This window comes from Ambystoma mexicanum, chromosome 4p (assembly GCF_040938575.1).
Source record: "Ambystoma mexicanum isolate Mex_15411 chromosome 4p, UKY_AmexF1_1, whole genome shotgun sequence".
NCBI classification, from domain to species: Eukaryota; Metazoa; Chordata; class Amphibia; order Caudata; family Ambystomatidae; genus Ambystoma; species Ambystoma mexicanum.
The window spans coordinates 151,644,306-151,716,394 of NC_090927.1; the positions used below are offsets into that span (position 1 = coordinate 151,644,306).

Below are 72,089 nucleotides of genomic sequence, written 5' to 3' on the forward strand. Positions count from 1 at the left end.
TATACCCATTATTCCCCCCTTTTGTTAATACTACATTAACAAATTTCCATGTCAGTTCCCCATCATTCTTTGCCCTTCTCTCCCTTTCCAATCTTTCAGCCTCCAAGTATGGAGTTGACCCTTCCTTGGCACCCATGCCCTACATACATGCCTGTAAACGCTCCCCTGCTTGTACATGTCATATATATATACACCCTCCATCACCTGCTAAATCTACACAGTGTTCTGTATAATTCTCGGGGTCAGGTGGGGGAACTGTGATGGTGCCTAGGGAGTCAAGGCGTTGCTCTACAGCAACCATACGTGGCTTGTTCCGGTCATTAGTTTGCACTGCACTATCTTTTGTCTTGCAAGGTACCTCCTGTATCCCAATTGAGACCATCATCATTGCGCTGCTAGGCACTGCTTTGGCACAACATTGAAGTCCGCCGGTGCAAAAGTTCACCAACACGAACACAATTACAGGAACCAGCATCTTCACAATAGCTCCTAGACAGGACGGTCCCCATGAAAAGAGGTTGTCAAAACAATCATTCTCCTGAACCCCAGCTTCTGTTTGCATGTGCGCACTAAGGGTGTGCAGGGCCCGTATTATGTTGGTGAGGGACCCGTTCTCTGCATCGGTTGGAGGTACGTAGGTACCGCAAGAATCGCCAATCTTCTTGCAGACCACTCCTTGCATAGCCGTGAGGTGGTCTAGCAGGTAACGATTCTCCAATGTCATCAGATGGATGGCACGCATTTCCATCTTAATTGCATTGCGCCCCTGTTCAGTGTCATTAGCCAACTGGATTACCCCCAATGCACAATTTGTAGCCACTTGGCATTTGCTGCTGTCTGCATTGCTCTATAGACGGTATTGAGCTGGTATTTCTTTTAGTAATCTTGGGATAGATAATTCGATCTTATTTTTCTCTGCAATTTTTCTTTCTCTTTTCTGGCAAGATGCGAACGATTGGCTTTTGTGGTTGCACTGTGGTGGTACTGTCGGCCTTTGGGGGAACCTGTGGGGACGACAAGGCACCTGGTCCCACAATCAAATTTTCTTCAGGGACCACCAGTTGTGCTGAGTGCATGAGGCTGGCAAGCAGGTGCCCTTGCATGATGGTGGGAGTTGCAGAGAACCTTGCTGGCCACACACCCAGTAACTGTTCATCACGGCCGCTGTCCCTTTCTTGAGATCAGGGATGTCAAATGTTTTGTTGCATCTACTGATGGTACCCACAAAGACACTTCCTTCATTGTAAAAGCATTGTTCATATTCTTCCTGGTTTTGCACTTTCACTGGTTTCTCCATTGCCTCGATCCACATTAGTTTTGCCATCTGTTCATTCCAGTACCCACTGCATACACTGTTCACTTTGTCTATTACTTCTTTTCCAAATCTCCCTGATCCTCCTGCAATGCAGTTCATGGTAGTTTCTTACCATCTGCTTGCCACAAACCTCACTCCTTCCAACTTTAAATATGGTCTCTGCAAGCACTGCACGCATTTGGGGTTTTGAGCACATTGCAGCTGATCAGGATCATTACTTCTAGTCGCACTCTTCGTGCCTGGAACGTGGTTTCCAATCTGCACAAGGTCAGATGGAGTAAACATTGAGCCTTCACAATCAGAGTTTCCTGTGGCATTAATACCTTGGGGGTCTCCCATGGCGTGTGGAATCAAGGAGCACACGTAACAGAGCTTCGATCAACTTTCGTTTTCCCCACTCAGCTCGTGTCTGCATACCAACTATTGCTTAACTCTGGATGGTGCACATCCTCTATTGTATCTAGTTCTTGGTATTGATCATATTTGGCCCTTCTAATTTGTCTTTTAAAACGTTTCGACCCACGAAATTGTGAAACATCAGGAAATCAGTGTCATTTACAATTCTGTTTAAAAACATGTTAGGAAATAATGATAACATAAGCATATTTGCAGTAACAAGTGGATCATTAGTAAATGCATTATGCTGTGTATCATCGGCTGCGGTATTGTTCATTTTGCTAATTTCAGTTACTTTATCGGATAAGGATATATTTACAGAAGCAGTATAGCAATCATTAGTGAAGGACACATTTGTTGTGTTCACATTGCTCATCTCCCCGCTTTTTATATGCCTACCCCATATAAAATTACACCCTAATAAATGCCTAATCCAAACATAAAAATAGCAAATAAACCAGCTGTACAGTGCAGCACACATATATATGTAGACAAATATGCTGTTACTAAAGGGTATTTGTAAGAACTCATTTTTCTTTTTGTGAATGGAATGATTAGAACCGTGTATTTTGTATTTCGAATGGAGTGTGTCCTCCCACATATTCCTCATCTTTAGATATGTTATCTCCCCAGCTTTGCTGCTTCGGAACATTTTTTTCACCAGAGGGCGATTTGTTCGAGGCCGCGGAGTCGTAGTCCATCGAGGGCCGCCGTCGAGTGTCGATGTCATCCGCTGTAGAAAGGGCTAGAGCAGCGCCCGTTACCTCAGTTCTGTTTTTTCCAAACAACTGCTTCGTGTCACGAATGGCGCATCAGGTTTTTTCTCGACGATGTCCTCATCAACTACTCCCACCACACCCAAGACAGGTTTAAACACATTTCAGAAGTGTGGTAGGAAAATGTCAATAACTGACCCCCATCAGAATTGCCTCTGGTTTCTCAGCCCAGACCATCGGGTTGACAAGGGCGGTTCCTGTCAGGCCATAGAGGTAAGCTGGCGGTGGGGGAGGAAACTTACAAGTCTTCTAAAAGACAAAAAGATTCGGATTAACCTAGTAGAAAATATCGAGGTCGAGATTGAAAAGTCACTCGAGGAAATCCTCCTCGTCTTCGACTAAGAAGTCAAAAAAGCGACGTCACATGTATTCTTCCTCCTCTTCCTCCTCTGAGACGAGAGTGACTTATCCATTCAAGCACAATTCCCCTGAAAAATGGGAGGCCTTTAGGACTTCGATGCTAAAAATATTCGAGAATGCGGCCCAGACCCCTTCGAAGATGCCGCCTGGAGGTCATCCCACTTTAAAAGTGACAGAGGGAGATCAAAGGTTAAACATGCGAGAGCCGAAAAGAGTTGAGAGTGTCTCAAGGGAAAGTTCCCAGTCGCCTTGTACTAAGACAAAACCTCTGGTGCATAAATTGGTGGTAGCGGAATCGATACCGGCATCGAATTCGAAACTCAACTAGACAAAGTTGAAGACTACTGCATCGATACCGCCGACGAAAATGGCGTCGACACCTTTGACTGTATCGAAGCCTTCTTCGACAGTATCGAAGCCTCCTTCGAAAACTTCAAAGCCAGCGTCTTCTTTATCGACACCTTTGACGCCTTTATCGAGGCATTCTTTAATCCCGATACCCAAATCGGCACCATTACCCATGCCTAAGTCGATACCACCCGCTTTACCTGAAAAAGCTTTCCATCCTCAACCTAGACAGGAATTTTTCAGATCCATGTCATCCATTTTTGAAGAACACTCCTCTGAAGAGGATGTCACTTCAGCTGGAGTTAGGTTTGGTTTGGAGCCAGAGAGGTCCCTGAAGAGCTAGTGGACCCGAATTCCAAGATAACAGATCTTTATGACTGTCTCCAAAATGCCAGTGGCCTAGACACTTCACCTGAAGTGGAATTTTAGAGACCAGACCCTGCAGATCACGCTGATCCTAGTTATAGAAATCTCATGAAAAGGGTCATTGATTTTATGGGTTGGAAGGCAGTTTCCCCAAATTTCGACCAAGATGAAATGACGGTCATCCTGAGTGAAGGTTCTCTAAAGGATCCTGTTCTTCCATTCCATAAAGCACTTCAGAAGTGGGTGATGGTAAATTGGAATACACCTGATTCTATTTCAGCAGTGAACAAGAAATGTGTACCAAAATGCAGGCCATCTTTATCAGATCAAGAATATTTATCTAAACATCCCTCCCCTGAAAGTCTAGTGGTTCAAGCTGCAACCTCACTAGGCAACCAGCTTACCCCTCAATCCTCAATACCACCAGACAGGGATGATAAAAAAGTTGATGCTTGGGCCCGGAACATTTTTTCTTCGGACAGCATGGCCCTTAAATCGACTAATGTAACTTGTACTTTAGCAAGATTTACATATACCCTGTCGGACTGCATGACATCAGCGGCTGAACGCATCCCCGAAGGTGAGGAACAGGATGGTTTCCTGGCTATAGTAAAAGATGGTAAAGAGGCTATGGAGGAATGCCTTCAGTCAGGACTGCACACTGCTGATAGTGTAAGCAGGCCCATGGCATCTGGCACGGTCCTACGAAGGTTTGCATGGCTAAGGAAATCTGGCTTTGCACCTGATTTGCAATCTAAATTACTTAATATGTCCTTTGACGGCTTGAGGTTGTTTGGCAGCAAGGCGGACGAGAGCTTGGAGAAGCTGCAGACCTCAAAAGCGGCAGCAAAATCACTTAGCGCCGCTATAAGACAGCCTCAACAACACTCTTACGCAGGCTCATCTTCCTGGAAGAGTCGGCCCTTTTGTTTCTACTCCTCTTTTGGAAAAGGGAGGGGGCAAGCCGGTCAAAGAGGCCAAAAGAGAAAACCCTTTTGTGGTGGAAAAGGGAGAGGTGCTAGATCAGCCCAAGCAGCGGCCACTACCTCCTCAGCCACTGCTGCAGCCGCTGCAAAGCCACTTTGAGGTCTTCAGCCACAAGACCCCGGTGGGAGGCAGGATCACTCAGTATCTGGCCGAATGGCGGGGCATTACGTCAGATGCCTGGGCACTAGAGATAGTGACCCATGGTTACTGCCTTCCTTTTCATCAAAGACCTCAAGATCATCCACCGGAAGCCAACTCTGTAAAAATTCCAGACCCGCTCCTTGTGCAGGAGATTTTAACCCTGCTAGAGAAAGGTGCAATAGAACATGTACCTGTAGCGGAAAGGAACAAGGGTTGGTACTCCCCTTATTTTCTCATCCCCAAAAAGGACAGGAGGATTGAGACCCATCTTGGACTTAAGAAATTTGAACAAATTCCTCAGGAAGTTCAAGATGGTGACCCTTTCTCAGATCCTTCAGGCTCTTCAGCTTCAGGACTGGCTGGTTTCATTAGACCTTCAGGATGCTTACTTTCATGTGCCAATCCATCTCAAGGACAGAAAGTACCTGAGGTTAGCAATTGGTGGTTCTCATTATCAGTTTCGGGTTCTACCATTTGGGGTTCTCATTATCAGTTTCGGGTTCTACCATTTGGGCTGACCTCCGCTCCGAGGGTTTTCACCAAACGGATGGCGGTGGTGGCAGCGAGTATCAGGAGAAGGTGGATTCACGTCTACCCTTATCTGGATGATTGGCTAATCAGGGCAAGTTCACCCGAACGAGCCCAGGAACATCTGGCATTGACCTGCCACTTATTACACAGACTGGGCTTCTCCCTCAATTACAAGAAGTCACAAATGATTCCAAGCCAAAGACTCCAATTCATCGGAGCAGTCCTGGATACTTCCTCAGGGAAAGCCTTGCCTCCCGAGGAGAGAGCTCACCACATTCTGCAGATGGTAACAAAGTTTCAAAATGCCCAACATCTACCGGTTTTCGACTTTCTAAGGTTGTTAGGCCTCATGGCATCCTGCATTTTTCTGGTGCCAGAGGCCAGATTGAGGTTGAGATCCCTTCAATGGGCCCTCAGGACTCAAAGGTCCCAATTTTCGGGGGAGATGACAGATCTTCTGCAAGTCCCAGCCAAAGTGGCTCAAGATCTCCTATGGTGGGCACGCAAGAAGAATATCCTCAAGGGGGAAACTTTTTGGCAACCATGGCCGGAGAAAATGGTAGTGACAGATGCCTCACTCACGGGGTGCAGAGCCCACACCAACGATCTGACAATCAGCGGTCGTTGGTCTCCATCGGAGTCCAAACTACACATCAACCTTTTGGAACTGAGGACATCTGACAATCAGCGGTCGTTGGTCACCATCGGAGTCCAAACTATACATCAACCTTTTGGAACTGAGGACAATCAGACTAGCGCTGAAGGCCTTTCTGCCCTCTGTACAGGGAAATAATGTCCTGATAATGACGGACAACACAGTGGCCATGTACAACCTCAACAAAAGAGGAGGCGTAGGATCACTCCCACAGTGCGGTTGGGCAAGGCAGCTCTGGTTCTGGGCAATGCAAGAAGGAATCTCTCTATCGGCAGTTCACCTAGCCGGAGAGCTGAACACAGCGGCGGACGCTCTGAGCAGGCAGAGCACAGTCTCCCACGAATGGGAGCTAGCTCAGGAAGTCCTTCAAGAGATCTTCACCCTTTGGGGAACCCCTCAAGTGGATCTGTTTGCAACCGGTGCAAACCGGAAGTGCGAGCTGTACTGCTCAAGGGAGGACGTGGTACCCGGACCTTCTGGACATGTCCATCTGCCCTCCAATACGTCTTCCACAAAGAGAGGATCTTCCATCAGAGGTCAAGACACTCAGTCTTCACGCATGGTTTCTGAAAGGCTGAGATATAAGGATTGGGACCTCCCGGATGACGTGATGGAGATTTTGCTTTCGGCCAGCAGCAAAATCCCTGTACCGGTGTCATTGGAATACGTTCAGTAATTGGTGCAGCGATAAGAATGTGGATCCATTTCTTTGTAATACTCCAAAAGTACTTTCTTTCATCTTACACTTGGCCAATTTGGGGCTCCAAATTGGCACTATAAAAGGATATCTGGCAGCGCTATCTATCTTTAAGCATTTCTACACTTCCAGATTGGCAAATATTTGGGTATACTGGACACAAATTGGGCCTTGGAGTGTCTAAACAAACTCTATCCAGATGGATAATTCTAGCAATCTCTGAGTGCTATAAATTGGCTGGGAAAGAGCCTCCAGATGGTTTAAGGGCTCATTCAACCAGGGGCATGGCAACTTCCACAGCTCTTCAGAGGGGTGTCCCGGTGCAGGATATTTGTGCGGTGGCAACCTGGTCATCAATGCACACCTTTGTGAAGCATTACTGCTTGGACTCTACTTCATATCAAGGGGGACTCTTTGCAAAAGCTGTCCTTCATTCAGTCCATAATTGAAATTTTTTGGTACTCCCTCCTCCAAATTCTTACTGCTTTGGGAGCCTATCTAAAGATGAGGAATACGTGGGATGACACAATCCATTCAAAGAACAAGTTACTTACCAACTGTAACGTTCTTTCAATTGGATGTTCCTCCCACGTATTCCTCATCGACCCTCCCAGCCTACCCCTCCGTACAGTTTACGCTAGTTGCACTCGAACTTCCATAAGAGCCTGAGGACTTAAAGCCTGATCAGCTGATGTGACCGTGAACACCGTAAAAAGAGAACTGAGGTAACGGGCGCAGCTCGAGCCCCTTATACAGCGGATGACGTTGACGCTCGACGGCGGCTCTCGAGGAACTACGACTCTGAGGCGTCGAACACAGCGCCCTCTGGTGAAAAAGAATTCCGAAGCAGCAAAGCTGGGGAGACAACATATCTAAAGATGAGGAATACGTGGGAGGAACATCCAATTGAAAGAACGTTACAGTTGGTAAGTAACTTGTTTATCTATTTCTATCATAGAAAGGAGAAATACGAGAAAGAGAGGGAAAGATAGTGCGAGAGAGATGTATTGCACAAGCTTTCTGTGCAAAGCAATGCGTAGCAGCTTCTTTATGTATCTGCTGAGGTAGGTTTGTTTTTTTGTATGTTTTTTTTGTAACTGAAATTATCAGCATCAGCACGCACGCAGGGCAGGGCCCCTCCCAAAGGGCGGGACACGCTCTGCAGCTCTCTCCAGGGAGGCCTAGGAACACTGTGAATGGTGTTTGATTTGCAGCGAGCGTCGCCGTGTGAGCAGTGAAGAATAATGCTGGCATTTTTTAACAGATAATGTTAGTGTGGCGCTCTGGTAAAAGTAGAAACTGACATATACTGGCAAGTTTGGCTCAATAATGAAACATGCGTACGTGATTTTCATATGATGAAAACTGAAGTGGAGGTTTCAAGAAAAGCATGCTTATACAGTTTATGACAATCATTGAGATCGATAGGTTAATAAGCTCTCATGTTGACATGTTAGTGAGAACTCAGAGGTAGCTCTCAGTTTTATGGGTTATTTACCAAATGTTGCAGTATGGCTGTTAGAGCAATGTACTTTTGGGTAACGTGCACAGCTCTTTAGATGAAGTTGCACAGATATTAATTCTCAAATGATGAATGTCTCAAATAATATTGCACAAGGATTTGAAATTATGTTTTCTTAAATTATGTTTTTTTAGTTTTTAAATGATGAAAAGTCCACTACATTTTTTAAATGGATGAGTTTACTCAGAAATGTTTTAATGACGAGACTTCTTAAATGATGCGTCGATAAGGAGTTATTTGGATGTTTTTTTATTCATGTGATTTTGAGAACAGCTTCAGTGTGGTGACTGATAACCACCATTGCTGTTGGTGTGACGCATCCCGACATTGGAAAAACAGTTTTTTATTCTGTTTAAAAGCACATGTGTGTGTTGTGTGTGTGTGTGTTGAGTGGACATGGTTTGAGTGTAAGTGTTCATTTGAGAGCAAGTATAGTGATATTTTGCACGTGATGTTGAGATTGCGTTGAGTGAGCGCAAGTTGCAGTATGTTATGATGTTTGAGTAATAAATAGAGTACGTGTATGAGGTAGCACGTTTGAGCGATAATAGTGTACATATGAGAGGTAGCATGCATGTTTGAGAAGGGGTGGCTCACACGCTGCACAGGTGTCGTGCTTTGAGGAAAAACCTACGAGAAACCCTGAATAATAAAGAGGTTGAACACTTACAGGAGTTGTGTTCTGATGAGTTGGACCCTAGATGGTAGGGTAGTATTTAAAGACACTATGGCATGGGGCCTGAGATTTAGGTGGTAGAAGACTGATCAAGTGCATTTTGGACGTGTGAAGTGTGGGAGTGTGGACCCATACACTAGGATATGGGGCGTTGTAGGTAACCGCATCTGTCTCCGGTTTTAGTAGTTATGAGAATAATGCCGTCTAGGAGTGACGGTGCTGACTCCTAGTTGAGATCTGTGGTGCCAGGCAGTGCATAGGTAGAATTGGAGTGTAGTTTTTGAGCACGCCTAGTTGATGTTTAATGTATAGGCACAAAGAGTGATGCCAGTGCAATGTGTAGTGTACGTTAGTTGTGTTGAGAGATGTTAGGGTCCATTTAGGACCAGAAGAATCCTGAACACTGGCAAGTTAAACATTTTTTGGAATATATATCTATTCAAAATATGTCTTACGTTGACAACTTTGCAAGCACCATTTATTTTATGCCATCATTCTGTGCTTGTTGTGCATTAGTGGCACAGCAGAGACTGTGCATAGCATACACACCACACCTTTCTTTTGTGGTTGCGTCAATTGTGTTTTTATGTTCTTTGTCTTGTGAGTCTTTTTGCTATTCTTTTAATTCTTTTCTGTTTTCCTGAGGGAGTAGGGATGAGGTGTCGTTTGTTGTGAGTGTATGGTTGTGTTTTGTTGTAATTAGTTGGGATGCCTAGGACATTGGTTGGGCCATAGTAATAGTCTAATTTGGGGATTATGTTGTTTTGGCTAGTGTAGTTGCCCCGGGTTGGGGTTTAGGTTTGTTCTCAGGTGTGGCAGACCTGTGGCCAGAGGTGGCAGTGCCTGGCAGAAGGAGCTTAGTTAATTGAGGGTTCAGATTTTAGGTTTGTTTTCATTGTCCCTGTGTGTCAAGTTTTGTGCTCGGTAGTGGCAGTACTGAGACCCTGGCGTGGCAGGCCAGGGTAAAAGGAGTTTAGTTTTGTTGTGATTTTTAGTCCTATCATGTGAGTGGGTGTCATCAAAATTGTTGTTTGTTTTTAAGGAAGGAGATGTTGTATCTTGAATGTATGAGTATGACCGTGTGTGCAAGCTAGGCCTTTCAGAATGCTGGGTGGAATGTGCTTTTAATTTCAGCGCCTTGATGCCCCAGGGCTAAGGCGCTTTACAAATCTAAAAATAAATAAATAAATACATTTTGCCTTATATTGATCCAAATCTATGGTTTTCTTAATGTCCTCTTGTAACGTCTCAAGATCTAATTCGATTGGTTTGGCCACTTCTTGTGCAGTATCATTTATTCGAATTAACCAGTCGTGTCCGCTTTGTTTGCGAAGTAACTCCACTTAATCTTAAAATAATTATTATGCAAGAACAATCTTGGTTCGTTGAGTACAGTCAATCCCTATGGCAGTGCCTGGCTTTATAAATATTCTAACATAATTGCACCCTGAAGTTCAGTGCGGATCAGTCTCTTCCATAACTGTGATAATTCATCCCATTGGTCACCGCTCACTAATGAAGCTGTATTATTTCCACTACCCAAGATTGGCACAGACTCTAAAGGTCTTTGTATGTAATCCTCGCTGCACACCAAACAATTCTTGTGGCAGATGCCATCATAGATAGAAATACAAAATATATATTGAACAAGATTATGTCGATTGATAGCAGATATACCAACAGACTCCGAAACAAAACTGCCTTCCATAAAAGCTCAAAGAAAAAGAGGGCTAACACAGATTCAATGGGCCTCATTACGACTTTGGAGGCAGCCATGCCCATAATAAGGGCATGGCTGCCTCCAAAATCGGGTCCGGTCCGGGTTCCCTGAATGGGGAAATACCGGGCTATTCCGAGTATGGAGGTCCCGGTATTTCCTCCTTCGGGGAACCCGGGCCCGGTCCTTCCCCATTCCCATTCGAGCCCCCATAGGGCTCAATGGGAATGGGGAGGGAGCTAACAACGGGCCCGTTACAAGAGGGCCCGTTGTTAGCTCCCTGGTCCCCTCGCGGGACCAGCTCTGGACGTCTGGATAAACCAGACGTGCAGAGTGGGTCCCGCGAGGGGACCTCGTAATAGTGCGGAATGCGTTTAACGGGGCTGGTACCATTACCGGCACCGTTAAACGCACTCCGCACCACTTGTAATGAGGCCCAATAAGTTGGGATTAAGCCTTTTCCCTACTATCTGGAATAACACATAAACATCACAAAGGGAAAAGAACAACAACATATGAAACACCAAAGGATCTCTTATTCAAATGATGATAAGGAGGAATAAGAGATAATTTGTTTTTTTCATATGTTGTTGTACTTTTCCCTTTGTGATGTCTGAATAGAGATGTTAATGGGCCATTGTCTTGTCTGAAGAGTGTGTACATCATGATGTGACTCACATCTAAATATGTTGTAACTGAATACCTGCTGAATCTGGATATTAATGGGAGTTTTTGTTTTCATTTAGAGCATAAATGCATGAAAAGTAGCCAGTCTACAGCCAGAGTGTAAATATAAGTAGTACTTAAATGCGTAAATGTAGTAACGAAAAATTGTAGAGTTTCAATACAGAAAAAAACCAGATTGTCTACATATGGGACTTAAATGCGGAAAAAGTAGCGTGCCTGCATGTGTACCTTAAATGCGGAAAAGGTAGTTTAGTGCACATAGAGCTTGCATGGTAAGCTATACGAACAGCTTAAATGTATTTAAAGTTGGCTTTGTCCACTGGTAGCGTTGCACAGAAAACATTTGACTTATTAAGCAACAAAGGTTTCGTGCATAAATGGTAAGCAATAAGCTACACAGGTTCAACGTTGATGTTAAGAAACAAAGGTAGGGCAGTAATGTCATGAAATAAGGGTTACATGGTATATAGCAACACACGTTGCCAAAGGATAAAGTAAAGTGTTACTTGATGTGCCGAAATGTTTAGAATGTTTATGAGTGAGGTGGGAGGTGTGTGCATGTTTCCTCTTCCCCCTCCTCCATGCTGTGTTGGTGTCCTACTTGCCTATCCATGTCTCGATGTGTGCGCCTGACTTGCCACTGTGTGGGATATGTGTCCCTATGAGTGCTCCATCCAGGACCATTGGGATCAGTTGAACTGGATGGTGGGCACCAGGGGGTCCATGTACATAGTTACTCCTGATAAGTGAATAAAGAATGTACCTGCAATATACTTAAGAGTCATGTCACTTCATGAGAAACTGGACATTACCTTTTGCCATTAGAATACTACAAAATAAAACCATATTTAATTTACAAACTCAGTTTGTCTACTTGCTTTACTCACTATTAAAGTAAAATGTTTACTTCACCACCAAAACATGAATTGCTACTACCACCTTGTGCTAATAGCCTTGTAGACAGAGGAAGGGGTCAGCATTGCATGGGGTAATGCCTCTTCGCAGACATTTGGCCAACGGCTTTGCATCAGGCCATAACCTGTGATAATGACCCCTCCCTCGGCCCTTAAAACTATATTAAGTACTATTTTATTATTAAAAGTCTTAAGACTGCAGGAACACAAGCACCCTTGCTAATGGCTTTCTGAACGTTCTGCATTCCACACTTTACCTGCTAAAACATATTATTTCTCCATTATTTCTCCACCTTGAAATGGAAGTTATCTGCTAAATCTCTACATATAAACGTCAGAAATTGTTTGTGGCTTGGTGAAGCATTGGCATATGGGAGGCGTAGCTGTATGAGAGGCGAATGGACCTGAGAGGCGAAGGTGAAAACAGGTAGCGTTGCAGATGTTTCCAAATTGTTGCTATTAATAATCAGATTCAGGTTATGCTTCCGGGCACAGTTACTGATTACAACTCAATCAATACGGTGGTGGATGCCGACGAAGCCGTAAACTATCCAACAGAATTCCTCAACCCTCTTGACCCCCAGCCCAGGAATCCCACCACATCACCTTCGACTAAAAGTTGGGTCACCCATCATGCTGCTTCGCAATTTTGACCTACCTAGGCTTTGTATTGGCACAAGGCTGTAGGTTACAAAATTGCGACAGTGCTGACCGGGAAGGGAAAAGAAGATGTATTCATCCCCCGGCATGCCACTCATTGCGACAGACATGTTCACTTTCAAGCGCCTACAGTTCCTGGTCAGGCTGGCATTCGGTATCACGATCAACAAGGCACAGGGCCAGTCAATCAAGTTAGCTGGTATCAACTTGGAATTTCCATGTTTCTCCAACAGGCAGGTTTATGTCGTGTGTTAGAGACTGGGTTCCCAAATCCGTTGTATATCTTTGCTCCAACTGGAAAAACAAAACATGTTTATAAACAAGCCTTACAATGAACATGTACTTTGGTAATATTAAACTTTAGGTCCTTAGTTGTTGGCACCGTCGGCATCATGTCACCCATCATGCTGCTCCGGAATCTCATGTTGGTCTCATGTACATTTATACATTTCAGGGTGAGTTTTTAAGAAGAATAAACAATTGTGGTGTGCAGTCTTTATAAGAAAACATTTTTAAAATATTAGATAATGGAAACATTTAGTGCATTTTTCTTTTCACCTTTCTTATGGAACCTTCCCGAAAAGCGTAAAGCTACCTTAAGGTATTTCTAGGAAATAGTACCTATGAAAAAACAAAACCCTTATCAACGCCGGGTTTATATGCTAGTACTAAATAAAACAAGCATATTTAGCAATACATTTGTTTTTATTTGTTCTTACAATGCGTGCTCTTTTTCTTTATGAACATGACAGCTACATACGCATTTATGAGAGTTTCCCAGCACCTGGTCAGGCTGACTTACTCCTGCTCAAAGGAAACTCGTAGATATCAAGGAGGCACCCCCAGCTCCTATGAATCCATGTGCCCCTCTCCTCTTGTAAAAGGTAATATCAATAATTGACAATATACTGTGAAATATGATAACTTCAATGGCACACTTTGTGAATGCTTAGAAAACTGCCCGAATATTTGATCTGATATCAAAATGTGAGCACTGAGGTAACAGACACATTCCTAAATAGCTGCAATACGTATCCAGTATGAATAAATTTAAGGGTGGATATAAATGGCCAGGACGAATAAATGCAGTTTCGAGCTGAAACAGGGTTACAACATGAAAAAATAACAACCCGGGACATGCCTTTCCCCCTAAGAAAATGCATTAATTACATATTAATAAAAACACAACAAACCTCCCTCATGTTTACAGACTGCATTAAAAGCCACATGGTTCATGAGGAAATCTGAGGACAAAGAGCTTAGGGCCACTTGCAACAAGCACAACTATCTGGTGCGACTTAAATGAGAAGGGACAAAGCTTTTAAAATGAATTCAATTGGCCTTAGTGCAGTGCAGAGATATCCATGGTTAAGGATTTAAGTGCATGATAGGACAATCCCACCAGGGTAAATATTTAAACCCTTTCTGCAGACCTCACTCAGGACTTTGGGCCTCATTACAACTCAGACGTTAAGGGTTAACGCCACCGTTAACCCTTAACGCCTGATTCTGATTTTAACGCCTGCTTTTAGCAGGCGTTAAAATCCATGGCGCTAACCTGCCATGGTGCTAATTACGCCGCCGTAATTTACGGCGGCGTAATTAGCGCCTTCCCCACTCCCATTATGCCCTATGGGGCAAAAATGGGAATGGGGAAGGGAAAATGGGAAATGGGGATTTACCGCCCCACTCACCTTGGAATGGGGCGGTAAATCCGCCATCCACCATGGTGTAAACGGAGTTTACACCATGGTGGTAAAGTTGGTGCACTTAGCACCAAGGTTGTAATGAGGCCCTTTGACTGCTTACCATCCACTTAAATGAGAAGTAAGCAGAATTAGTACAATAACTTACGGGATATTCATGTAGCGCTTAAAAACCTTATGATAACGTTAGTTCTAAGTATTGACGTGGTTAGGAAACCATGGCTGCATTGCCAGTGTCTAGCCTTGAAATGACCTAATCCCATGGTCACTGATATAGGCACAGAATATGCCAGATCCTAAAGGGTTAAATCTTTGCGACCTTCCAATAAACTCATGTATCACTGGAGAAAACATGTTTGCCATAATATTGAATACATCAGAAGTACACTTCAAACAAAATACCAAAATAGTGAAGCGAAGTCTAGAGACAAGCTAATGTTTAATGCTTTCTTAATGGGTCTGCGTGATTAGAAATACAACTTAACCTTCCTAACTTTTCTACAATAAAAAATCCATACACTTTTATTTACTAACAGACTGATGAAAGTGAACATGATTAGCCAAGAGGTAGAAGGGCCAATGTTCCCAGATCAAGCAGAGCGCCTGCCAGAGGAGCAGCCATTTCAACACACAATGGGCCTCATTACGACCCAGGCGGACTTCGCGGTGCTAAATGCACCGCGAAGCATGGCGGAAAGCCGCCGATAGCGCCATGGGGGTTGGCGGATTTACCGCCCCATTCCGACCTCGGCGGAGCGGTAAATCCCCAATCCCCATTCTGCCCTTCCCCATTCCCATTTTCGCCCCATAGGGTATAATGGGAGTGGGGAAGGAGTTAATTACGCCACCGTAAAATACGGTGGCGTAATTAACAACGAGGTCCCGTAGCGCCATGGTTTTCTCCGGCTGGTAAAACCAGGCGGAGAAAACCTCCATGGCGCTACGGGAACTCGTAGTATGGCGGAGAGGTACGCCATGCACTACGCTGGCGTAATACCCTCTCCGCCAGGGTCCTAATGAGGCCCAATGACTGGTGCTTGGATACCGGATTGTTATGTATTTAGCACTGCAAACATCTAGAAATGAAATGCAATTAAATAAGTACCCTACCTGTAATACAAAAAAAACATTACGGTGACAGAACATAATGAAAAACAAATAGTACTAACTAAAATGCGTGCACTGTGATAGAGACCTTACTGGACTATAACAGGCCTTTACAGGACCTGCATTAGTTTACACTCTGATCGTTGTTAGTACAGTATTTCCCAGTCAAGGTACAAAAGAGCAGCTGTAAATATATGCTGTTAGCCATGTGGTATCCGGATCCCATATAATTGTGATTCCTTCCCCAGTAAATACATTTAAAAAGAATCCTGTGGACAATAATTCAGTGCCATACTGCAGGCACAAATTTTCTTTTAAAAGGAAAGGCGGTGCCACGTTTATGATACATCTTGTATCTGGGCCCACAGGGTGCTAAGCAAAGTAGTGCTTGCAGCAACCAGGGACACTGAATATTCCAAACAATGATATCTTGCTTCTAAAAGTCATCCTTTTGATGACCTGCTAAAGAAAACAACGAATATTCTGCTAGATGTTTAAAGATTCAACCGGATTAGAGAGCAATGCAAACAGACTAACATGAAGCCCATTCCATTTCCCAGCAGGAAGTTCCACCCCTTCAATGTCACCTATTACATCATTTCCCTGGTTACAGAATAATATGCCAATCATCTAATTTAGAATGAGCTACGTTGCCATCTAGTGGTCCATGTGGCCCATAACACGCTCCCCTGGTTACAGAACTGTATGTCAATAGACTTATTCAGAATGAAATACTCTGCCATCTAGTGGTAAATGGGGTTAATTACACTTAATGTTCCCCAAATGCAGTTAACCTACACACTTAAAATATTGTATTAAACAGGGTATTTGAACTTTTCCTAATAATCTGAAAGTATTATAATATTTGTATACATCGCAATGGAAATAGTCCATGTTTGGGTACTTAGTAGATGTGCTATTTTTTTCTGCCTTTGTGTCTAGTTGATCAGGGAGGCATTTTATTTTACTTTGGTAGTGTTTTGGTGCAATTTGCGATTCACGTTTTCTATTGTGTTGTTTTTATATAGTCAATGTATTGGGGGAGGATATGAAATGCCATTTTTGTAGCATGTCTTTCATACCCAGATAGGAGTACCAGGACGTGGAATATTACAGTGTGGGTTTCTGTGCCAGTGGCCTTGTTTGCGCATTTGGGCTGGCATATGTAATGCACTATTGTGAGTGGTGGTCTGTCCGTCCATATGTTTATTTATTTATTTATTTACAGGAGGAACAATGCTCTTTTGATCACAAAAGAACATACAATAGATTAGAAATCAGATTGGACAGGAAGCAGTGAGCTTCTTACAATGAGGTGAGTTTGAGGGATATTCTGACCAGGTTGTGGAGGGGAGTAAATGGAACAGTTACCGGGGACAATACATAAGTGGACATATGATATGATATGGCATTTGTTTAAGGACAAAAAAACATTGGACATTTTTAAGTGCAAGTTGACGGTGCGGCCAGCTGTGTTCGGGACGTGACCATGATGGGTGAAGTGCTAGAATGAAGGCAGAGGAAGGGAGAGACAGATGCAGGTTAGAGGTGAGGGACAAATATTAGCTAGCAGGCAGATGAGAGGTAAGTTAAGAGGCAAACTCAGAGGCGAGGGGGTAGACTTTTAGTTTGGGTTTGAACAAATCCTTGTGGACTGTTTCGCGGATGTCCGGGGGAAGAGAATTCCATGCAAGTGGAGCAAGAAGAGAGAAAAAGTGGAAACGAGAGGAAGCACAGGGAGGGTGAGGAGCCACAAGGGTAGATGAGGAGCCATAGCAGAAATTACAAGAAGGCTTATAGAGTTGGCTAGAAGGAGATAGATACAGTGGTGTTTTACCGTGGATAGATTTGTGAAGCAGGAGCAGACATTTTAATCTGGTCCTGTTTTGCATCATCAGCCATCCAGCTTGGTGACGGTACGAGGAAGTAGGTGTGAAGTGAGGGAGTTCAAAGAGATTAGAGAGAAGTATGTGCGTCCATTGGGAATAGTCCTTGGTCAAAAGTTTTTGAAAAAGCCAAGTTTTAAAGAATTAGTGAAAATTGAGAATAGTTGAGCCATTCCGAGCCAATACCAGGATTGAGTTTCAGAGGGTGGGTGAGGGAAAAGAGAAGGACTGTTTCTCGGTTCTCTGTTTGTGGGTGAGTTGTGATTCTAGGATTCTGCATGCGGAGCATGTGCCACCAGATATGTGGTGCTTATCCACCAGTTACGCTGGTGTGCCACTCGTGACAGCTTTGAGGATTATGCATTTAGTCTTTAACAATAACCTGGCCTGGTAAGGAAGCCAAAGTAGTTCGCATCGGATGGGGGTGATTCGGTCAAAATTCTGCACGCCTGTAATAAGACATGCTGCAGTGTGGTGGACTTCTTTTAGGGAAGCCAAGTGAGCAGCTGGGAGCCCCATCAGGAGGGCACTTCCACCAATGATGTGCAAGAACCTCTGCTCTATGGTCCAGAGGTCCTGCAGCAAGAAAAAAGGGTTTGATTTTGCAAAGGGTGGAGATTTGGAGCCAGGTCGTTTGCAAGAACATTCAACAAATCGTGCATGACTGTTTGAAGGAGAAGGGGGGGTCGCTCACTGAGTTACGTGATGTAGGTTCCATTGGCCTGGTATCATGGGAGTTTAGGCATGATTGCATTTCTTTCACACTGAGAGTAAGGGTTGCATGCCTGTATTTGCTGCAGAGCATTGTGTAGAAAGATAGCACATGTCCTACAAATGCACAGGAGCAGGGCACTTGCATGAGCTGCCTCACTGGGTAAAAATGGTAATATCTGGACCCCACTCTGTGATTCCGCTCGTGCAGGAACCCAATCCCGGAGGAAGATAGTAGAATACTGATACAAGAAGAAGCAATTCACTGCACAGACTAACTTGAGTGGTCGAGGACCCCAGCACTGTGTGTTTTGTGATTTTTATGTTTCATTTTAGACCGCTCCTCCTCACTTCTGGCCTCAACCACTCAACTCCTCCTTCTTGGAGACTTCAACATCCACATGGATGCTTCCTGTCCTCCCTCTGGACTCTTTCGCGACCTCTGCGACTCTATCTCACTCACTATTCTCCCATCTGGCCCGACTCACTCCGCTGTGGACACTCTGGATGTTCTAATCTCCTCAGACCTTCCCCTTTCTATCCCTCTCACCACTCCTCTCTCCTGGAGTGATCACTTTCTCCTTTCCTCCCATCTCACCTTCTGTACCCCACAGGCCAAGCCACTTCCATCACTGCCACCCACCTTCTCGGTCATCCGACCCATGAAGCGCGCATCAGTTGAGGCTTTCGACACCACTTTCTCACCCCCTCCTCCTCCTTTGGCTGACTCTCACCCTGACACAGTCCTCTCCACGATCCACTCTGCTATATCTGATACTCTTGATATCCTTGCCCCTGCCATGAGGATCCGCCTGAAGCCCAAAGCCAAGTGCAACTCCTCGTACGACTCAGACCTTGTCACCCTTAAACGCAAGTGCAGGGTGGCAGAGAGGAAATGGCGTGCTTCTCGTACATCCTCTGACAAACTGGCCTGCTGCCTGCTCCAAAGGCAATACCGGCTCTCTGTCCTCACCAAGAAGAGAGCTCATATCCAAGCGCGCGTCTCAGCAGCATCTAACAACTCGGCTGAACTCTTTAAAATCTGCAAGGAATTGGCCAATCCTGCCGCAGTCTCTACCTCTCCTGTCCCTTCCCAGGCCCTCTGCACGGCACTTGCTTCGCATTTCATCTCTAAAACTCAGGACATCCTGTCCTCACTCTCCTCCTCTCCCCTCCCTCCCTATACTCCCTGCTCTTCCTCTGGCCCTTCTGCAGCCACCTCTCCTCCCTCCTTCTCTGCCTTTTCCCTATTCTCCGCAGACAATGTTTCTAGACAAGTCCGATCTACGAAAGTCTTGTCAAAACAGGTTCACCCCTGCTCCTCCAAAACCATCAAGGACGACATTGATACCCTTGCTCCTGCCCTGGCTGACTTCTGCAACCACTCCTTTGCCACTGGAGTCTTTCCATCCCCCCTGAAGCACTCCCTTGTGCACCCTCTTCTTAAGAAACCCTCTGCCGATCCTTCATGCCCGGCAAACTATCGACCAATCTCCATCACTCCCTTCCTGTGCAAGCTCCTGGAGAAACTGGCCATTTCCCAGCTTAATCTCCACACTGAATCTGTTGGTTGTCTTCATGACCATCAGTCTGGCTTCAGAGCTGCCAGAAGCACAGAAACTGCTCTCCTGAACATCCGTGAAGACCTGCTTTCCAACCTTGACTCTAACAACCCCTGTGTCCTCATCTTGCTTGATCTCTCTTCTGCCTTTGACACTGTCAATCATGCCATCCTGCTAAATCGTCTCTGTGATAACCTTGGTATCACCGGTCAGGCCCTGGCGTGGCTGACTTCCTTCCTCTCTGACCGACCCCCCCAGGTCCAACTTCCTCTCTGCTATCTTCTTCTCTACCTGTGGTGTCCCCCAGCGGTCTAACCCTTCTCCCTGGCTGTTCAACCAATACCTGGCACTCCTTGCCCACCGCATTGCTGCTCTCTGCCCCAACTGTCAGTGCTATGAGGATGGCAATCAGCTCATTTTCAGGCTACCTTGGGCCACCTCTTCTCTGTCCCTCATCTCTGACTGCCTGTCTGCTATCCAGGAGTGGTGTGCCGCCAATGACCTCTGCCTTAATGCCAGTAAGACTGAGATTCTCCTCATCGGCACACCCACTCCCTCCTTTCCTGTAGCTCTCTGGCTGGCCTCTCCTGGCCCTCTTCCTGCTCCCATCTGAAACGCTAAAACCCTTGGGGTCATTTTTCGACTCCACACTCTCTTTCTCTCCTCACATCTCTGACGTCTCTAAGAAGTCACACTACCTGCTGCACCTCCTCAGAGGTATTCTTCCTTTCCTCTCCTTCCCTCAGAAGCTCACTGTCTCCAGAGCACTGGTTCTCTCTAGGCTGGACTACTGCAACAGCCTCTTTCTAAATCTGCCTGCTTCTACTCTACGCCCTCTGCAACTCATCCAGAACAGAACTGCGAGACTTGTCCTTGGCCTCAGGCCCAGGGATTGTATCTCTCCAGTGGCTGCGAGGATTAAGTTCAAAACCCTCTGCATCATCCACAAGCCCTTCTGGTGCCTGGGTCCACAATACCTTCAACTCTCTCTTCCTAACTATCTTCCCTCTCGAGCTCTTCGCTCATCTGCCTCCAACTCCCTCATGGTCAGTCGCTTCTCCAAGCAACGAGTTGGTGGTAGATCTCTCTCTTCTGCTGGGCTTCCCTCTGGAACAGCCTCCCTGCCTCCCTGAAACTTGAAGAGAACCATCTTTGGTTCCGGAAGCACCTTAAAACCTTCCTCTTTGCTTCTGCTTTCTCTCCCCCACTTCCCTGCTCAATTCCTGGCTGATACTGAGACTGCACTGGTTACCTGGCCACCCATCTGATCTCGGGTCCTAGCCCTGCCAGTTGCATGCCTGCACTGCCATCCTGGCAACCCCTGCACCTGGAGACTGTTTTCTGTAACCCTACAGTCCCCCCACCAGCACTTATGTCTGCACTCACCCCGCACTGCCACCAGCTGGCCGTTCTTCTATTTATCCTGTTATTTATTATACCATGTACTGCACTTCCCCTCCCCCTCCCCCCGCACTTTTCTTTTCCCCCCTCCCTGCACTTGCGCAATCTGAATGACACCTGGCCTAGTAAGATCCTTGTCTGTCTTCCTTCTGTTCCCCCTCCCTTCCTCGCCGCACCTTGCAACACTTGTGTATAGGCGCGTTATAAATGCCATATCATATATCAATTAATTGTCATTAGGAAAGAGTTTTCTTTTAGAAGCTTTTCCATCTATTTCAACGGGAACCCCTGCATATCTGCTGATTAATTGTGTAATCATGGGCTCTTTAGTGAGTGAAGTCTTTTAAAGCGTACTCCCTAATGCAACTTCATTTTGGGGAACTGGTTAGTACCTAAGGCTACCTGGGCAGGGAAACCCTTTCCCTATGGATTATTTTTCTTTTTTGTATGTCATGTTTTTATTGACATTTCTTACGAACATTACAAAACACAGGTAAACAATGCTCTCATCTCTGCAGTATCCCATATTTCATGGGAGCAAATAAAGTCATTGTTGTAACAACAATAAGTAAACAAGAACAAAAACCTGGAGGCAAGAGCAACTCTATAGTCTCTCACTGGCACTACCAATAATATCCATACCATTCTGACCAGCCTGGGAGAGCCCAATCCAACTCAGGAGTGATCTAGCACACCCATAACGCTCAGTTTAGTGGGACATGTGAACTCTTTATTGTGTACTCGAGCATATGATAGGAAGGATACCCATCTCCCAAAGAACTGTTGGATCTCATCCTCAGAGCAGTAGTATACCTTCTCCGCCGCCATAAGGGACCACATACAAGACCTCCAATCCTCTACCAAGGGAATGCTCAGGGACCTCCAGTAGGTCGTAATTGTGACTTTGGCAATCAGGAGCATGGTTCTTAGGACCAATATATTAGAAAAATGATAGGTCCCTGCTTTTTTTCCAAAAAATAACCAGTAAACATATTATCAGTACCTGCTGAAGTACAGCCCCAGTGATGCTATTCACTGTATCCAGTATTTCATCCCAGTAGTGTGTCAATTTGGGGCATCTACACCAAATATGAATATACATACATATACCTCCACATACACTCCAGCACATCCCATCGTCATTACCCTTATGAATGTGCTTCATTCCACCTAGTGTCAGATATCCTCTGGCTAAGAATCTGAATACCTTATCTGCATATTGGACACTTCCGGTAGCCATTTTCAGTCCCCTCCAGGCCTCACTCCATCCCTCTGCAGGGATCACTACTCCCAGGTCTCTATGCCAGGCCCCAACATACAAAGGCAGAGTGCCGACGCCCTCATCATTCATCCAAGAGTATAGGCGGGAGATCAGCCCTTTGGAGTCACTTGCCAAAAATGTGACCTTCTTGAAATCAGTCAGCGCTCTAGTGGCAGCCTTCTTATTGCCCAGTGTCTTAACTGCCAGTATTGGAATCTATCTTTCTCCCTCACCCCAAATGTTTCTTTGCATGATTCGAATGACCGAATGTGGCCGTCGTTGACCATGTACACTAGTAACTCACAACCTCTCTGCCCCCGCATCCACTCTGCAAAGCTTATCCCATCATACGCCCATTCAAAATTGGGATTATAGTTAATGGGAGTAAAAGGGGAGGGGAAAGTCAGTCAACAGCCCCATGTGTTAATCCCACTGTATCCCAAATCTGCATTGTGGCCCTGGTTGCCGGTAGTTCATAAACTTTCAGTGGCCTGTCATGCTTCTCCATCCAAGGGATGTAACGGAGCCTTTTACCCGGGACCTCCTCATCAATACAACACCATCCCTTGTTTGTGTCGTGCATGACTTTAAACTGCGCTGCATGCTACTATCAACTTATATTCGGCAAAGCCATACCCCTCCTCCTTACACTTCTAGCGATCCTAGCCTTCCCATTATTCCAGATACACTCCGGAATGTCCCGTTGGGACTTAGAAAGAGTTTTAATTAGAAAATAAACTGGAAGGGCTTGGAAATGGTATAGTGATCGAGGCAATATAATCCTTTTCATTGCTGCCCCACTGCAAAACCATAAATAATGGAGGTCTACCTTAAAGTTTTCAAATAATGTGGGATAGTGGCCTTGGTACAGGTCGGAGCATTTAGCCATAAGGTAAATACCCAGATATTTCAGCTAACTTTTTGCCCACTTAAAGAAGGTCGTCTTTTGCAAACGGGACACCGTACTGGCGTTACATAAGATATTAAGGGCTTCACTCTTATCCAAGTTAACTTTGAACCCCAACACCCCCCCCCCCACCCCCGGAACGCACCTTTCCAATAATTTACGGGTCGAGGAGTCAGAGTTCGAAAGCGTAAAATCACATCATCAGCAAAGAGAGGTAGTTTAAGCCCAGTATCCCAGGCCAAATACCCCACACATCCTCCTCGCATCTATTCCTGACTTCCAGAGGTTCCACAGTGAGCGCAAAGAGTAACAGAGACAGGGGGCAGCCCTGTCTTGTCCCTCTGGTAAGCATAAATCCCTGCGACAGGCCTCCATTTACAGCCAGCCTAGCAGTACGGCACAAATATAGTGAGAACACCCCCTTAATACAGCCCGCAGCCAGGTTGCAACGACCCAAGACTTCCCTAAGGAAAGGTAATTTAACTCGGTCAAATGCCTTTTCGGCATCTAGGCCTAGCAACATAGCAGGGGCCTGTTCTAAGGGCAAAGTCAATAAGGTTCGCAATTGTCCTGACATTGTCAGAACCTTGGCAACCTTGCATGAAACTTGCCTGATGAACCCCAATCAGGGAAGGTAGCACCTTGTCTAGCCTAGATGCCAAGATTTTGGCATAAATCTTGGTGTCCGTGTTTAACACTGCTATGGGACAATATGAGGCGCAGGCTTTGGGATCCTTCCCAAATGGTGCAATAAGTGTGATCTTGGCCTCTTCCATAATGCGTGTAAAAAATCCTTGAGTAAACATTGGGTTAAACTCCTATGGAGCAGGCCTAATTAGTACTCTGAATACTGCTTTCAGAATATGGCTGGAAAGCCATCCATTCCAAGAGACTTCCCGGCCTTCAAACACTATTTTCCCTGTTGAACTGCTCTCGCTGCTCTCGCAGCTCTGCTGTTACCTGAGGCATAGGGCATCCCTCTAAAAGATTGCAGGTAAGGTGCATGCTGGGCCATTCTGACCTCTGCAGGGAGCTGTAAAAAACATCAAACTCATGTAGGATGTCTTTATTACTATGCAACATTTCCCCACTGCCGCTAGTAATGCTATTTATTCTCTCTGAGTTAATTATTTGCATCAGTTTCTAAACCAAAATCCTCCCTGCTTTATTATCCTCCTCACAGTACTGCTGTTTTGCACTGAGCATGCTGTACTCGGCCTATGAGGTCTCCATCATATTAACCTCCCATCTTGCTCTCTGCAAATCCCTGAAGGTTCTACGAGAGTCAGTGCGCCTGTATTCAGGCTGCTGCACCATAGTTCCTGAGTCATAAGCACCGTCTGCTCTCTCCTGAGTTGATTAAGGACATCCGCTTTAGAAATTAGAAACCGCCTTAAAAACGCCTTCATCCCACCTCACCCCTTCCTGGACTTGGTCTACCCGACTAGTTTGTTAGAAGCCTTGTCTCTCCTCTGATATCTTGTCCCTCACTATTGGGTCCCTCAGTAGGAATGGGTTGAGCTTCTAGCTACTACACCTAACTTCCCTATGCTGAAGAGAAACACCCATCGAGATCGGGGCATGATCAGAGAAATCATTGGAGCCTATATCAATCTTCCCAACCCATGAGAGCAAATCCACCCCCACCCAAAAATAGTCTGCTCGAGTACACCTGTTGGGTGTGGGAGAAAAAGGTGTAGTCCTTGATCCCAGGATGTGAATGGCGACATACAATCACAAGGTTCTATTCCTCAATCTGATATAGAAGGGCCCTGGACCATTTCACCACCCCACTATACCCCCTATGACTCATACCAGTTAGGATCCATAGGCAGGTTCAAATCCCTGCCCAGTGTAATATGCCCCGTAGCAAACCCAATTAGTTCCCCAAGTGTTGTGCAGAGGAAATCATTCTGACCTGAGTTAGGTCCGTAGATCGAGGCAAGAGTGACCTAAGTCTTCCCCAGCAAGCCTGACACAAAAAGGAAACTAGCCTCTTTATCATATTTGCACTCCCGCTGGACGAAGGGGGTGGAGCTACTGATGAGGATGCACACACCCTTTTTTTTCAAGCGGTAGGTGGAATTAAACTGTTGGGGGTATGTCCTACTGTGAAGCCTAGCAATGTCCACCCTCCTTAAGTGTGTCTCTTGTATGAACAGAATATCAACTTGCTGCCTTTACAGCGTTTGAAGAGTATGTTATGTTTTCTAGGGGATTTCAAGCCCGAAACGTTATGGGTCAGACACTGCAATTCCACAGCTTTTTGAACATTGGGTGTTGCAAAAATGCCCCTCAAACTCACCCGGTCCTGGTCCCAAATAGAAAATGCCCCACATTTGCAAACTACATACTTTATTGCTCAAAAGTTCCTCCAGCAACCAAAACAACACACAACCATAAACATTGAACATGATGAACAATAGCCTTCACTCAGGCACAAGAAAGCAAGTATGCCCCACAGGTTGGGAATACCCAACTACAGGGTCAGCCTGCTTATCCCACCCCGGGCGAGACACCCCCAGCCAGACCATAAGGAGCCAGACCTTAAATGGGGTCCAACATCACCTCCAACTGTTAATCCACCACTGTCCTGCCCATACATCACCCAGTCAGCCCGCCACTCACCCCTCTCTCCCATCACCCCTCTGGCCCGGATCCACCTCCAACCCCCTTTACCCTCGCCATCAGCATCCTGAGTCAGCGTAATACCCTGGACCTTGGCTGCCTCCTCCAAGGTCATATGCCGCCATTGCTTCTCCTTCCATGAAAAAACCAAGCCAAATGGGAAGGTCCAGCAGTACATGATGTGCTCTTGCTTCAATTTACCTGTCACGGGATGAAATTCAAGCCTCTTCTGAAGTGCCAGTGTGGCCAGATCCTGGAATATAGACACATTCTGTTTGCTGTAGGTAATATCCCTCATAGCTTTGGAGGGCCTCAGGATTTTTTCCTTAGTCGTATATGCATGAAACTTTATGAGGATGTCCATGGGCTGCGCTTAGGGGCGTTTCTGAAGAGGCCCCACCCTGTGCACACGGTCGAGGGAAAGCGACCTCCATTGCTATACCTGGGAACGTGTTGCTGAAAAAGCAGAGGGCCCAAGTCCTTAAATCCATGCCCTCCACATTCTCTTCTAGGCCACAGATCCAGAGGTTTTCCCTTCTGTGTCTACTCTCGAGATCTTCTATGTTGGTGACCAATTCCTCCAATCCTTGTCTGGCTCCCACCACATCGCCCTGTAAGTGTATAACATCATCCTGCAGCGAGCGAGTGTATAGCCTCTTCAGTGTCCCCTACTCTACAGCCCAGATGTGTCAAGTCTGTGGCAAGGTTTGTCAGGGATTTCTGAATCTCTGCTGTAGCCTCTGCGACTTCCTTCCTGATCGACTTGGCTATGTCCTTCTTAAGGGTAGCCAGGCACTTGATGAGGTCATATTTCTTGTCATATCTTCTTCAGAAGGCTTCCTGACACGTCCCGCCTCTTTGCTTTAGGGGACCAGAGGGAGACCGCAGAGTGTGTTTTGTTCTGAGCCTTACGTGGCAACAAATATGTGGTCCACCCTCTCCTATGCGCCGCCTGTGGCTCACTTGAATCCTCCAACCAGCCCAGAACACCAGTATCCGAATTTTCAGAGTCAAAGGGCCCAGAGCCTGGTCCAACATCTACCCGCTGAACCCAGATGTACCATCACAAGTCCATGTGGTCGTCGCCACGCCTACAGGCAGGGGGCCGTCATTGTACCTCATGTATTTCCACCCTCACAAGTTGGTCATCAAGACTCCTGCTCAGGACCCTTCAAGGCCATCTCCCACTAACTCCACGCACCTCCTTATATAGGGGGTACACCTCAAACTTACCCACTGGGGTATTGTAGGGTATTGTCACTGTGTTCTCCTGCTACTGAGACGCGGGCAGAATGCAGGTGCACTCCGGACCGCTGAGCCCCGGCCTCCGGGGCCCTCTCCTGCTTCACACTCCAGTCCTCGGCACCTTCAATGAGGCACCACCTTCCCGGGTTTGCTGCTGCTCATTCCTCACTGGTCACACTCCGAGCCGGAGCAAGCCCGCAACATGCACTGTGTGCTTCCTGCGAGGGGGGGCCCTGCCGCCTGTATCAACGGAGGCTCCCACCTTGCTTGTTTGCTCTATGCAGTCTTCAGCAGGGCTGCCCCAAGGATCCTGGCAGGGCTCCTCTCTCACCAGGCCATAAATTAACTGGCAGCCCGGCACACATCAGGAGCCTCCTCACTCATCGGGTTTCCGGGGCTACCAGGACGCCCCTCACTGCTTTGCTCCCTGATGGCGGCCGCACCACTTGCCCTCTACTTTCTTCCTCGGCCAGAACTCTGCAGAAAGCCTGCTCTGCAACCACACGATGCCTGGGGGCTCTAAACCGGCCCGCGCTTCCCCACTTTGCTCAGTGGAAGACGGGCGCCAGGTGGCCTCTCGCACAGACCCAGCAGGGGTTCTTAGAATGCAGCCATCTTGGTCACCGCCGGCCATGCCCCCCCATGGATTCATTTTTGTGCACTACTATCTGCCTTAAACATAGTAGTGTACGGAGAACATGCACCTACTTTATAACTACTTCTCCTAGGCAATTGTCCCAAATGTTAGGCTGTAGGGAATCAATATTGGTAGATTGGGGGCCCCGGGATCATAAAAAGAACTAAAAAGATAAAAATGTGTTTGCCTTATTTTGAGCGTGTTGACATTTACCACGAACTAGATGTCACCCGATTAAAACATTCTGCAGTCCTTTATTTTCCAGGTTCCAGTGGACGGCTTAAGGAATGCCCTAAAATCCCCTCCTCATATTACATAAACTTGGGCAACTTATCTAAGGACCTTCAGTGCTCAAACTCTGAATGAGAACTCTCCTAGGTGATGCAACCAGGGAATTACTTCAATTGCATTATTTGTGTAGATTTGTGCCTAGTGAGATATTATTTTGGCTCACAAAAAGACTTCTTCTCTGTTTGCACATGGCACATAGTAGGAGTCAGGGATCTCCCATTATACATACCATTCCGATTTATTTGATCAAATCTATCATTTCAGAAACACACGCACTTTTGAACCATTTACTAATTTCCCAGGCTGTACAGTCAATGTGTTTACCCCCCCTCAGTACTTTCACAGATAAAAAGGGCTGGGATTTAATATATTCCCCTTTAGAGACTAGCTTCCCTCAGAAAGTTTCCCCTTTATATGATACTTATATAGGAATTTCTTTTGGCTGTCTCACAGACAGGTGGGCACTCTCTTAAGGACTGGTTCTATGATCCCCTCTTTACGTGGTGGGCATCCCTCAGCAAGGTGGGGTCAGCTTCCCTCCTCAGACTGGTTTCTATCCTTCTGCATTTGGTGTGCCTATTTCTTTTTCCACCGAAGAAGGCATGGGGCTGGGCTCTAGATAGGCCTTTCTTACAGTGATCTGACAGTAATCAAAAATGATATCCAAGGAAGACAAGCATTTCAATTCTCCTTTCCCTCATTCTTTTCCTTCCTCCCATAAATCAGTCAGCCAGTCAGCCTGTGAGTGAGCGAGGGAGGGAGTCTCCCAGATCTATGGGTTTGGACGTTCATAGATTAGAAACCCCACCTTTTGCAGGTATGTATCAGTTCTCTAATCACATTTGTTACGTGTATGTGATTGGACAATGTTCCAAAAGTGATATCACACTAAACCATCCCCTTTGTATTCATTGACCATATTAATGAAGAGGGGAGTCCAATTCTAATTCTCTGCGGGTGAGTCGCTTCTCCAAGCAGAGATTGGGGGTAGATCTCTCTCCTCTGCAGGTGCCTCCCTCTAGAACGGCCTCCCTGCCTCTCTCTGCCTTCAGTTGGATCTCCTTAAGTTCCGGAAGCTCCTCAAGAGCCACCTTTTATCCTCTTCTTTCTCTCTTCCTCTCCCCTGCTAACCTTCCCTTGCTCTTTTCTGCTGACTGGGTCCTTGGTGTTCCTCTGAGTCTTACAGGACACCAGCCTGCACCCCCCACACCCCGGCCAGTCCCCCTGCACTTGCCTGCTGGCCTTCCTGCCGTGCCGCCTCGCCTCCCTTGCGCTACCGGGTTGTGATTCCCCTTGGAGTCCCAGCCTTCCTTGCACTTAACTCAGGGCGCTGCTGCTCAGGGTGCATTTCTCCCCATACCCTCTCCCCTGCACTTCTTGTCGGAGCACTTGCACAATCTAAATGATGATAGGCCTAGTAATATCATTTGTCTTGTCCTCCCTTGTTCCCTCTCCCTTGCCTGGATGCACCTGTGTATAGGTGCATTATAAATAACAAGCAGTGGGGTACTCTCCCCTGTGCAGCTTGGATTCTAGCCAGGGCTGGGCACGGCTGAACAGTCTCTTAATCTTTACTTGATAGCTGCTCACTCCATTTATATTAAGGAAGAACCCATTTATTTGGACTTCATGTACCTGAGCACGGCCTTCAATACAGTGATTCGGGCCAAGCTATGGGACATGCTCAGATCCATGAACTGCTCTTCGGGCCTAGTAAGCCTTTTGTCTAGACTGCATATCTCAACAAAGGTTAGTGTCAGGAGTGGGGCTAACGGGCACTGCACTGATTCTTTTGCGGTGGAAATAGGAATGTGCCAGGGATGTGTCCTGGCACAGCTTCTTTTCTGTCAGTATGTGAATGGTCTCCACAAAGACCTTTTCAATACTTCCCCTGATGTGCCCGAGATAGACGGACGATCTTTCCCGGTCCTCATATATGCGGATGACACTGTGCGCATGGCCCGTACGCCCAGAGCCTTGTAGCGCCTCATCACTGACTATGCTTGCTTTATGGGTGGTCTGGACCTAGTGGTAAATGCCACAAAGTCAGCGGTGCTGGCCTGCTGGAAGGAAATGCGAAAGTTAGAATTCAGGGACAAGTACTGTATGAGCATTGTGATCCCTAGGGTTGAATATTTCGACAACCTGGTGGTCATATTCTCTTCTAGTTTTTGTGCCCCAGTCAATATTACAAAACAGGCTGTTTGTTTTAAACAAGCGTTGGGAGGGGTCTTAAGGGCCTTGATAAAGTTCAAGGCCAGACCAGTCGACCCGACACTCAAACTGTATAATGTTAAAGCAGCCTCGGTTGCCAGATTTGGGATGGAGCTGTGGGGTTATTCGAATGTGTCCCCATCCAAACTGTGGAAAATCACTTTTTCAAGAAAATACTGTGCCTGCTGGCATCAGCACCACATATTGGTGTGTGTATGGAGTTGGGCTGCAGGCCAGTTGGAGATATGGTTTCCCTGCAACCTATCACTCATTGTTTAGGATTATGGAGCAATGAGAGAGCTAACCTCACCCATGAGCTGATTACTTTCATGACATCTAGGGTTCTTGGGGGTAAAGTGCCATGGCTATGCCATATTAAGAAACAATTGAGAGCCATTAACATTACACATTTATTTCCACCTTCTAATGTGCTCTCTCGCGGTGAGGTAAAGCTGTGGACTGCCCGTTCTTATGAATATCTCAAGGCCACTAGAGAATCTATGGAGCTGTTGAAACCAAAGAATAGAGGGCTTATGACCATTATGTCCCCAGGTATACAGAAATACTGTTGTGGGCAGAATCGCCGGCAGACTGTGTACCTACAGATAGGGCACGATTTGCTGTTGTGCAATTACGGGCGGTGGTGGCTGCTTGGTCCGGTGAGAATGGCAATCGGTCTTGCCCTCTGTGTGATGCACCACTCGATGACTTGGCCCATCTGATATTTTTTTATCCTGCATATGTTAATGTGAGAAGCTCGGTATTGCGACCATTGCTACGTGAATTGGGCTTTGCCCAGTATCGACCTGCCCTGACTTAATTATTATGAGTGGATTTGTCTGGGGAGGGTTGGTCTCTGCTTATGTACTTAAAATCTGCACTCTATATGAGGAAATGTCTGCTGCGAAACATGAAGTGAATTATGGACTGGAATGATTGTTAATCCAATGTGATGAAAATATGGAGGGTGTAATGTATACTGTGATTGAATATGTTTTATATTCTGTATCGTTTTGATGGAAATGTTTGTACAATTCTGAAATAAACAGGAAGATAAAAAAAGAAATAACATATCAATCAATGAATTAATCAATCAATGAATCAATGAATCAATGAGATTAAACCAGAATCTCTCCCATTTGATGTGGTGTCATCTTGGAGATTTCTACATTATTAAACAATTGTAATTGTCTAAAACACCATGTTCCTCACAAGCGATAATGGTACTAATCAGTGCATCAGATTGCCCTCACTAAATTGATTCCTATGATGCTAGTTGGATTTCAGCACAAAATAAGATGTGTGTGTGACTGCTTTTTGGAATTGTATTGTCTGATACTTTTACTCCAAACTTCTATTTTCATCTCAGAATCATGGAAGCTAGGATATATGAATCATTGGCGTGCAACGTTTCTGCACCAAATTATCTACATTCGTCTAATTCGCACAATTAAACAATTATCAAACAAACTATTGTTTACATCCTTTTTCACACTGAACAATTTCTCTTTTAAAATATACTTCTTTGTCATTCCTGTCAAAAGATATTCAGGAAAATGTGATTACATATGACGAATTTAAATAGTGCAATGTTTTCTTTTATATTTAATGGGATACTTCACAATAGGAAATGGCATACCATCCGCTGTCTGACAACAGAACATTTGGAGTCACTCCCTTTGACGCTCAGAGCTGAGAATGTAGTTGTCATGGGACTCTTTGACAGAATGTTCTTAGAAATGAGGGTGCCCCCGCCATGTGTTGATCCACTCCTGCCCCCTTGATTGGTTCAACCAGCTGCCTGCCTGTCCCATGCGTCAGACTCCAGGTATCTGAAGGTGTGAATTGTTTCCTTCTGAAAGGACCTAGCTTATGGGAAGAATCTATGACATGGGAGGGAGACTCATACTCAGAATCTATTCCTTCTATTTATAGGGCATTGAGTTTCCTCTGGCATGCCTGTCTGAGAACAAAGCAAAGATGTGGTATTTTGATTCAGGCAGTGTCATAAAGTTTTATAGTCCATCCTCTTTTCCTGGATTTCATTTCTCTTGATAAAGCCATTCCCCATGCATTTAACTGTTAGGGTGGAAATTTGCTATTTTATTCACCTTATGTTGCAGGTCTTTCTTTTTCCCACTGTAATTGTCACTTTAACAAGCATAATCCGAGCCTCCGGATCTTGACATGGAATTCAGATTTTCCACACATATGTTACAGAAAGTTATAATTCTATTAAAGACATGGAGGCGAAGGATTATCCCACCCAGTAATCGATTTCATATATTGTATAATGAGATGTATTAATATGATGACATGTTTACAAAGTGATGAGGCATTTGGTTGTTTTTGCTGATGTCGATTACCATCCCCTTGGACCATAAGACTGAAATATGGTGAAGAGGGAAAATGGAGACCAAATCCATGCCCCCGCACCCCAAGCGCCCCAGCGCACCCATGAGTGACAAATATGCTGAAACACACCCACTTCACCAACAGTGCAACTTCTATGCTACATTAGAATCAATGCTGCAATATCAGAATCTACAAACACAAAAATCCCTGTTTAAAGCCTTGCAAATGCCTATATGAATTAACATGGTCTAAATGCACAGTGTAAAGCGATGTTTCAGGAAAATTACAGCTAAGTTCATTTCACTCACTGAACACTGAACACTGGCTGCGGGAGCCTTATCAACATTCCTCGCAAAACAAGTCCGACTTGCCAAGGCCGCAAATTCAAGATAAAACTACTTTCTGCAGACAGACATTTTTTAATTATCCACAAATGCGAATAAACCACGGCAACCCAGTGTGCTTTTTTTTTCTTTCTGGGAAAGAAAGACATTTTCTCAAGGACACGCACAACATTGAAACATAATTTGTAACAAGCCAGAACCAGGTGCGAACTGCTTGTCCAGCTAAAAGTTATGGGAACAAAGTCACATTGCAACATGATTAGAATTAGGTAATGGGGGCTGGCACAGCTAAATCAACCCACTGACGCAGGAGGTAAATATCCAATTATCAGGCTCTCTATAAGTGCTACATATGTAACCCACCACTCTGCAGCCAATAACAGGAGGAGATAGGTTTCTGGGAGCTGATCCAATTTTGTGAGGTCAGCCTGCAGTGTGATTATAAAACTTACTTGCAAGACAGCCCCGGGGGAGACGGCGCCTGAACTCGCGATACACGATGCTTTTCTTTGGCTTTTTTTTCTCTTCTGTGCCTAGAAATAAAGCAGTTTGAAACATGTTGCTGCCTGCTTGGAACTCTGTTGCATTTCTGGGGGCCATATGGGAGGTGTTGGGGCCTCCCATAGCTGGTGAGGATATGGCTGCTGGCCCCCCACTGCCCTGGGGGTGGGGGGGGATCCAGCTTCTCCCCGACAAGTTGGTGCCCTCTGTGAGGCTCATTGCTCATTGTAACATGAGTGATTGAGCTCTGCCTGCGCAAGCCCTGTGATGGACTGAGCTCCCTGCCGCCGACTCAAGGAAGCTGTGAGACCCTCGCCTGCACCTGAAGACCACCGGAAAAACGCGTAACCGGCTAAAGGCTTCGGGGGCCACTTGGAAATACCCCGCTTGAGGGCAGGTGAGAGCCCTGCAGGAGAAGGGGTCCGGTGAAGCGCATTGAGGGAGTGTCCAGCAGTGGTGCAATTGCCAGTGCAGCATAGGAAAATGTAAGTAAACAAGCAACATGGGCTCTGAGGGGGGGAAATGTTTAAAGTAGAAATGTTAAAGTGTTTTTTTTAAATTTTTTTTTTTTTTTTGTTTTTAGGGAGGGATTGTAAATTGGGTGGTGGGTGATTGTACATTGTCACAAAATTCAGCGCATTGGTATTGATCGGCACGTGAATTGTAGTTGGGACTGGGGTGGTGGCAGTGGTCCCTTCTTGTGTTTTTGAGCATATTGGGTGGGGTAGTGACTCCCTACACATAGAACAGGAGTGCCGCGCTGATTGGTCTAGAACAGGAGTGCCGCGCTGATTGGTCTAGAACAGGATTGCCGCGCTGATTGGTCTGGATGGTGATTTCATGTACGGGGTCTGGATTTCCTATGAATTGACGTTATAGATCAATGAGTAGATGAGGTTCCCTGCTAATTGAGCGTTTTAGTTCAGTGAGTGGATGATGTTTTCCCGCAGGAGGTAGCTAGATTGTTCCCGAAGTGCGGAAGATAGTTGGCTGGTTAAGGTCCCCTGGTGAGGAGCGTATCATGCACTAGGCGACGCGGTGTGTGCAGTTCAATTATAAGAGTTTATTGTGGTTTACCTTGTTCCAGTTGAGACAGGAAGACAGCTGTGGGGATTGTGGGGTTTTATTTTGGGATTTTTTGTGGGGTTGGGAGAAATGGGTTATTTTTCTGTGTATGCACATTTGTCTTTTCATTTGCATTGTGTTTTTAGTTTGGTGACGTCACCTTCAGATTGATGCATAAGGACACAAAGTTTTGATGGTGAGGAGATAGTGGTGTGGTTTTGGAGAATAGGTGACCCAGAGGCGGTGTGTGGAAGACACATGCGCAAGATTGTGGGGGTGTGCCGGAGAAGGCAATGGTTTGGTGAAGATGGATTGCACGTGGAGTGCACTGGCTAAGGTGCGGAGCAAAGAAGGCTCACAGAAGTTGAAAAAATGTTCAATTATTTTCTAACTTTTGCTCCCTGAACAGCGGACTACCGAAATTTTCGAATTGAATAGAGGTAAAATGTATCACACAATACAGAAATGACTCCCCTTCACTTGTTGTGTAGCACACAGCTTCCATGCTGAAATAAGTGAGTAAAACATAGTGTGCAAAGATTCAAAAGTACTGAAGGTAAATTAAAAAGACCATGGCTGCTCATAGGCGGCTTCTCCAGAAGCGTGCAGCAATCGCTAAGGACACACATACACAGCACTTACACGGGAATAGCTTTAAAAGCACATGTGCAGCAATAGCTAAGGACACACATACACAGCACTTACACGGGAATAGCTTTAAAAGCACATGGCTACAGTTGAACTGTGTGCACGAAGGAAAAGGAAAATGCGAGGGGTCAGCTGATGTTGAACAAACACGAGCAGAGGGAAGAGGGGATTCACCCTTCTGAACCTCCGCGAGTGTAATATTTGATGACACAGGGGCAGAGAAAGGCAGATGAGGACAAGTAGGCACAAAATAAATAATTAAAGCATGGGATGGGAGGGGCAGTTAAAAACAGCTTCAACACACACGCACAAGAATCACAATAGCAGTGTCAACAATCACCACAATATGAACCGCCCATGTGGGGAGGATACATGGGGCAGGATGGGATCATTTCAGCAGACACCACAAGCACCAATGCAGGTACTGTTACCACTACATGTACAGACACAACAAATGACAGCACCACTACCCCAGGACTGACTAGAATGACAACACAGGGGCACTGCACAGCAGCCAGCACCCATACAGAACACTGACACAATAGCAATGGTACCGGTTACATGACTGGGTGGGGTCTTCCTGATGGGGAACAAACCTTTCAAAGGACATAGATTGACATTATACCGCTAATAGGACAGCCCAAGACAAACTTGATTTCACTCACTCTGCCACACACACTCATGCTCCGCTTCACCGACAGAGCGGGCGAGACGCGCGCCGACACACACACTCACGCACACTCAATAATGCAGAGGACAATTGCATAGGGGTGGTGATAGGTATCAAAACATTTTCTTTTGTGGGTGACAGTGGGGCGACTAGGCCATGCATTAGGGAAGAGACATTTGTGACATCATGAGCAATGTGGATATGACCACCTTATTAACAGAGAAATACATAACTTGTTAAACACCAGGCATACACATGTTGAAAGTAAGGAAGATTGTTTAAGAATAATGGGGGTGCACGGTACAAAGGGGGGTGCATAATGATAGCGCATCACAAGAGAGTACATTTAGCTACATTTTGAGCACACATCTTTCAGTGAGGAGACTGGGCTCATGAATACACGATGAACACAGAACAATTAAATGAGACACACAAGGTGGAAGAATGTGCACTTGAGGGGGGAGGCCTACATTTCATTGACAGTTCACCACAGGAGGAGAGAAATAGGGGTAAAGGGTGGATGATCCATGTTCCCAACAGAATTAATTTGGCGACACAATAACAGTGCAAGTGGTACTGCCACTAGCGCTTTTGAAAATAACACTGGCACAAATGCATTAGCCAACACACATAGGGAAAGGGGTCATTGCTGCACGAACTGGAGCATAATGGTTGCATTAAAATTTGAGAGCAGATATTGGGGGGAGAAATATATATTGTTTAAATGTAACAGTAATTAGAAATATATATTGTTTAAATGTAACAGTAATTAGAAATATATATTGTTTAAATGTAACAGTAATTACAGTAGTGGAGTAATAAAATACTAGACTAAATGAGTAATTAACAGAGTAGGTAAGCTTTAAAAAGTGGACATGGGGTGGGATAGAGAGAATGGGAGTAAATTGGTAGCGGATTTCATTAGTACCAGCTTAAAGTGCCTGCAGTTAGTACCAGCTTAAAGTGCCTGCAGTTCACTGCGAGGCACGCCCTGAGAAGTGTGAGAGGAGCCGTAGAAAAAAAATAAATAAATAAATAAATAAATAAAAAGATTTTAAAACCCTGCGATTATCTTAACTAAGTAACATGGTGCACTTAATTTAGAAACACAGCCACCCTATATGACAAATGTACCACCCTGATGTTTCCCTATTTAGCTTGTCAGTGCCTGATGCCCCACGGGACAAAGGCACGCACTATAAACAGCTTACAACAAAAGCACAGTAAATACAAAGATCCAAAGGCCCATTTGTACACTAGCACCCAAATTGCATATATATGATCGAAGTGTGTAATGAGTATCTTCACATAAATTAAGTGCCTACCCATTTTCTGGATACATTCCGAATTGTGTAATAATTTACAGTCATACCGCCATTGAACGCCACCAGGTGGTGACAGGATGGTGCATAGGTGTACCATTGGCTCCTCCCACTAGGACACTGAATAATGTGAGAGTAGTGCAGAGAGGTTAGGTCAAGAAAATGAAGAATATGTAAATTCTCAGGTCTCAAGCGCTTCCATTTCATTTCTCGCCAGATACAAAGGACCCAGGGCAGGCCTGAAGACAACGGACAACTAACACCCAATGGCTATGGACTACAGTGGGACATTTTCCCCTCCTGACAGACTTTGTCAGAAGTGTAAGGCGTCAAGCCCTACAAAGCGGTGGCCACCCTGGCAACGAGGGAGCAACGATCAACAGGGCCAACGCAAGAGATTTTCATGAACTGCAAAATAGCACGAACTCTCCCGAGTTAGGGAAACATGGCCATCCCATGGTCCAACGCACACTAGCAACTAGAATAGGGACTGACACACGCATTTCCAAAGTTTAATTGAGTTTCATATTACATTTTGTGCACCTACAGCTGTAACACTGTTTTGTTTCTTCTCTTTTCCCCGCACATGCAGGTTGTTGCGTATGTATGCTGTTAGAAATGTGTAGGAAATTTCCTTAATGTTATCTTCCATTAGAAACTGTGAGGTCCACTGAGTAAAACATTGTGAAGCATTCCCCACTCAATTGCCCACCCTATCAAGAACCTCAGACCCCTTAGAGCATGTTTCCCTGAAGTATATTTCCTTGCTTCCATTGAAAAAACAGCCCAAGATTTTCCCTACCCATATTGAGAAATTTTGAAAACACGAAATGTCCAGGGGGAGGTTTGATTTTTGCCCCTAGTGATTGTTTAGTTCGCGGAGCTTGATGTTACTAACATGTACTAACGTATTAACGCTTTTCTTGCGATTTTCAGGCGGGCAACTTTATCATCTCATCAGCTGCAAGGACCCAGCAGCGTAAGTGGTTATGGGCACGCAAATAAGGACTTTTACCTTCACGATGGGACTATTAATGATGAACGAAATTATGGGGGTGGTACTTTGAAAATTATTTGTAATAATGAGCATTACCGCTGTATCCCCTGCTAACATTCCCTAACCTAAGCAGGAACAGTTACGGCGTCAGTGGGTAAGGAAAAGCTGCTGCTAAAGTAAAGAGAGTTAAGGGCAGACACAAGGGGAGTAAAACATACACATAACACACATATCAGAAGTGACCAGCAACATGCCCACATGTACAAAATTGGTAGGGACACCACTGGAGAGAGCTGTCCTGACTGTTCTTTAACATATGCCGGAAGAGAATTGATTACAACAGAAATTACTACAGCAGAGCACGACGCCCATGTATGACAAGGTGCGAAGAAGATTGCAAGGGAAAACAGCAACATTGAGATTGAAAAAATAAATAAATAAATAAATAATAAAAGAAGAAAGAAAAACAAAAGGAGAGAAGAACAAATAAAATAATAAGAGACAAAAATATGATAAGTGCCTAACAGAGTGAGAGAAAAGAGCAAAGATGGTCACTGAAGAAGGACGTATACTGTTAAGGTACCAACGTTATGTTACCAGCACAACAGTGACAAGAAGTGGACAATCATGCTGGATGCAAGAAGGTTGAGAGAAGTTGCGAGATGAGAGCAGGAACATCACTGCTTATGGACTACTATTGAGCACATGCATCCAAAGATCAAGAGAAACTACCACTGAATTGGGGAGGAGAGTGTTCATTGGAGCGCATCAGCATGCCCTTGTTGGTGATGACCAAGGAAGATGTGAAGAGTGACACATTCACCAAGGTGGAAAACAACGGAAGAAGAGAAACAGACAGAGAAGTAAAAAGAGGGGGGAATTACTTCTCGAGCGAGACAGAAGGATGAGTGGGTGAAGTACCAGCATACCAAAGAATGATCAGCAAAAAATGTATCTGAAAAAAGAAAGCAAAGAACTAGCTAGTGCTTGCATGGTGATGGATGACATCATGACTGCCTGGTTGCTTGAAGGTGATAACGGAAGGACGAGTACCGAGCACAGCACCATTGTGCAAGATAGAGATACATTGCAAGAGAACAACAGAAGAAGACATCGGAATGCAAATAAGAGACATGGTGAAAGGAAGAGCCGGACTAAGATAGCGGTGCGCAACATGGTTCCAGCAGTAATAAAGGTGGCCACTCCCTGTGATCAGAGGAAGTACGAAGGGGAGTGAGTGTGGTGGAACACAGAAGGGGAACACTCCTATATGTACTGTTGATCAACAACAATGCAGAAAATTATGGACACTTCAAGGAATTGGCAAAGATATGCAGACCGGAAGGAGGTGAATGTTGCTTGGTGGTGTGGTCGACAAAGTCGACCAGAGGGGGGACTGAAGAGGGAAAATGGAGACCAAATCCATGCCCCCGCACCCCAAGCGCCCCAGCGCACCCATGAGTGACAAATATGCTGAAACACACCCACTTCACCAACAGTGCAACTTCTATGCTACATTAGAATCAATGCTGCAATATCAGAATCTACAAACACAAAAATCCCTGTTTAAAGCCTTGCAAATGCCTATATGAATTAACATGGTCTAAATGCACAGTGTAAAGCGATGTTTCAGGAAAATTACAGCTAAGTTCATTTCACTCACTGAACACTGAACACTGGCTGCGGGAGCCTTATCAACATTCCTCGCAAAACAAGTCCGACTTGCCAAGGCCGCAAATTCAAGATAAAACTACTTTCTGCAGACAGACATTTTTTAATTATCCACAAATGCGAATAAACCACGGCAACCCAGTGTGCTTTTTTTTTCTTTCTGGGAAAGAAAGACATTTTCTCAAGGACACGCACAACATTGAAACATAATTTGTAACAAGCCAGAACCAGGTGCGAACTGCTTGTCCAGCTAAAAGTTATGGGAACAAAGTCACATTGCAACATGATTAGAATTAGGTAATGGGGGCTGGCACAGCTAAATCAACCCACTGACGCAGGAGGTAAATATCCAATTATCAGGCTCTCTATAAGTGCTACATATGTAACCCACCACTCTGCAGCCAATAACAGGAGGAGATAGGTTTCTGGGAGCTGATCCAATTTTGTGAGGTCAGCCTGCAGTGTGATTATAAAACTTACTTGCAAGACAGCCCCGGGGGAGACGGCGCCTGAACTCGCGATACACGATGCTTTTCTTTGGCTTTTTTTTCTCTTCTGTGCCTAGAAATAAAGCAGTTTGAAACATGTTGCTGCCTGCTTGGAACTCTGTTGCATTTCTGGGGGCCATATGGGAGGTGTTGGGGCCTCCCATAGCTGGTGAGGATATGGCTGCTGGCCCCCCACTGCCCTGGGGGTGGGGGGGGATCCAGCTTCTCCCCGACAATGGTTTATGTTTCAGCTTCTATGGCGGCTATTAAATCGACAGGTTCATGACGTTTGGTTCAAGAGAACAGTTCAACAGTGTTTACCGGTTGGGATGCTACAGTTCTGAAAGGATCAGCCAAAGAAAGAGGAGTTCATAAAATGGTGGACAGGATTTATAGAGATGGACAGAGGCTATTGTTGCATTAAGGTCACATGTTTGGAAGACCAATAACACTACGAACTACAAAAGACTCAAAACATATGGAGACTGTAGTTTTTTTGCATTTGTATGTTACTGTTATTGTTTGAATAGTAAAGAGGAGAGATAAGCATAATCCTTTGTCTCTGTGTCTTTAATAGAATTATGACTTTCTGTACGTATGTGTGGAAAATCTGAATTAATCATAATAATGAAAATTCAAACACATAACTGAACTGTAAAGAACATGAGCAAAATGCAGAATTTTTGCTGATATGTTCCAAGCGTAAACATCTAAATGCTGTGCAAGCATCTTAGTGCAAACGGAGTTGCAGCTCCACACTGACCAGAGCAAAGTTCCCTTGGCCTGGCCCTCTAACATAGCAGCATTATATTCATGTGCTTTAAACGTAGTAAAATGTTTCTTCATCTGCATTAGGTACATACAATCATTCAACATGCATTGGCTTTTATTTTTGTATTTCACCATATAGGGACTTGGGCCATTGTTAGTGTTACAGCCTTGTACGTTTGCGTGTTTAAAAATGGCTTTATTTTGGCGACCATATCACTGGCAACATTTTCACACTTTTTATTGTTTGTATAGAATGAATATTTTGAACACTACTTTTTCACAAGACATTTTCCTTGCAACATTATCGCTTATAATCAGTTTCTTTACTATCTACTAGCCTAGGGAGCATCTGCTCCATAGGTGCTTGTAAGGAATTTCTGAAGGGTGTACAACAACTACACCAGCAGGCAAAAATAAATTAAAACAGTAGGCAACAATTACCAATATCAACTTGGCCCAACTTGGGAATCTTGGTGGCATGAAACAGCATATCCATTGTAATGCAGAGAGTCACTGTTTGATGATCTAATTTAAAAGCATTTTACTTAGACGCACATAATTAGCTTTTTATGTCCAGTATTTTCTGTACTTCAGGTTAGAGTTCAAACAAGTTTGCAAATCTGAATGGTAGCATGCTAGATTAATTGAATACAGTTGAACTCTTAACACAGCATGCCAAAAGACACCGTATCTTTCAGTTGTCACCATCAATAGCAAGTTTACATCACTCTGTAATTTCTATCCCAGACCCTAACTACAAGTCCTGTCACTTCTAGGGCAATGATGTACTGCGGAAGGTAAATGATACAGTGTCTGTTCCGTTACTTGTTCGCGTCTAGTTGCTCGTGAGAATGGGCTTTCAGCGGATCTGCCATGGGGTGGAGGCTGGGGGGAAGTGCGGGACTCTGTGTGCGCGGTCAAGTGGGGGCTGAGCTGCAGCTTTTGTACGCAGGCTATTCTGCTGAGGCCTGAGTTCAGTACACTTAAAATGGAGTCTTCGCGTGTTACAAAATTGTGTTTATGTTATGCTATACTACGGGCCACACAGCCTCACGTGTCGATCCGCAGCCACCCTGCCTCCCGGTCCCAGGTGCATGGAGGCTGCCGTCGAGTCATGCGCCTCACATAGTTGGGCAACGTGGATGAGGGGGTTCCTAAAGACCTGCCCTCCCATACAGTGGACTCACCTGTCGTTCGTGATAAACATTCAAGTTCCTTTCAACATCAAACGTTTTGGCGTCCCTTCCCAGAAAATTTGATTTTTGACAGTCAACACTCGACCAGATTTCCCTCTGCCCATATATTGGAGTTGTGGAGGTTCTCTTAGTCATAATGTCCAGTCGTTCCCAATTCTGATTCAAACATCTGGTCTCACTTCTGGGATATTCAAAATGTAGTGACTTGTATCTCTCAGACATCCCTCAGACCACTCAGTCCCACTTGCACCTTGCCCAGATGTCTGGTGTTAGCTGGTATGTAAGGTCTCAGAGTTCTTAAACAGACTGATAGGTGTTTTTGCAGCCAAAAAGCCTCTTGCAATCCAGGGCCACTGCGTAGATGGGACTCAAATCCTCATTTAATGCTTCCGGCCAAGACTGTTGCTTGATATCCTCTTAGATCGACTGAGTAGCCTTGCACGCATCCACAGGCGATGTACCATTTGATCCTTCCACCTGCAAACACGATGCTAGATATGAGATTTCACATGATGCTGCTTAAATCCTCAGTCATGTGACGCTCCCCTATACTTGCATACGCAAAGCTTCAGTTCCTCAGATTGAAGCACTATGAAAAGGGGAGAAGACGGATACATTTTTATCAAGTAGATGAGGCACCAAAGCGATGCATGGGTTGGTCCCATGGATTCAGGATTAAGAATGGAATAATGAGGTGGGAAAGCTCACTTATAGGGTCCAATTTGTAGCCTTTTGCAGATCAGTGTATAGAGCAGAAGAGAGGATTAGCAGGGAGGCATTGAGAATTACCTGCCTAGGGTCAATATGTCTTCTGGATTACTGGGCATTAAATCTGTGAGATGATCAAAGGAATATCAGGTGGGAAGGCACGTGGTGGGGAAGGATTTACTGTGAATTTCTTATAAAGTATTTAGATCTTTGTTAGTTCACTTTATGGTACATTTGTTTAATGGGCCAGATGCACAGATCATATAAAGGACGCGCTCATCATATAAGCTATTTTCCTTCTCTACACGGATACAAAGCTCCTGGTGAAGGTAGTGGTAAATAGATTGGAGGATCAACTGCCCTTTTTGGTCTATGAAGAACAGCAGGTGATTGTGAAAAGTATTTTCCCCCTCATGCAGAACTAGTCAGGGATGCCCTCTGTCACCCCTTGTTTGCATTTGTGATGGAAACCTTGAGAGTGCTATAAGAGCCAATTGGATAATGTGGGGATTCAAATATGGGGCGGTTCAATTTAAGCTAACCCTGTTTGCAGATGAACCACTGGTTGACATTACAACATATGGGCTATGTCTAGGTTTAAGGTTAATTGTTCCAAATCTCTGATTCTCCCTTTGGGAAGGAATTTTTGGGGAGACTGGGGCCCGGCTGAGAGTAGGAACATAAAGGTGGTAGCTAAAAAACTTAACTATCTTGGGTGAGGATTAATAGGGTTTTGTCCCAGGTGTGTGCGGTTAACTAACCACCCCAATGGGAGGCCCTAAAGAGGAATATAAGTGTGACAAGGTATCTATCTCCTGGTTTGGAAGGATGATTTCTATTAAAAGGGATCTGTTGTGCACCTCCTATTTCTATTCATGATGTTGCTGGTTATACTCTCTTAGTTTATGTTTAGGGAACTAGAGAGTGCCTTCTCTCGATTTATCTGGCTGGGATGCAGATCTCTTCGATTCTTCTAATTGCCTAAAGAGTAAGGGGGTTTCTCCTTTCTGGATATTCCTACTTTAGGATGGCACAGTTGCGTGTATTAGTGGATATTTATGGAGCAGTATTGGACATTTATTTGTCAGTTCCCAAATCACACTGCCCAGAGGCTTTTGGTACAGTTGCACCCTAGGTTGTTTTGTGGAAACTATGGTTGGGAGAGGGTCTCATTGACAGGCTTACTTTGTGGCCTTCATCGTTGACTTCATTATAGGGTCTATGTTTCTTCCTGAGGCATATATTTCTGGGTGAGGGGAATGCATGGAGTGGTGCAGGGTTTGAAACTGTTGGTCAGCTGTTTGGGGTGGGGGTTTTAAATCACTCCAGGAATTGTTTGGCTGAAGTAAAGTGTGTGCTTTTCCCCTTATATTAGAATGAAGGGAGAGAACAACTCAACAGCAGGAATACTTTATGTTTTGGCATGGAGAAGATTCCTGCCCATAAATAAATAAGTACAAAAATAAATCACCTACAAAACATACAATGCAACCTACCATGTATGGACTGTGCAATACATATTTGAACATTTTGTCTTGTGGAAAACTGGAAGAAATCAGCGTTATCCCCCAAAAGAAATTACAGTTCATGGGATTCATTATCAATTGAATGGTCTATACGCTCTAGATGAGTCTCCAAGCTTCTTATGTTTAAACTTATACATGGTTTTGCCTCAAATACCTCTCTGGCTACATGTCTTTGCACTCTCCCTCTTGGATTGTCCACTCCCCCTCTCATGTTATCCCTCCTCCAGTCATCAAGGTCATTCCTTCAGTGCATTTGCATTGTAGTGGCATGCTGGGGCAATGTCACCAGGGGCCAAACTTGTGACCCCATTGTTTGCTTGTGCCTGGTTACATCACTGGCATTCAGATCAGAGAACCCTGTGAGTTGACATATGTCAGTGGCTGCAAGGCGGCAGCGACTGTGGGTGTTTTCAGTGGTGTCTAGTGAATTTTTTTTTATTGGAAGGACGTAAATATGTTCCACAAATATGCATGAATGAACGAACATAGCAAGGGAGTCCCAACCAACCGAAAGGGTTCCCACTCCACGAAAACGTTTTGAATAATGTGGTAAAATGATGCATTAGACAGCAGATAAATCTTTTTTTTTCGATGTTGTTTCGCCGTTCAATGTATTCTATGGGTATTATGCCCAAGGACAATGTATGTTAGTGGGGATTGTGCCATATTACAGTTATTATAGCACAAGCCTGTATCATAGAATTCCTAAGTTGTGTTAGTGTATTCATTGATTGTTCAGAAAGGAATTGTAACTCCGATATTACATGAATGCATGTATTAGTTACTTGTTGGTTATTTTGAAAATGTACAATGAATGTCACCAACAGTGCACACGAGCATTGCCCAATGCATTTTCATGAAGATTTTCCCCACCATATGTTCCGACACATCCCGAATGGGTCATGCAAGGCTGGGGAAGCAAAACACCCCAGACCTGCATGGCCATTAGACATGTGCGCAGGTTTAAGAACAAGAAGCCAGCCTAGGAGTTCTCCGTCAGCTGCAACAACGCTGTTTGTGGGGCTAGTTTGGTGTCAGCATTTATCCAGCGGCAAAGGCGGTTTGCCAAAGCGCTAATGTAGTACTTGAGCAATATCACTTCTGCTTAGAGATAAAAGGCCTGGTGAATCAATAGACTCATATGTGACGCCCTTAAGAACTTTGAGCACCTCCTGTAGATTTACTGGTGTTAGCGACACATACAATATAGACCAAATTATGATGTAAACTGTGAATGCTAGAATTATGGAACATCTTGAATTTGGATTGACAAGGACCTCATGCTAGAAAAAGCGCTGCACATGGTCAGACCAATAGAAGAGTCCTTCAAAAGTATGCAAGAGGCCACATATGGCGGGGGAGGAGAATGAAGTGGTGCAGCCAGCCAGTAGAAACATGGATTCTGGCAGGATTTTTGCTAGGAGTGGCATGAACAAGAAGAAAGGACTGGACCCAGAGGAGATATCTACAAAGGGCTCAAATGGGGTAAAGCCTGATGTGCTAAGTGTGTGTTGTATAGCCAAAGCACAGGTGTCACAGAAAGAATGCCTAGCTATCTTTGCCGAAAGTCAGAGTTGTGGGTTAAGGGGGCATTTTAGAAGGCTATGCACTACAATTTCATCTAAGTCAGACAAGTCGGACAAATATATTGCCAGCAGACCGCCTATAAGAATGATAGAAATGGTGCTAAAGGTGTTTAATTGCAGGTATAGGAGCCTAAGAAAACCTTCACACGGGGCACCATGACGGTGAGTGGAGTTGTACATGCTGATTGATTCTGGCTCACCATCACCATATATTCTGATTTCTCCAGAATTATACGAAAGCAGCTGTAATAAATCAGTTTCATCCGTACTGCCCCAAACATAAACCCCAGTGATTAAGGTCAGATTCCCATAAGGCTGGTTGGCTATGAGTGGGCTCAAATAATACACCAGTGCCATTTTTAAGGGGATACATTGTACGTGGCTCTCAAGGGTGCGTGTGTGTTGGGATTGAAGGAACAAGATGCTTTAGAAATTCAATTGCACAGGTGTACGCGAGAACCAATATTGTGTATTGGTAAAATGAAGGATATGTCCCCTGAGTCTTGGAAGGTGGCATAGCTGCAGGTATTCTGTGATAAGTTAGGCAAGTTGAAGGGGTTCTACCACAACATCATTTAAAGTGAGGGGCCATGCTCAAGGTGCCCAAAGTCTGGAATGTGCTTATTTTAGCCAAGGATGCTTAGAAGATAGAACTAGATAAATTGAAATCAGCGGATGTGATGGAGGAGACAGAACCCTTGAGTGATTGTTTGGTGGTGAGCCACAGGCACGTTATTTTCAGGATGACATTTTAGAGGGGTACACGAGAAAACAAGAACACGATCTGAGGGTACTTGCAGCATTCAGAGGCCTACAAGACAAGTGTCAAATAAAGGTGCAGGGACACCTCGGGCAAACAATTGACAGCATGGTTATCAGGCCCGATAGAGAGCTTGGTAGAGATCACAAGGTAAACAATGTCCCCATATTCTAAGGGTCAGCTTAGGTTCCTTGTCATGACAGAATATTATCTAAAATGTATTCAGAATTATGCTGAGAAAACTGTCCATATGATGGAGCTCCTCAGAAAGAAAGTACCAATCACATGGTACCACAATGTGAAAGCTGAGAGTTTGAGGTGTTCAGATGCGATGTAGATCAGGCACTTTCCTCCAGAGACAGCCACACAGCAGGCAGCTGTCCTGGGCCCAGGTTTCAAAGGAGCACATCCATTCAGAAGGCGTAGCCTCACACCAGGATGCTGCATGTCCAAAGGTCTTTCTTGTCAGGAGGCGGGAAAGGAGTGGGAGTAGGGTAGGCATGAGTGCTTTGGACAGTGGAAGAAGCCTTCCACCATCTTGTTTCTCACTGTCTCTCTTTCCCTTTACTATCTCCTCCACTTCCTCTAGAGGAAAGCACTTTGGGTGCAACAGGGAAAAATCCACTACAGCCGGGAGCAGGGATGATCCCATAAAGAAGACTAGCTTTAGACCAATCACCTGATGACTTGTGCCCTTAAAAGCAAGAGTCTCAGACCCCTTTGTTAGAATTCCCTCAGTTCCTCAAGGATCCTTTAAGGCCGAAGAGACAATCTGAACATTCTCGCCTGGACGTCCTTTGTGACAGTTGCAAAGACCCCTGCCGGAGGTGAAGAAGGAGCTGTCCAAGACAGAAGGAAGTTCTTTCCCCTAACTACTCCTAGGGAACTTCGGGAGTGACCAGTGCTGTGGACCAGGACCAAGTATTCTGCAACAGATCGTCTGTGCCTGAAGAGCAGACCCTGAACTTGATTATCCTGTCTCAGAGTCCCATAAGGAGCAGGGAGATGCACCACTTGTTAGTGTGGCGGCACCCACACAAAATATCGATCAAGCAAACCCTGAACTGGAATATCCTGTCTCAGAGTCATTTTCTGTAAGGAGCAGAGTGATGCATCACTGGCTAGTGTAGCAGCACCCACACTAAATATTGACTGACCAGGCCAGCAGCAGTGGTCGCAGCAAACCCTATATATTTATGTATTTTCTTATTTAGGTAGCTGACTGGGCTGTTGGTCAAAGTCTGCCCCACCAAGTGTCAGGTGAGCAGGGTGGTGAAGATCTGGACGCCTTGGACTGCAACATCAAGGTGGCCTAGGTGAAGGCTTGACTGTGCGCAAGAGCAAGGTAAGGACAGTGGCAGGCCCATCCGCCTGCACCACACGTGCAGTCATGCATTGGGTGAAGCCCACTCATAATACTTTCCACATAGGCAGTATTGTGATGCGTCCGGGGCACAGCAGTGAGTGCAGCACCCCCTAGGACACTAGAGCACTGCAAAACAAAATATTGAACTGCCAGGCTGACTGCAGTGAAGATATTGTGAAGGCCTGGAGTCTGCTCGCTTGCGGGTACCACTGCCCTCCATGACATGGGGACATCATTGAACATTCGAATATGCGTGGGCTGGGCGGCAGTGATTGTTGCACCTATGTGGTGCATAGGTTCCTACTATGGGAAGAACACTGCCAGGGGGCAAGCCAGCCCTGGAAAAACAGCAAGGAGTGGCAAGCCCCACCCCCATTCTATTAAAGAGAAACAATAGGGGTAATATGCAGGGCGTGACTGACTGCCACAGTAAATAGTTATGAAATGTATGTCATCAGTTATGTATTCATGTATACGTATTTATTTGTGTGTTTATGTTTAGTTATATATATTATGCATTTATTTGTCTATGTGAGAGGTAATATGTGAGAGGGGAAGTAGAAGTGGCAGATTGTCAAAAGCCACCCGAAGGAAGGGGCTACCCACCGGGGCCATCATCTGGCCCTCTTCCTGGGCAGTTAGCACTGGGAAGGGCAGAAGAGGTCTGATTTATTAGTCCATCCTAAGGGTACCTCCATGACCCTGTCCAAGGAGGGTGGGCTGGCGGTGCTGGCGGTGCAGGTCGCTGGGAAGAAAATCACACCAAGATATAGCCAAAATGAAGGGACTTTTTTAGAAGCAAAGTTCAAGTTCAAAGTGTTTGTTTGAAATATAAAGTGGTCACTTAAAGCTCACATTAGTGTCTGTTGTCCGTGTGAGGGTTACAACGATGAAAGATTAGCACTCTGGGGTTAGTCTGTCTTCTGTTGCAGTCAGGGATAACATCAGTTTTATTTTGCAGGTTGCATAGCTCCCCTCTTCTTGCAGCTGGTCTGTGATAGGGGGGCGGTATGTGGTCCCACCCTAGCTTGGATGTAAGGAGAAAACAGATGCAGCATTGGAATTTAAGGTGAAATTAGTTTGGCACACCTTTAATAGCAGAACTGCACGGTAAACACAGATAAGTACAGACCACTATCCCCAAGAAATGCAAAACTGTGTTAGGCCGTCCCCTTATCAGCTGACTTTACAACACTGTCAGTAGATTGACGTCAATGCAACAAAATGAAGATTCTATGACCTCACTAAAGATGGTTTCATATTTTCCAGTTAGCAACCAAGCAAACCTGGCCACTGAAGGTCACTTCTCCAGTCCTCAAGAAATAACCAACACAGATGCGTTTTTTAATACAATTAAGAAACAAATTAATTTGTGTATAACGTACTAAACACTTGAGGCCAGTCTCTAAGCATGGGACCTCCACCCTTCGATCTGACTTCCTTTCTCACTCCTATTCCGATTACTACATGTACTTGGATGTCCTTCTCCACTGACTGTCCTCACCCAACTAACCCACACCACACAAGTCACATGCGCCTTCTTAAATAACCCACCCCGTCCCAGGATTGGGTACTCACCCTGTACAATCACTTACCTGTCTCAATGGGGTGTGGCAGAGGGAGTGCTTAGGGAGGCTCCAAAAAGGGTGTGTAAGCGCTGCCCCTTTTTCTGGAAACATCTCTGGCAAGGAAAGTGAAAGACTTTCTCAGGTTTTATAAGGCCTTCTGATGGGCCTTTCAATCTTAAAGTCACTGGTAAGCTGGTGGGAGACTCATTAATAAGGCCTCCTTTTTCTGAATGGCATTTAGATCCCTGGAGACTTTGCAGCACGCATTTCTCTCGGGCCGTTGTTAGGCTGCTGGTTGTCTGCTGTGACAAAGTGCAAACCGCTGCTGCGTTTTGGCTTTCCTCTGCTGCCTCCTGCTGCAGCTTTCCCCGTCAGTGTTCACCTTCATCATCATAGGTTAGGTGGGGAGGGGGTCTGTACACACTCGGGTGAGCACTAGTGACTCTTTGGGGTAGACTCCCTCACTTCCCTGACACGGCATGTAAGCAGACATTGTCACAGTGTATTGAAAGAAACCCTAAGCAAAACGTGCAGACTAGTTGTTGCAAGGTGAATCAGATGTGTGGGACATTAAAGATGTTTTTACTGGCAATCAGAAGTTGGAGAGAGGAGTCGCAGCTTGGGCAAAGCGAGAGGCAGATAAGCCAGTGAAGGCAGACGCTCGGGAACAGACCGGGTTGAAGCAGGCAGGTGCTGTCATGCTGCTGCTTTTATGCAACTCGCACCGGAGTTGCAAGAGGCCCAGAGGAGAATGGCAGGCTCCACGGTGAAGGCGCAAGGGGACCAGCAGCTGAGGAGATGCTGTGCAGGATGCGGTCGAACAGAAAAACAACAATTTAACCGGTGATTGGAAGTGAGACCGGGGAAGAGCTGAAAGCGAGCCTGTCAAGCGGGGGTTGCCATTCCCGCATTGTGACCTTGCTGCAGCGGCATGCAGGAGGTCGGGAACACCATGAGACAATTCCTCATGCCTGAAATTTCAATATGGGGAAAGCTGGAGCAAATGTAATTATAAGCAGATGAAAGTTAATGAAGAAACTGAAAGACAAGATGTGTGCAAGTCTCCATATATGAGAAGTTCATATGGGGAAAGCTGAAGCAAGCATTGTCATAATCAAATAAGTACTGGTGAAGAAGTTAAGAAACAGAACTTGAATATGTCTTGATATGTGAGAGGCCCATATAGGGAAGCTTGGGCCAAGTTAAAACTCAGAGTCAACTTAGTATAGGCAGTACAGCAGTACCACTGTGCAATTCTAAGAAATAAAGAGACCATTGAAAGAAGACCTGATAAAAAGGCATATGTCAGACAGTGAGCCTTTTGGGGGATAGATACCTGCCAGGAGAGTACACCAGGGGATCTGTGGAACCCAGACGGGGATACCTGGCAGGAAAGTATACCAGGAGTCCACTCAAAGAGTATGAAAGAAAGAGACATTGGGCCTCATTAAGTGGTTGGCGCTAAGAATCTGCCTTTAACGGCATGCCAGTAATAACCTGTCCGTCTTGGCTCGATTCCGCAAACAGCGGGTGATTACTAGTGCGCGTGTACGTGCACCCCAGCATGCCAGTAACGGCTATAACGGCATGCCGGTAACGACCCTCAAACCCCCAGATAGCGGCATCAACGAATGCGCACATAACACCTCCGCCCTCGGCAACCCCTAAATAGCGGTACCGCTATTAACATAGTGGTAAGAACGGGCCCGCTATTACTGGACCCGGAAGTAACGTCATTGCGCCGGAACTGGAAATGCTTTGGCGGCCATCTTCAAAAATACAATCCATTGCCATCCTCCACATACTGGACATTCACCACCAAAACTCCGAGGACACCACGGACAAAATGTCAAAGGCTACCCAGAAAGGCACTGCCCGCCTGCAGAAACCACGATTTAAGGATGAGGAGCTGAACATGTCAGCCGATACCCTAGTAGAGAATGCGGATGTGGTATTCTGCAGCGACCTCAAGCGTCCAGCCCAGCTGAGGAAGAAGGCCATCTGGGAGGAAGTTGCTAGGAAAGTAAGTGCAGTCGGCACCACCGCGATTGCAAAAAGTGCTGGGATGACCTCAGGCTGAGAGTGTGGAACATCTTGTCGGCCAATCGGAGCCAGGGGCTGGCAACAGGTGGCGGACCTCACTCACCCATCAAATTGGCCAGATGGGAGGAGACTTGCAGCTCAGTGATAGATGTGGAGTCCATTGAAGGAATCGGTGGAGCTGAGTTCGGCGTGCCAACATCGGCAGATGAAAGTGAGTGTCCCTACAAACACATGACAACCAATCATCACAGTTGACCTCCAAATGTGATAGCAATGACAGCCAATACATGGCGCATCATACACACCTACACATATCCATATACAGATGCTGGGCCCACTATCACATCCCAATGCATGCTGCATTGCGCGCACATACACGAACACACAGGTGACCTGCACGTGTAACACAGCACGCAAGTCACAACACACATCAAGGCCCCACAGCAGACACCATGGTGTACATGTGAACACCTGCATGATTGCAAAACAGCACCCCCCAACCTTGCACGTACCCAGTCCGCTGCAAAGCCAGGCATGCAACTGATCACATGGCACCAAGTGCACAAAGACAAACGCATGCATGATGCAAGCACCATGAGCAATGATGCCCTGCCACTCTCTGTCCCCAACAGGTACGGATGCAGACACCGAAGAAGCACATGGAAGTGTACAATCCACAACACCAGCCAAAAGGGCCAGGGGCCAAGCTGATGGCACTGAGCCATCTACTTCGAGGGGACCACGGATGGGCCAAGCGGCACGCAAGACAACAACCAGTGCCCAACCAGCCACGCTGCCACCCACACAGGACCAGCAGAAACCTGCCCCTGCACCCCTGAGGACACATATTCTGGCATGGACAATGATGGCACACAGTCCGCTGCCGCAAGCACAATTGGGGAGATGGCTGCATTGGCACAGCATAGTGGCGACAAGGAAGCTGGCCCTGACGATTACACCAATGCAGGAGTCTGCCAATCAGAGCCTGTAGGTCAAACCCCAAGCCCGCAGGTCACCGCACAGGACACCCCTCGCCAGGATTTATCAGAACAGGCAAGCTGTGGAGAGTGGTCTCCAACATTGCACAGCCCCACATTGCCTACAGTATCACCACCTAACCCACCAACCACCAACCACACTGCTATACGGGACCTTGAGGGATGTCTGTCCAGGATGGAGGGCCGGCAGGAGGAGATGCAAGGCTATGTCAAACAGTGTATCATCCGTGATAGCTCTGCGTCCGTAATCCAGGCCATCAAATCAAACGCTCAGCAAGTGCGGGATGGATTCAATGCCTTGGGCCAGATCCTCACCAGGATTGCAGACAGCATGGAGCAGCTGCAAACTGCGGCTTTGGGGACACAACCATCTACCTCATCCGCATCGACCACGCCAGCAAGTTCCAGGCAGACCAGCCCTGTGTGCATGTCCCTGCGAAGTGCGCGGCGCTCAGAGATCCAACCCCCACCTCCGAAGGGGGCTCCACAGTAGCAGGGCCACCCTGCACAATCTGTTTAGCACCGCATCCAGACACATGTTGTGCCATTGTTGACTTTGGGTGTTAGGGGGAGGGTGGAGGGTGGTGGTGGGTGTAGTACTGGGGGTGTTAGGGGGAGGGTGGAGGGTGGAGGGTGGTGGTGGGTGTAGTACTGGGGGTGTTAGAGGGAGGGTGGAGGGTGGTGGTGGGTGTAGTACTGGGGGTGTTAGGGGGCGTTGAGTGTTTAATCATGTTGTACAAACTATCACTCGAATACGCCCATTGTGTACGAAACATAACATGAGTGGACATTGCTTCTTTGGTGTGTGTCAATTTATTGCTTCATAGTGCACTGTGCCCATATATCCCCACACCCAGTGCCCACAGTTCCCAATACATGGCACCTTCTGCAGCCCACTATATCATAATGATTGGTCTATGACCAATTAGCGCACTGCACGACCCTCTAGTGTATCGCATCCTGGCCTATGTCCATGATCTACTCCTATTCTGATCCTGGTGTTCCACCTTGATGGTCGTGCAGCTATAGAATACCTCCGTCCCCAAGTATCGCTCGAGCAGATAAAGTATACTGCCCTAGCAATCTCTGAGGCCACAGGTGATGAGTGGCGTCGTCAGTTGGATACCGGGAACACCGGAAGGACCCCTGAGTGCTGTAAGGCAAAGGTTAGAATCAGATTTGCTTTGATCAATAATGGCAGTGTAAGCAATCAAGAATAACCAACACAGCTTACCCAGGGGATGATGGAAAAGGTGGGAAACCTGAATAGACAACAAGGGAAGACCAACAGCAGGCTGGAAAGTACTGCAGTTCCTCCAACTCACACCTGAAGCCAGAACGTGATAGTCAAGAGTTTGTGGTTCAAAAGTTCGCCAAAACAGAAGGATAATCCAGAGCAGAAACCCAAGATCAGACGTAGGTCAAGAGTTCCAATGATCCAGAAGAATACGTCAAAGCCAAAGGGTGATCCAATATCAAATCCAAATAACGTTCCGTGGTCAAGATCCAGAAAAGAAGCAAGATGAACGAGGAGTAAAGCCGAACAGGTCCTGGTTGAAACAGCTGTGAAGCACTGAGTGTTTCTCCTCGGTTCCTTTTAAAGGAAGTCATAATCACATGACTGATCACATGACGTACAGGAGCGTCACGTGAGGTTGGACGCCATCCATGATTGGTTGTCAAAAGTGGACGCCAGCGTTGGCTACAGACGATCCCGTGACTAGTCACGTGATCGCTCCCGTACGCGGGAGCTAGAGCCGGCGACCACGATGCCGTCGGGCATGGATGAGGCGCCAGGGCAGACGCCAACATGGAAATGGGCGGAAAGAGGTGGTACTGCCCCTCCGTACATCCCGCCTGCCGTGTCTTCCCCGTTGGTGTGGGTGTTGGGTATGGGAACGGATGTTGCCGGGTAAATGTCGGGAGGACATGACAACTCCTTCCTCTCCTTCTACTTCACCAGGTGGTGGCAGCTCCATGTCAGGTGGCAGGGGTACGTTCTGCCAGATGCACATGTTATGCAGCATTGCACATGCCATGAGGATCTTGCCCATCTTCTCAGGCCCGTAAATGAGGGCGCCACCCGACCTGCTGAGGCAGCTAAACCTTGCCTTCAACAGGCCAAAGGTCTGCTCAATGACCACATGTGTGCGTGTATGTGCACGAATGAAGTCCCCTTCGTGCCTTTTCCGCGGATTCCTGACAGGGGTGGGGAGCCACACCTTCAGGGGATAGCCGGCATCACCTGCATGGGAGCAGAAGGAGGTATGTGTAAGGATACTGCTCAGTTGCCATATGTGCTCAGCCTGTACATCTTTCCTGTTAACATGCACTATCCTGTCGATGGCAGCCACTTCTACATAACTATCTGCCCAGTACAGTATTTGCCAATCCATGGTGCTAGCCTTGGGTGCGTACATGAATTAGGGGCCTAGACATTGGATTATCTGGCTGGCATCACACATCATCTGCACGTTGATGGAGTGGTATAGCTTCCGATTGCGGTACACCGCCTCCACGGCATGTGGGACTACCAACTCTATGTGGGTGCAGTCGAGGACACCAATTACATTGGGCATGCCTGCCAGTGCATGGAATGCTATTTTGGTGGTATTCTCCTCCTGTGGTGTCCGTGGTAGGGATATGTAGGCCCTTGCATGCTTTAGTAGTGCATCCAGCACTTGGTTTAGCACAACAGAGAAGCATGATTGTGACATGCCATGCATTTGGCCCACTGTGTGTTGGTAGGTGCCTGTGGCCAGGAAGTGGAGCACAGATGCCACCTTCAGCAGAGGGGGGATGGCTGTGCGGATGTTGATCAGGCTGATCAGGTCTTCCTGGATTAATTCCATTATGGTGGTGATGGTGTCCCTGTCCAGGTGGTACAGGGTGTGGATCTGTGCTGGGGTTAAGTCAAATTGATTTGCCCTTACACGTGGAATTGGTGGCTGTCTGCGGGGAACAACTGCCTGCACTGGTGGGATTTGCTGGGCAGGTCTCACCCTCCTTCTCCTCCTGCGTCTCCTCCGTGTTGCCTGTTGTACTGCCTTCTCAAGGAGTAGCAGTGCAGGAATCTCCTCCAGGCCCAGTATGGTAAGTGCAAGTGGTATCATTTTGGTGTGGGAAGGGGTGTGGTGTGTGGGTGTGCTCCTTTTGCACTGGGCCTGACTCCATTGCCTCCACCTGTGCTGATTGTGTGCACCTGTGGCAGTTGGTTACACAGCAGATTGCGATGCCGGCTTTGCCGGCATCAAGGTGGCCCTTCTTACCGGCATCTGGATACCGGTATGTGCATGTCTGTTTGACTTGTGATGTCCTCTTCCTTGCGGCATGCCGGTATTACGGACACAGTGCCCTCGCGCACGCCCGCATGCCGGTACAGTGGTGCACGGCCACAGCGGGTCCTTGTCGATGCCGGTAGGACCGGCATCTAGGGTCGTAATACTGCAGACCACTAATGGATGCCGGTATTGCCTTACCGGCTCCGTTATTATCGGACCACCAACCTCGTAATGAGGCCCATTGTATGGAGATACCTGGCAGGAGAGTATACCAGGGAATCAGAGGAAACTGAAAGAAACGTGTGCCATCCTTGAAACAACATTTGTGTAAAAGAGACACTTTTGATAGACTTGAGACGGTGTTACAGTCTTCCCCTCCTTAAAGAAACATTATTTGAGAAAATACATTTTGCCATCCTTCATGAAATAAGACAGGGGAAGGGAATGACTCTCTGGATCCAAGTACTTCTCTTTTGGAGAAACCATTTTTGTTGGATCTATTGTATAATTAAAAAATACTTGCAAAATACGATTTTCTAATGGTGCCGAAAAAAAGCACAGTGGTTTCAAATTGCCCCTTAGTACATTCCGCCTGGGAAGAAGATCAAGTTGTTCTTGATGTGCAACAATTTTATAGCAGTATCCGTGGTTGAAGGCTCCGGTAATGTCAAGGTTGAGAGCCGTTCTCATGAGAACTGAAACAAGGGGGCCGCGGCCGTTGAATAAAGTTCTGCTGTTTCAATGAAATGTTATTATGATGCAGGAATTGGGGGTTGGATTGTGACATCACATATTGTAATTGAGGGTGGCATGGGAAGGTTTGTGGACCCAATTATAGAACAAAATGTATGATTTTCTATAAGGGTTCAAAGTGCGAACACCAGTGCAGATGAAACAGAAAAAGATGACCGGTGCACCATAGTTAGCAAACACGAGATGCAAATGGGGACCACAGTGGTAAAGTTGTATATCAGGGAAATAGACCACAGAGTAGTAAGTACTGGAATATGGCAGAGATCTGCATCCTGCATGTTCACGTATGTTTGGACTACAACGCCCATGATCCCTCACCATTGACTAACATGGCTATGACTGATGGGATGTGTAGTCCAAAACATCTGGACAGCAAATGGTTGCAGACTCCGGGAATGGGGGAAGAATTAGTCTTATACCTCACAGTATTAAAATCAGTTGCATATTGTTAGTATTTGTCCACCATGCATTCTTTCACGTTTTTTCATTATTATTTACAAATTACACTATGCAGATAAATTAGAACATGTAGTAATTAATAATTATATAGTTGTTGTGTTTGGTTATTAGTTGAACTGATTAATTCAAATTAGGAACAACAGACCTAAAGGTACCTGTCTCTATTCAGCATTAAATGATCTGAAAAAATATTCAAATATGCATGACATTGCAAAGCATGATCTCTTTCATGAAACCAAATGAATATGTTTGGAATAGACTGGTTTGTATTCTTGATATACTGATTAAAAGATATGTTGTTCCACTACTTCTTCTCCACATACCTAGCATGTTACATCCCTCGTCTCACAGCCTTTCAATTATACATTTGCACTCTCCTGAAAATACATGCCCCCTCACATGTTAATGTGTCCCTTTTGACATTGTAAAATTACAGCACCCTCAGTCTATTTTTCTGTTTCACATACATGCAAACACACAATCTCTTCCACCCAATATACAGAAAGGTTGACAGCCTGGATCTTAATAGCTACAGATGGAATGTGTAAGTTGCATCATTGGGTAATGCAGGCCTACTTCAAGCCAAAGAGACTAAGCCAAGCAGGATTCATTGCCAGACACATTTACGCCAGTACCTTTTGGGGCCAACCACAGCCTGTTTTAAATTCGTTTTCCAGCATGTTTTCCTTTTTGCAACTGTGGGCTCTTTCACAGGGGGTTAATTCTCCTGACTTCCTGGACTTGGGCTGTGACATCAGTGGGGTTTCATTGGTCAGCTTGTCTGCACTGCAGTGAGGCACTACCACCAAAGAGGGCAGTGTGGTACTAGGAAATTGTGTAATAGAGGTGGTTCCAGAGTGATTGACAGGCGTAGGAACCAATTAGAGGACTGAAACTGACAGAATTTGACAGTGGGGTAGCTGAACATTCGGTGGAGCAGCTGGGCACGCAAGATGGCGGAGCGCCAGTAACAGTCGCGGTGGGCGGGAGAAGGCGTGTGAGGAGATACATCTTTGGCACTCTGGAAGTGGGCGGACCCAGGCAGGGCGGAGCAGTGTCTGGGTGGAGGGAGCTGGGATTAAGGAATTAGAGCGGGCTCTCTAGGAGGGTGCAGGGGGAGAGTGTGCTCGGAGGAAGTGGTAAGAATGGGAAAGGGGGGTGGGAAGGCTGAAATGAAGGGAGGGGTGGAGGAAGGGGAGAAAAGGGGGAGGACACTGACTGTGAAGTCTACATCTGTGGAGGGGGGGAAGCGGGGAAATGAAGGGCAGCATCGCAGCAGGTCTCCACAAAAGAATGATGGTGGGGGGACGGTTAGGGATATCTCAGGGTCGGGGACCCAGGAAAGTGTATTTTGGAGGGGCTAGGGGCCTCAGGAAGCAGTGTGCCTGGGGAGGAGCAGATGCAGTATGACAGTGTGTGGAAGGTGGTGTTGAAGCCAGATAGCCGTGGGAAAACGTTTCAGGGGGAGAATCCGATTGTGATTGCTGGATGGTTGAAAGAGGCTGTGGGGAATGTCACTCGGGTGCAAGTGGTGACTGGGGGTCGGTTGTTAGTGGAGGGGATGGGTGCTTATAGTAAGGCTAAGATACTGGAGATGGGTTGTCTGGGTAGGCGTGAGGTGCGGGTGTTTGATCAGAGTGGTGTGTCGTGTAAGGGGGTGTTGTATGGGGTACCGTTGACTGTAAATATGTCTGAGGTGGAGGAGCAGCTGGCAGAGGTGGGGGTAGTGGAGGCGTGGAGGCTGGGGAGGAGAGATACACATGGGAATGCGGTGTCTACAACTGTGGCAGTGAGGTTTGCGAGAGCAGAGTGTCCGGAGGTAGTGAATTTGGGATATCAGAGGTTTCGTGTGAAAGCTTATGTAGCATTGCCTTTGAGATGTTATAAGTGTCAGCAGTTTGGACATGTGGCGAGAGTATGCAGGAATGAGGCACTGTGGGAGGTGTGGTGGAGATCATGATATTAAAGAATGTAAGGTGAAAACTCTGGAGAAGTGTGTGAATTGTGGGGGGGGGCACTCTACTGCGTTTAGAGGGTGTGAGAGTCAAAGGGTGGCGAGAGAGGTGGTGCAGGTGAGGGCTGCGGAAGGTTTATCTTATGTGGAGGCTGTGGCTAAGGTGAAACCGGTTCGAGTAGCGATTGAAATGTGTAGGAGAGAACCGGTGGTGGATGAGGCTGCGGGAAGGAAGGGAGTGGTGAGAGAGGTGAAAGGCGTAGAAATGGTGGTTGTCCCGAAAACTGAGTTAATGTGTTTTATAATAAATGTGCTGGAGCTGGTTCAGGGGAATTTGTCAGTCAGTGTGTCAAACCTTACGAAAGGAGTGGTGGAAGCGGGGAGAAGGTTTTTGAATGTTGTAGATGTGTCGGAAGAAGATGTGTTCAAGAAGGTTACTAAAGTGCGGAAACAGAGTGGGGCGTCGGCCTGAGAATTTTGCAGTGGAATGCGAGGAGCTTGTTGAGGAATGGGCAGGAGTTGAAAGCGGTGTTGTGTGGGGAACTGAATGTTGATGTGGTTTGTATTCAGGAAACGTGGTTAAGGGGTGATCTGAGATTTGTGATTGCGGGTTTTGAGTTGTTTCGTAAGGATAGGACGGAGGGGAGAGGGGGGTGTAGCTGTGGCAGTTCGGAAGGTGTTGGTTGCAAGGGAGATTGTGGTAGATGGAGCAGTGGAGGTTATCGGGGCGGGGATTCGCCTAGGAGGATCAGAAGTTTTAGTGTTGAATTATTATAATCCATGTGAGGTGGTGGAGGTGGATGTACTGTCTGAAGTGATAAGGGGACATGTGGGACCTTGTGTTTTATGTGGTGATTTCAACAGTGCCAATACGTTGTGGGGCAGTGATCGGACGGATGCAAATGGAGAACTGTTGGAGGGTATGGCGGATGAATTGAGTCTGTTTTTGTTGAATGACGGTTCGGGCACACGATTGGATGTGAAGACTGGGAAGTTGTCGTGTTTGGATCTGACCTGGGTGTCTGCTGCGATTGCGGGTGAATGTGACTGGATGGTGCGTGAGGATGGGGATATGGGGAGTGATCACTCTGGCATTTTAGTGACTGTGAGGGGTGAGTTAGGGGTCAGATCCCGGATGCTTGGGAGTCGGTTGAATTTTAGGAAGGCTGATTGGGAGTTGTATAAGAAATTGTGTCAGGAATTGATTGTTTCTCGGGATAGGGATGAGGGGGTGGATGAATGGAATGAGCATTTGGTGCAGGGAATGAGAGCGGCGTCGGTAGCGGCAGTTCCAGAGGTAGAGAAGGGGAAAGGGGAGAAGGTTGAGGTTCCTTGGTGGTCGGTGGAATGTTCACGGGCTGTGGCAGTGCGTAAGAAGGCGAGGGCCAGGGCGGTGAGAACGGGAATGTTGGAGGATTTGTTGGCATATAAGAAGGCGAAGGCGGTGGTGCAGAGGGTGATTAGGGAAAGAAAGCGTGGATATTGGAGGAGATATTGTGGGTCTTTGGGGAGTAATTCTGATGTGGGAGAGGTTTGAAAGCAGTTCAAGCGGATGTCCGGGTTAATTAAGTCGCAGGGTGGCATGTCTGTGTTGTTGAAAGGGGTGGAGGTAATCAGTGAAGATGGGGAGAAAGCAAATTTGTTGAGGGGAACATTTTGCGGGAGTGCACAGTTCAGAGAACTTCCCGGAGGCAGTGAGACTAAGTATGGGAGTGGTTGAGGAGGAGATGCAGGAGTTGTTGGCGAATGTTGGGCCTTGGGAAGAGCAGTATGAGGCTCTGTTTTCTATGGCGGAGTTGGATAGGGCGATTCGGAAGGGGAAGTGGTCAAATCCAGGGGTGGATGGAGTCATGTATGTATTTTTGGAGAAGTTGTCGGTGGAATGTAAGTTGGAGGTGTTAGCATTGTTCAATGAGATCTGGAAGAGTGGAGTTTTACCGAGATTATGGAAGAGAGCGATTGTGGTAGCGATTTTGAAGAGTGGCAAGGTCCCGACGGAGTGTAAGTCGTATAGGCCGATTGCGCTGACTGTCGTGATGTGTAAGGTTATGGAACGGATGATAGTTGAGCGCTTGGGGTTCTATTTGGAGTCGAATGGGTGTCTGAGCAATTTTCAGAGTGGGTTCAGGAAGAATCGTTCAGTGGCAGATCCATTATTGAGGTTGGTGACTGGAGTGGAGGAGGCGTTGTGTGATGGGGAGATGGTGGGGCGTTCTTTTTGGATTTGGAGAAGGCGTATGATATGGTGTGGAAGAATGGGTTGCTGGTGAGACTGTTGGAGATGGGTGTGAAGGGGAGAATGTTTCGGTGGATTAAGGCGTTTTTGGCTGACAGGACCTTTCAAGTGAGAGTGAGGGGGGTGTTGTCTGAGGTTTGGAAGATGGAGAATGGGACACCGCAGGGGAGTTTGATTAGTGCGATGCTGTTTAATGTGATGGTGGACAGTTTGATTCGAGCTTTGGAGGGTTTCGGGTGTCAGGTCGATTTCTTTGCAGATGATGGTGTGGTATGGGTAAGAGGGCAGAGTTTTTTGTTGATGCAGAATCGGTTTCAAGCTGCGATAGTGCGTATGGAGGAGTGGTGTGGGAAATGGGGCTTTTCAATGTCTGTGGATAAAAGCGTGAGTATGGTTTTTTCAAGGAGAAGAGTGCAGCAAGGGTTGGACTTGGTTTTGAAAGGTGAGAGGGTGAAAAGCGTGGAAGAGTTTCAGTATTTAGTGGTGATTTTGGATAGGAAGTTAAACTGGAATTTGCAGGTGAATGGAATGGTGGATAAGAGAAAACGAAGGTTGAATTTGTTGCGGGCGGTGACTGGGAAAGAGTGGGGTGCACAACAGAAGTGTCTACGAATGTTGTATAAGGGGTTAATTTTGAGTGTGATGGATTTCGGATGTCAAGTGTCAGTGGGTCTCACGGCAAGTCAGAAGTTGCGGTTGGACAGGGTTCAGGCAAGGGCATTGAGGGTGTGTTCGGGTGTGATGAAGTCCTCTCCAGCGAATGCGGTTCAGGTGCTTGTGGGGGAGATGTCGTTGGGGTTGAGGAGAGATGCGTTGAATATGAGATGGTGGGTGAAGTGCAGTGCGAAGAGCGTGGCTCATCCGGTACGTGAGTGTTTGAAGTATAATTGGAGGTTTGATTATTATAGAGACCGGTGGAGGAGGAAAGGGGTCACTTTTGGATTTCACATGTGGGAAAAGGGAGTGCAGTGGGGTGTGGGCGGTTTGATGACTGTAACTGATACGGATTTGGAGAGATGGCCGAGGTGGATGATGGGGTCGCCAAAGGTGTGTTTGGAGTTAGCGAATGTGGTGTCGAAGAAGAGAGGATTGCGGAGTGAGATCAAAGCTTTGGGCCAGGCGCATGTGGCAGGAAAGGAAGGATGCAAGGTGTTTACGGATGGTTCAAAGGATCCTGTGTCTGGGAGAGTGGGTATGGGGTATTATCTGGAAAGCACTGGGGAGTATAAAGTGGGACGATTGACGAATGATGTGTCAATTTGTACGGCTGAGTTGGTGGCGATTGCATCGGCGATCGATAGGGTGTGCGAGTTGGGTTTAGATAAGGTGGTGATATTTTCAGATTCATTGAGTGGGTTGCAGGCGATTATGGCGGGGGATGGTGATAGGAAGGACATGATTATGGATATCAGGAGGAAGATTGATCGGTGCGTACACGGGGGAATGGATTTGGAGTTGGCGTGGGTCCCCAGTCATAGTGGTATTTTGGGTAATGAGTTAGTGGATCTGGCAGCGGGCGAGGGTATGAGAAGACAGTATGAGAGACACTAACCGGCGCTAGCGATCTAAACTCTGACTGCGGACCTGTATTTCAGAAGCTAAACAGCACCCTGAGCGAGCTGGGACTTCAAAGCCTTGCTGATTAATGATAATTCTTAACACCTACTGTTTCCAGGCCCTATACTAGAAGGCAGTCTGATTTAATTAAAGGTTCAAGAGGATGGGAAGTCTTCACACCTGCTCTTACCACCAACAGTACAGGATATCGCCTTGACATGTAAATTAGGAGGGGAGGAGGGTTTCCTGCAGCCTGGAAGAAAGGAACAATAGCCTCTTTCTATTGAACAGAATATGCTGATTTTGGGTGTTAACTGTCAACACTGCTCTGAGGGAAGGAAAGACATTTGATCTCTGAGTCCAGCCAGGTTCCCAGGGGTGGGGACAAGCAAATGGGTGTACTGAAGGAGAGGCAAATGTATGTTTTATTAAATTGCTTATAAAATATTGTATCTCCTATACAAAAATGTACAATTTGGAGATTCTTAATATGAAAAATGTACCTACAATTTGAGACTAAACTCCACTCTGTACGATGTTTGGGGACCGAACCCCGCAATTTATTAATGCTGCAGACACTGTACTTACACTAGAGAATTGAAAACTTATTGTATTGTGCCCAGAGAGGGGGTCTACCTCCGGGGAAGATTTGATGAAAAACTAATATGGCGAAACCTACTAAAAAGCGCAAAATGTTGTCATATCTGAACCCAAGCTCTTAGAAAGACCAGGGTTGATCAGAGACCTATCTTAATTCATCCATCATGTGTACATGTATTCTCAACAACTTGTGTACCTTGGAAACATGTTTGATTATAAAAAATTGGGTTCCAAGTAAAAGCAAAGGGGCGTTTCTTCAATAGATTGTAAAATGGTAGCATCACTCTGACACACAACTCTGTTCTCCAGTCAGAGGACAGAAAATCCTATAACCTATCAGGATCCTCAGAGGGTTGGGCATAGAAAGTTAGCCTTCCCACCCACTTTCTGAAGACATAAAAAGAGCCACTGAGGCCCAGGTAGAGATTCACTTCCCACTTTCTTGCGAAGCACTTTGCCGGACGACGTCAAATCCAGACAATATCTAGAGACCAGAACTTAGAATTCAGACTCCAGAACTTGTAGCAGAGTGGCCTGAACCATCAGCTGAATCCCTTTTCAGCAGGCCTCAAAATCTTTTGCAACCTGATTCTCAACAGCCGGGCAAGCTGTTTGATTCTGGCTAGAACCCTGTGCCAGAACCCAGAAAGCAGTGCTGTATCCAGAACCACAGACCAGACCCAGACCAGACCGCTGTGCAGTGCCAAGAACTTTTGCCAGAACCAGAGATCCAGACTGCTGTGCAGTGCCGCTAGCAGACCCTGACCAGATCGCTGTGAGCAGAACCAGTACCAGAGATCGTCCGTGGTGGGTGAAGCCCAAACCTGACCAGACCCTGACGGCTTATTTCAAATTTATAGTGTGAGTACCCAGCCAGAACTGTGCAAACCAATCTCTTAGTCTAAAATAATCTCATCCCATCCAATTCAACCTATTTAGAACTGCATAGAAATCGTGTGTCCATTCTGTGATTTCAAAGCTGTGAAATTGTCATTTGTCATTCAAAATCTTTCCTTTAATTTTGAGAATCTACCTCCACTAAATCGTCCGTATCTTTTGAACCGCACGTCCTAGAAGGGAGATTTCTACTTCTTATAGTTTTAACGTAATCGCGCTCGACGCATTCGGAAAAAGTGCCGCGAATTGCAACTAGCAGAATTTCACCACTTGTAAAAAAAAGTAGTTGCTTCTTGCCGTCCATTGCTGAAATTCGTTTTCAACCTGATAATCATTCATGAATCATTGCTAGTGTTGACCTGAACTAATTTAAAGTAGCTGTCACTTACCCTGAATCTCCTATAGGGAATAAAAATCATTTTAGCATATTTTTCACTTTATCGGAAATCACATTTAAAAGTATTTTGCCTGTTTAAAAGCATACCGGTTGCTCTAGGCTTGCTAGGGGGTAACTGGAATTGGTAGTACATTGTGATTGTATTCCTGAAAACTGTGCGCTCTCCTTCCATCTCTTTATATTGCAGAGGGGGGGAGTGAATTGCCACAAGGGGAAAAGTGATTATATTATATCTTGTTGAAACCATATCAGTTTATCCCTGTGCTGCATTCTTTTCCATCATTGCATTTCCGTTGAAACCATAAAGTATTCTCAGCTACCTTATTCTTTCTATACCAACTCCTAAGTGATTAAAAAAGTGTGCTAGGGTAATATTATCCATTGTTGATCACTGTCATATTCATAAGTGTGCTATCAAATATTAATTTATTTATAAAGGTGTGATATATATCTTGTTTAATTTTTCAATAAATCTTTTAATTTGCAAAACAAACCTACTTCTTGGCTCAGTGAGGTCAGGGGGATTCAAAGAGAGGGGCGTTATACAAGGGTTTATCATCTAGATTATAATTTATCATAAAAATATATAAATAAGGGCTTCCCTTGGGCATCCCAGACAAGGCAGTGACTTAGTTGGAGTGCTGAATTGAAGTCCCTTAACAGAGTGGGGGCTCGACCCGGGATGTCTGGATTAGATCTACCACTTGTGCAGCTTAATACAGTGTGCTAACTGACCGGATACATAAATCCTGTTGGATCACCACGGTGGTTACACTGTAAAAGCACCCCTCAAAAGAAGGACGCTCTAAGGAGACGGTCTGTTTTGCAAAATAAAATACAAACTTCTGTAAGTCAGGAAGGAAATAATTTCCAGAATGACGACACTGGTAGACATCAAGATAGCCAGAGAGCACCTCTTACATACATTATTTGTGAGAGGCGAATGGACGGAACAGGACCAGAATGTATGGTTGCAGGCAATCGCGCAACAGGTCACTGTAACTGGGTCAGATACATGGAGAGATCAGGGTCCCTTACATGTGGCCCTGAGTGAACTATATATGGCCCCTAAGGGCAAGGATGAGCACAACAAGATTGCCAGGGTAGCGGCATATTTATATTTATATCTGGGAGTCATACAGGACAAATGTGCTGAAGGCCAAGATCTGGCGAATAGGCAACAGATGGCATTAGAGAAGGCCCAATCTGACCTGGTCTCTTCCGAGCAGAGGCTGTACAGGAGCCAGGAGTCTGACAGGAGAAAATGAGAGTAGACAGTAGTATCTCATTAAAATCAAAGAGGACATGGGTATACTGCAACAGGAAAAGACAGACCAGGATGCCAGATTTCTGGCCTTGCAGAAGGAGTACCAAGAAGGTCTGGACTCCCTACTGCAGAGCCAGAAAAAGCTGGAGCAACAACTGGACTTCAATAGTGTATGTGCTGAGCAGGTAGTCACCCTGCAAAGCTACCTAGATAAGGAGAAGGCAGAGAGCAACAAACTGATTCTGAAAGACCTGGATACCCAGACAGAATTTGAGGAAGAGCGCAAGAAAGCTGGTGCCTTTCGAAGGCAGAGGGACGACCTGGCGGCACAGATGCAGGCTCTTAGTCAGGAAAGGAACACCTTAAGCCAGGAAGTCTGCCAATTAAAAGAAAAAATTGAAGAAAACCAATTGGCCCTCCAGGGACTGGGTGACCTCCAAAAAGAGCATCAGAACGTGTTAGAGCACACCAGGAGGGTAGAAGATGCTCTGGCAAGAAAGGAACAGGCCAGTAGGGATGGGACTCAGGAGGTAACCCTCCTGCAGCAAAGACTGGCCCAGTACTCCAGGACAAACCAGGAGGCACAGAGAGAGATGAGGCTCTCTGTCAGCACAATGATAGGCTCCAGCAACAGGTAGCCATACAAGAGAGACTGATAGAGTCTAGTAGGGCCTCAACTGAGGAAATGAAAGCACAGGCTCTTGCATGGCAACAGGGAGCAGGGGCTGATAGAGATGAGGTTCGCTGGGAAAGGGAAACACCTGAGCATAACCTCAGGAGACCTAGTACCAGAGGCCTTCATCTCTCCCAGTCCCTGGGCTCTGCCACCCCCATGTCCTCTGGCGCACATGAGCACAGGAATGGCAGATTACTATCCAGCCAAAAGTATGGGGCTCAAAGGCCAGTACCACCCAGGAATGGATGGGCGGGCATCCGGGTATGGGCACCTAAGTACAGTGCAATTTAGTGGGGAACCCCATGAGAGTAGGCCCACTAAGGGCATTCTGAAAACCTCTGCCCAGTGAGGTCAGTGGGGGGGGTACCCATCAAATCCTGGCAGCAAGGAGGAATCTGAAGACTCCTCTGAACGTCACAGGACACAGAAGACCAGGTCCCCACATTCTGCCAGCCATTCCCAGGCTCGCAGAATCCGGGAAAACCTGAAAGATCAGACGGGCACCTCTGGGAGCAGTGCTTCTGAGTCAGAGTATGAATGGACCAGGGTTACCCGAACCAAAAAGGCCAATAAGGCAAAAAGGGCCTTGCTTAAGGACCCCTTAAAACAGATTAAGGCAATAAGGAGTGTCATCACCCCTTATCACAAGAACGCCAAGTATTCTGTTTGGGAACACTTGGAGCTTTACGAGCAAATGATGGAGACTTTCCATTTGAAAGACAGCAGTAGCTGCATTCAGTATGTAAAATGGACATTCTCCCCAGAATACTCCAGTTTCTTTGCGGGGCTTGAGGACCAAAACCATTGAAGATGGTCCACATATAGGGCGGCCATCTTGAAACATTTTTCTGTGCACAGAAATCCCCAAGAGGCTTGCAAGGCAGCCTACAATTTGCAATGTGGGGAGGATCAGGCCCCACAAGAATTTGTGCAGGAATTGACGCGTGCCTTTGCGCAGACTACCAGAAGGGTGCGCACGGACAGCAAAGAATTTGTTAATACGTTTTTCCATGCCTTACCCAAATGCATAATGACCCAGCTAGTGAGTGATTTTCACGAGAAAAGGTCACTAGGCTGGGTCATTGAACAGGCCACCCGGATCTATGAGGTGCAGAAGCCCATAGAAAATAAAAGTAATGCGCAGAAAAGCCCCAAACCGACCAGCACACCTGCTGCGACCAAGGTGGCAGAGGTAAAGGTTGCCCCCATTTTAGATTTGGAGATGGAGGGCCTAAAAACTTGCCTGCACAGAATAATTCTAAGCCCAGAAGGCCCTCGGGCCAGTCACGGACAGGGAGTCAAGGAGGTAGTCCCACAAATGTGGTCCCTAACTCCCCTGACTATGTAAGTCCCCGCTACAAGGGAAACCGATCCATCCTGGGTTATGTGTGGACTCCTCCAGCCCAAGGGGGGGGATCCAGCCAAGCGCCTAACCCGGGGAACTTCCCTCCTAACTTCCCCCAGGAGGGCAGAAATTCACCAAATCCTGGGCAGAACTTTTTCCCCAGGTATCCACCCAACTTCCACTCCCAAAATCATCCGTCCTTCTTTCCTCAATTCCCTGAGCCCAGACAACATAATCCGGGAGAGGGGAGGCCAAGGGTAGAGGGGTACCCACATTTTCCCAACCAGGGGTACTACCAGAGAAGGGATAGCTACCCTTCCCGGGATCAGCCCAGGGGAGAAAACAGAACCCTGTATCCGCCTGAGCGGGTTTCACAGTTAGAGCGCCAGGTCCAAAATATGGCACGGGATCTGGGTCACATGCTGAGGGCTCAACAGAACATGCCGGCGCAGAATGCACCAAACTCTGGGCCTGGTGCTCCAGAACAATGACGGGGGCAGCACCCTGATAACCCACCGGTTCCCAGAGAGGAGGCACAAGGGGAAGGGGGTGTAAAGCCTTGGAGGAAGCTTCCTTCCCCACTTGTAAACAGCCCCTGGAAACCCAGGAACCGGAAACAAAATCTCCTACCCCTGAAAGTCTGCCACCCAAGGAGCAGAGAGGAGGTAGGAGAAACAAAGGACCCAAACAGACCCAGTTTGTGGAGGAGGTACAGATCTTCCAATTTGAGGGAGAGGAATCCTCAGAGGATCCTGGGAAAAGGATTTTCTCCTTCAGAGATGGGGGAACTCCTCCCAAAGAGAAATGGGTCCCAAGGGATTCAAATCCAGACTGGGTGGATGTGGGGACTGAGCTAGCGCCGCCCATCATCTCATCCCAGAACCAGCAGCATCAAAATCCCCTGGTTCAAACCTATCCTTGTGACTGCCTCCAAAAAGGGGGGGGCAGCCCAGAACCGGAACCAGGGGAACCCACAATAGCTCTGATTTCCAAGTGCCAACTTTTTCTTGCAGATTCCCATGACTCTCCACAGAATCCTGCCCAAATCTCTTCTCTCGGAATGTCCAAAACTAAAAAACTAGCCCAGCAGTTGTCCAAAAATGTGCATTATCTGTGCCCCCTTGAGGAGAAGGAGGGAAGATACTATGCCCCGGTACAAGTACAGGGGCAGGGTACAATTTTGGCACTGGTGGACACTAGATCCCAAGCTACCCTTTTGTCCAAAAGGGCCTTTGATGAACTAAATGCAGGAAGGGGGGAGAATTATCGAATTCCTCTCACCTCTCTTCCTGGACAACTTCAGAACTTTGACGGGAAGGAAATTCCTGTCGAGGGGACTGCAGATTTGGACATTAAAATTGGGCGACACAAGGTGAAACACCCGGTCATAGTAGTGACTCCAGAGGGCACCCTTTGTTTACTAGTGAATGACCTCCTGAGAAGGTTGTCACCCCTAATAGATTGCGTAAACAAGGTCCTCTGGACCCAGACTAGCAGACCAATAAAATTAAAACAGAGTGTCAACCATGTTAGTTTCAACGGCACATGCCACATGGTTGAACAAAAGTCTGACCAAGTAGAATTTCACTTCCAGAACAACCAAATTCCAGACGTGACAGTAATAGCAGTAGGACAACAGACTGGTGATGGGGGGGGTCCTCTCTATTTCTGAAAATCAACCTTCCTTCCAGTTTAAGGTGGTATTCCACACTGGAAGGAAACACTCTGAAATTCTTTACTAATCCACAATCAGACATTCCCACTCCTATAGTCCAGAAAGATGTGAAATCAGCTCAGAGCCTGGCTGATATTCAGCAAATTGGAGAGCAGTTGTTCATCCCTGTTCAGTTAAATGATGGGAAGGACTCTGTTCTCGCCCGAGTGTTTGTGAACAACGGTAAGAGCTTCATCAGCGAAGCCATGTTCCGCCAACTTCCAAAAGATCCAGCCATTCCCACATTCAAACTAATAGACAAATGGGAAATGGATCTGGAAGCACCCAATTCCAAACATCTCCTGCCAAGCAGGTGTATGCTCAAAATCTCCATTGGCAACAAGAGCATAGTAATAATTGTTGGGTCGTGCGAGACGTCATTGCCGCCTTTTACTTAGGCAGTGATATTCTCAATCGCTTTGCCATTAGTTTGGACCTAATAAACTTCAAAGCTTGGTCCCGATTAGCGGATAATCCCATGGGCTTTGATGATCCAGAAAAAGCATGTAGGTCAGCTCAATTGCTACCTTATGCAGTTGAAATTCAGATTAAAGAGGAAGTCACCATCCCAGAAAGGACCCAACAATTCTCCCTGGAAGTGAAAGTTAAAAGAGAACAAAAATTGAAAAACCCTGATGCTTATATTCATCTAAATGCTTCTCTCCAACAGCAAGGGTTGGGGGTAAACCCAACACCATTAGTCAACATAGAACATGACACCATCCCAATAGAGGTGGATAACAGCGACTTAAAGAGTATCACTCTAGCTGCAGGCACCATTATTGGAATGGCGGTTGATGACCGACATTTCTCCATTGATTTAGGAAATTAACTGTTAGGACCAATCCCCAAGGACTATTTTGACAGTGACAGTGATGACAATACAACAACAGATAGGATCTTTACCCGGCATGGGGGGGAACTTCCTGGTGTACACTTCCTGCTCTTATGGTAAGGAAGATGTGACTTGTGACTTCAGAAGGGATGAGGTGATTTTCCAGGTCCATGAGGGCTGCCTTTCCCACCTGAAGCCTCCCGTCCAAATCAGCACCCTGACCAGGGACTTCTCCACCCAGCTGGAGGAGGCCGCTGAGATAGCAAAACCATAAGTCTTTCCAGGCTTCAGGCAGATGGTGGAAGAGAGAGTCAACCTAGCTGATGCCTGTGTGACTCTGGAACAGAAGCAAAAGTTGAAACAAGTTTTCTTGGATTTCCAAGATCTCTTTGCGGTAGACTCATATGACTGTGGTCACACCGACATCCACACCACAACAATTCCCACGGACCCTGGCATGACTCCAGTGTTTGTGAAGCAATATTGCTTGCCTCTCGCATCCATGGAGTCCCTTACTGAAATAATTAAGAACCTTGAGTCCCAGGAAATAATCCGTCCAGTACACAGCACCTTCAATAATCTGGTGCTGGGAATATTGAAGCCAAACGGCCAGTGGAGACTCTGCGCCGACCTTAGGGAGCTCAACAAACTTCCTGATGGCCTCTTCCCTACATTGACCAATGTCTGGCCAGATCCAGGGGTCACAGGTATTCACTGCAATAGACCTGACCAATGGATACTGGACTGTGCCTGTCAGTAGGGAGCACCATTACAAGCTAGCTTTTACCTTTGGGGGCCAGCAGTACACATGGACCCGGACTCCCTTCGGATATCTCAACTCCGGCAATGAATTCAACATTTTCCTACATAAGGCCATGCCCGACCTGGGTGCGAGGGGTAACCTGGCTTATGTAGATGATGTCCTCATCAAAAGTTCATCTGTGGTGTAGTGGTGTAGAACCCGTGTTAATTTCTTTGGGCATGAGATTACTCCTCAGGGCCTCTGTCCCCAGGAAAAGAAAGTGGAAGCACTTCAGAAACTGAAAGACCCCACAACTCTGTGGGAACTAAGGAGCCTCCTTGGACGGAACAATTACAGCAGAAAGTTCATTGAGGACTAGGCAGAGATCACCAGACCCCTGATTCATCTCTTGAAGGGGGGGTCAAGTGGGAATGGGGTCCAGAACAATCCGAGGCAGTAAGACAGCTCAAAAGAAGCCTCTCACAAGCG

General features: G+C 46.3%; 1 long non-coding RNA gene across 1 annotated transcript; it reads left to right on the forward strand.

Annotated features, from left to right (window-relative positions):
* Positions 1-32,707: 32,707 nt before the first annotated feature.
* Positions 32,708-40,464, forward strand: LOC138453088 (uncharacterized). Its single transcript, XR_011260362.1, has 2 exons — positions 32,708-33,245; positions 40,064-40,464. It is a non-coding gene; the product is annotated as an uncharacterized lncRNA (long non-coding RNA).
* The last annotated feature ends 31,625 nt before the right edge of the window (positions 40,465-72,089 follow it).